At 43.1% G+C, this 72,089-nt stretch overlaps 2 protein-coding genes across 2 annotated transcripts in view; one reads left to right on the forward strand and one right to left on the reverse strand.

The window, feature by feature from the left end:
* T265_05558 (hypothetical protein) overlaps nt 1–15,059 on the forward strand; it is a gene marked incomplete at both ends in the record, with an annotated part of 28,095 nt that extends 13,036 nt beyond the window's left edge. Inside the window, 4 exons of the mRNA XM_009170599.1 lie at nt 4,553–4,709; nt 6,673–6,754; nt 10,544–10,617; nt 14,564–15,059. Of these exons, the coding sequence (XP_009168863.1) occupies nt 4,553–4,709; nt 6,673–6,754; nt 10,544–10,617; nt 14,564–14,747 (497 nt within the window). The remainder of the gene's footprint in view (nt 1–4,552; nt 4,710–6,672; nt 6,755–10,543; nt 10,618–14,563) is intronic.
* Nucleotides 15,060–22,867: 7,808 nt separating this feature from the next.
* T265_05559 (hypothetical protein) lies at nt 22,868–43,327 on the reverse strand (the record flags this gene model as incomplete). The annotated part of the gene is made up of 11 exons (XM_009170600.1): nt 22,868–23,319; nt 24,323–24,712; nt 28,789–29,094; nt 30,136–30,359; nt 32,098–32,308; nt 35,686–35,829; nt 36,235–36,405; nt 37,124–37,381; nt 39,608–39,745; nt 40,502–40,726; nt 43,235–43,327. The coding sequence occupies 11 exons, from the start codon at nt 43,325–43,327 to the stop codon at nt 22,999–23,001; spliced, it is 2,481 nt and encodes an 826-aa protein (XP_009168864.1).
* Nucleotides 43,328–72,089: the final 28,762 nt, after the last annotated feature.

The raw sequence follows: 72,089 nt of genomic DNA on the forward strand, positions 1-72,089 counted from the left end.
CGTCAGATTCCCGCAATGGTGTGCTCACTGTGAAGGGCGCTAGGTCTTCCGCTGACTAAACCGACTGAACTATCGCTCCAGTGGTTCATCAAGCCAGATAAGCCTCACTGAGCAACTGTGTGCGGTCGCCTGCGTAGTTCTTCAGCAACTTTTATGAGATTTAAACACTCCGTTGATCCTGGGAGGTATGCACTTAGCTATATCCAAAAGGACTTTTCTTCGAGGAGAGTAGTGCCCAGAAAATTTCTAAAGCATCTCATTGAGGTTCGGTCCCATGTGACTTCTCCATTGTTCCCGGAAGTTGTCCAGTTGTTTCGGCGGGCTGAACTGTTTTTATATCAAGTTTACTATGTGTACTCTTGTTCGTATCCTTGTTTTATGGCGTATGCGGGCTACTGAGGAAATCTTCCTATCGCATACCCGTTATACCGGCTTTCCCTGGCTATTCGGTTTCCGAAACCCAAGCCAGATACCGAGACTCGTCATACTAATCAGGGAAAGATCGGCTGCATTAAAATCTTTCCTATTACTCGTGCCTTTGCTCCTCTGAAAGAACCTACGAATGTGGTTTCCTTGACCGCCCTGAGTAGTGTCAAATTACCTGGCATAGCGTAAAATTGATTCATTCGTCCGGTTGTTTCTTCGTAACCCTCATGTTTTCAACACCCAGACGTAAGCCCGGGTCGTTTTCCAATGACTGGAAAATGAAGAATCTCTCTCTTGTCAGGTATCGTTCCATAGTGAACAAATGGATCTTGCCAGGTAGTTCAGGTCTACTAGGCTAGCCGTCTATGATATTCTGTGATGGGTGATAGATACCCTCTACCTTATCATCTACGGATAGCGGGCCTCGCAATTCATCGAGACATAGGAAGCACAGTTTCACGGGTTGATCCAGATGTGGTCTACTGACCTTTTTGGAGAAATAGCTATGCCAGTAGAGAAACTCATGTGTTTTTATCCTCTGGTATCGATTTTGCGGGTCAGAGATCGACAGAAAACGTGCACACTAATGGTTTGTCATTAAAATTCAAGGGTAGCATCAAATTTCGTGTCAGAAGTCACGTGGAGAGGATGATTTAATCGATAAAAAAAGTTGTGACAGACGCCGTAACCAAGTACAGTGCCACAGTTGAAGGTCACACATTCACTGACAAAATGAAAAGACCGGAAAAAGATCGTGTTCTGCATCCAGTCTGGTACTTTGGATTAAACAATGTTTCAGCCACGCTTCTTGTCAACCTTGTACTTCATTGGCTGGTGCCTACAGTTTGCATCCTATACATGAAAAAATTATGTTGCATATCAGAACTGCGGAGGAACACTTACAAAACTTGTCCGTAGTGGTAAGGAGAATCCAGGGTGCTGTTCTTAAACTTACACCAGGAAAATGTCACGTGTTACTGTCTGAATTAACTTTCTTTGGTCATATGAGACAGGACAACTGTTTACTCGGATAAAGCACTCCAGCCGAGCCCGTTTCTTGTTGTCTTCGGTTCCGATTTGAATGAGTCGATTGAAACAAAAACAGCAATTCTCTTCACGGTTCAGGTACCTCATCGTCTGAATTTCCCTCCATGGAAGATACATTCCGCGCCCGTACACCCATGGCTATACAGTTGTAAAAACCAATGGTTAACGACGGCTGATCCCAGTTTACAAACGCAGCAGGCAGTGGACAACATTGCAGTCATCATCCTCATCGACATTATGACACTGGTGTTCAACATCGATGCTTCACTGCCGTACAACTATGGTGTATTTAAAAGCCTTATTGTGAAGAAAAGAATAAAGATGGACAGGGAAGGGGGTTAGTCCTAGCTTACTACATTCATTCTGAGATGCCTACACCTCCAAACACTCATTCAGGCAATCCGGATAGAAGCTGACAAGAAGAGCGCCACTGACATCGGTTGGGAGCCATATTTTGCAGCGTCTCCAACCAGACGCACTGTGGATCACGCGGTCACCATCCTGGAAGGCGAGTAGCACCGACAGCACCAAAAATTTGCAGAATGAGAACACAGCGTTTATGAAGCCAGTCGACTTAGGTTGGGCAAAATAAACGTGTTGTCTAATTATGGGAAAGGTGTTACAACAGGCTAACCAATCAACTCGCGCAGATGATTCGGACTTCACCTTGGTCATTTGTTCAGTGGATCGGTTTTGAAACAGACTTTTTAAGAGTCCTATGTTGTCCTGAGAGGGTAAAAGGAAAACACGGTCACGTTGGAAATGCAACGTTACTGTTCTATGTTCTCTTCTGCCGTATTTGTGTGTGGTGTTCAACAGCCTTTGAAAGGATGGTTAATGAACCCTTTGCTTGGTTCGAAATTCTCCAACTTTTCCTGTCATGTTCGCGCTGCGTAAGCTGTTGACGTAATGCGAATGCTCCAATAGTTGAGACAACAGTTTAGGTTACTGGTTTTGTGTTAAACAACATGAACGATTGGTTCTATTTCTCTGTTGTTGCCAGTCGCTCTAATTGAATGAACCCATGACAAATTACTGTCCTTGAATGGTGCAGCTGGAAGCCTATCTGACCCTGTAACGCACTAGTGTTTGAGGACAGAAAAGTATATTGATACTTCATGAACTTAGGGAAACTCGGAGCCTACCTTTCGAGGTGAGTGGTCAGATGAAATGTATGGATACAACGACAAATGACCAACAGAGACCAAAACACCAAATTTAATCATATGTTTGGTTTTCAATATTGAATTTTGTTAACTCACTAGCAGAAGGTCTCTTGGCTCAGTTACTGTCATTTTCCTGCGATAACACTCTCCGTAGGACATTACATAGCTGTGATACGTTTGTTCAACTTGTGGCTCACAAGGCCGTTCTACCGCCAAATGGGAACTCGTTTCGTGGGTCTAGCGTGGAAATTTAGTGGATTTCCATGCTTGATGGGAGGATGACCTGAATCACCAAAGCGCTCTAGAATGATCGGTGGCGGAATACTGATCCTCCCCTTGCGGTCCATTTCACCGCATGGTTACTGAACCGTACGAGAACGCCAAGTATCACATTGGCGCGCACAATCTGTAACAACTGGTGATTCTCACAAGCTTTAACTTCAATTGAGGTATCTGACTACTATGACTATGTCAGCGCTCTTTGTGTTGAGCGACAGGGTAGTTAGTTCCTAACAGAATGTCGTTTGCTGAATTAGGACTGTAGTTGATGCATAGTTTGTTGTTTTGTTGTGTCCGTTTCGATCAATTTGGGTTGTTATGGCGGTGGACAGTTCGATTACATGGGTTCGGCTATTAGCGCGCTCCCAACCGAGTAAGAAAGCCACAGTTCTCAGTCTGAGGTCTATGCGAACACTGGCACAGCCCATTGCAGAGCAATTAGAGAGTGAGTATGCGTGAATGAACTTCACTGGATACTGGATATTCTATTCCAGATTTAGAGCCAGCAATTATCTTTCAGTATGTTACCTGGCAGGAGTATGTCATTAACATACGTGCCCATGCTTTCCCATGATAGTAACTGTGAAAGGATGGTAAAACGACATTTGAATAAATGACATGAAGCGGCATATGTAGTAGTTATGCCCAGCCCGTTTGCTTGATACACGAGATACTTAGAAAATTGAGCAGGAGAGGTAATGGTTGGCGAGGATGAGTTGCCTCAACCGTAAAACTCGCCTTTCTGCTCTGCCGTGTTCAGCCTGTTTGACATAAAGAGACTTTTGATGGTGCAATTCAAGCTTGTATGTGAACGCCAAGCATCGCTAAAGGCCTTCAGAAAAATGCGATAGGCAATGGTTTATGGTGTAAGACTACCAGACTGTCTTAGCCTCTAAGGAGCAGATCATCGTACGAGGAGACCCTTGATCAGATGTTTGTTAATTGATCAACTTGGTGGCTGAAGATCTTTATGTTGCGTAGTCATTCTCTGGTGTATTTCATTCGGCTTGTTGAGGTAGGCACACTGTCACAATTGAACAAGTCTAGTCTCCTTGTGACTCTCCCAGCTGCCACTGTAAGAAGTCCGTCTTAAAAAGGTTGCTTAGTTTGGCTTATCCAAGCCTTTGGGATGCTATGAAGTCTTGTAAAACTGCATGGTAACTGTAGCTAATTGTTAGTGTCCCGCATGCTTCCACTGTCCCTATTGGTTAGAAATTAGAGGGACTGTCGAACTAGTTCAAGATGTGGGTAGTTTCGAACTAATAACACCAAAAAATCCCGTCAATCTACTGTCCCATTGGTTAGAAATTAGAGGGACTGTCGAACTAGTTCAAGATGTGGGTAGTTTCGAACTAATAACACCAAAAAATCCGTCAATATGCTGTGACCGGAACTAAACCCGCCGCTCATTGAAGAGTGTCGCGAGCAAAGTGGATGATGACGAGGTCATTCACCTATCGAACATTCTTCATTTCCACTATATAACAAGCAAAAAGGACGCCTAAAGCCTCAGAACAGTTTATAGTTTATTTATCTCATTTCTCCAACTTTTCTTCTGTCACATTCAACTCGCCTCACTTTCACTGTTTGTGACTCTGGTGACTTATGAATTCATTTTCATTTGCTCACAATAGGGGACAGTAGCACAACCTCGTCGGACCAGCTACCTCCGGATGGTTCAATTCTGGGTCGAGTTTTGGCCACCCAACTACTGAGTCGCGTGGACATATGCTTTGTCGTTCCACATTATGAGCGTGTATGCGAATGCTTGATCGCAAATAGACTTACGTGGTACGTCGAATCAACCCCCATTTTGTTCAGTATGCAGTTGTTTTCCAGTCAGTGTTTTATTTTCAGTATTTATCAGTGATAGATTCTGTAGCCATGCCGCATATACACCGTTCGCCAGAACGGTGCCCGTCGGAAATTCAACACTGTCGTGAACATGCTGATTAAGTGCTTCTGCACGGAATGGCTGTTGTAGCATTAACGGCTCTTCGGGCACTAAATTGTTTCCACTGTGCGTCTACTGTCAAAGTCGCTACACTCTTCATGCTAAATGCAACTGGTCATGCATTGTGCTCTCTTGAGCTGATCGTACTTCGTTTGCATGCCAACTACACGTCCCTACGACACACGGGCCTTGAAAAAATGTTCGGCTCCCTTACCTGTCGACTTTGGAAAGCAGTTCAACCTTACTCGACCAATGATCCCTCCGTGGGCGCTCATTATTCGCACAATGGAATTGAATTTTTGAAAGCGACGACGTGTCTCATGGACTGAACGAGACAGGCAATTGAGATCGGAGTACGAGTCCAGACTTTTGAGCCCCATTTAAGCATCCCGGGGTCGCTGGGAAAGTATTCCACCAGACGTTTTCCGCCAGGGGGGTATAATTACTTCAGTGGACAATAAAAGTTGGTGAGCTGCAAAAATATGAACTAAGATTAGGATGATTTTTGGTGTGAGCACTTATGCAACGAAATGCAACAGTTTGGCGCAAAAAGTTTTATTCCACTCGTAAAGGTTTTGCAGCCAAGAGCATTGTGTGGCCAATAGGTCCCGGTTGTTTCAAACTCCGTTCGGACCTGCAACCTACGAACTGAGCGGAGGTGCGGTGAAAGCTCTGTGCAGCTGTACCTGGAGATTCGATACCAACGCTGTGCATTTTAAGTGATTTCTAAGACATCCTTTCCTTTTAGCATCCTGTTTCTTGCTTTTTTACTTCTTTTAGTGCATGTTCTTTCGCCTAAACCTTATATATTTGAATTTGGAGATTTGATGGTGAACACTGTTCTGCAGCATTCTATCGACCTTGCGCCACTCAGCGGTATTCACTTCCTTTTTGTTTGATTGGACTCAGTCCGCAAAAGTCTTTCTGGTGGTTTGAAACAAGCACCTTTTTCGTTTGGGTGGTATGGTATCGTAAAATTTTAGTTTAATCACCGATCTAATGCTGTAAGGCTGAGAAGCTGAGAAGCCGATTTAAGCTGTTCCCTTCTTTTTGGAAATCGTCAACGCGCACTCCACAAACTTCTATAAAGGTTTTACCTCAGGGCTTTGCGATTAAGGGTTTCGACTGCCTTACACTCGGCGACCGGTCGATGATCAGCAGTTGGCACCACTCATCTTTCAGTCACGTAGTTCTTGTTGTGCGCTGTGGCTTCTGTAACTAGACGCCCTTGAGTAAAGTATGATGTGATGCTTTGTAAATACATTATTTCGCCTTTCAGGTTGAAATCCAAAATCGGGATCTCAAAATCATTTTACCCTTTGTATGCCAGTTTTGGTTTCTCGGGTTCAGCTAGTTTCTAGTGTTGTGATGATGGTAGCAATCTTTTGTGATTAGTTTTTCGATTCCATGTGGTCTATCTTGCACACCCTTGCAAGGTGGATCGAATTTCTTGGGTTGTCATAGGTTTAACATGGTGAACGTGTTAATTGTTATGAAAAGATCTTGTCGAAAAATCTGCACAATCTAGGTTGGGGCACTTTTATAGTGCTTGTGGTACGCCATCATCAAGTCCCCTTCCTCCCTCTTTCTTCTTTTCATTCCAAGGCTTCAAATGTAATTAGACTTTGTACGGCAGTGAAGCCTTAATACCAACACGGATGTTGCTGTCTCTGATGTTGACAATCTTAACTGACGTTGCTAATTTATTATATACTCTACAGTTTTGAAGGTGTTTCTAACTGTACAGTTTTTTGTTCTACAGAGCGCTTGAACTCTTTCAACCTTTTTCTTTTATTGCAGGGATGATTACGTCGGTCTGGCGGACTCAGATCGCACTCACCTCTTGGGTGATTCACCTGAGCTAGTGAAAAGTTTTGATATCGTAAGTTTACACTAGTTTTCGGAACCCGATTTTGCCTGTGAATATATTTTTTGTCAACTTTTCATACATTCTGCAACAGAATTAACTGAACTTCCGTTCAGCTCAGTAGGTCATAAAATGCGAAAAGATATTACCGAATGCAGAGCCCAGAGGATAACTCATCTTCACTACCCTGATGTAACAATGATCGTGTGTGAACTACTTTCCTCTACCCACTTCACCGTTTGCCATGTTTGTGGCAAAACTCTGCAGTCTTCTTTCCTGGAAAGAAAACTAGCATGCTTTCCAGACAGTCCCCAGAGGTACCTACAGAATAACTGACGGATACCCTATCATCAGCAGAAGGGTGTTTCCAGAATATCGGATGAGGAGAGGAGTTGGTTTTTGTGGAGACAACGAACGAGGAAAAAATTGATAGGGTACCGGTCTGAAGAACCATCGATTAAGGTGGAGTTAAAGAGCTTGGACAGGGCGCAATCGACAATCCAGGTTGGACATTTGTTTTCAGTTTCGAACTACATAGTCGGTTAGAATGTATCCAGTCACATTATTGTAGCTTCATAACCTTTTGTCGTTTTCAGCCCATTTGTTCAAAGATGGTGTGTACAGTAAGGAGGCTACTGAATGGGTTGACATCTGAACACTCTCACTGCATGCGGCTGACCGTCCAACATGACTCATCTGTGGAAGAACTCGGGTAATGTTTCCTAGCGTGCTGATGCACGCCATTCTCCTGGCACTCCATTCTTCAGCAGCTGCACACTAATGCTCACAAACTTGTCGATATCCTCCTAAGAGCTTCAACAGCAACAGAATTCGCTTGCTCCAAGGCACAGCTGCCCGCCATATACACACCTCAATGCACGACTTTCAGGGATTTTTCGATCGATAGCGGACATATTAGAATTGCATGGTGAATTTGACGAAATTTGCTGTACGCAGTACCAATGCTTTTATAGACCATGAGTCATTGAGTTCAGCCTTTAACGGGTCCACCGTTGTTGCATTGTTTTACCGCACATCTTTACAATAATGGGAAGTGGTAAGTTCCCCAAAGTCATCATCGTCAGTCATCATTGACATGTTCACTAACTACTAAACAATGGTGGTTCTTGGCTATTTCTCTCTCGAGGAAGTTCGTTTCTATGTTATTGTCAAAGTTATTTTTGCAGACTGGATCTCAGATTATGTCTGGGAGTTCTCCCTCGCATTTCGGCTGTAAGTTCACCTGTGTCAGCATAAATGATCGGCGTCTTTGTCTCTCGGAACATGTTCCAAACCAGTTGCCATAGATTTTGCGACACTACGAGTCAATACCATTGGAGATCATTGAATGGCAAACATTTGACATGACTCTGCTGTCCACCCTGCTGACGCTTTCACTAAACTGTTATGTGATCAAAAACTTGGCTTCGGTTTTGTTAATAAGAGTGAAGAGGTCCACATAGTGTGCACAGAAGCTGTACGACTACCTGAACCGTTTGCTTCTTCAGAACAATGTGTCGTTCGGTGTAATTAACTCGTTTCTATGTCTGTCGTCTGTACACGCCGAACGGTCTATGTCCACGACTGGAAGGGAGTCATGTCTTGTTTCGCCAATGCGCTGATGACCGATTTCATAGCTGTTTTTCGACACGTCCTAATCCCTTCCCATCGAATATTGGCAGATTCGACAGATTATTGAAATTTGAAAACTGATGGAGCTGAATTCATTGTTTTCTGTTTATTCGTTCGAATAACACAAAAAAGATAAGTCGTGAGGTGTGATCATTTCATACGCTTATATCAATCGGAACACTTTACACATCACATCAGAACAAAAGGCTCAAGTTTGATATCATTGATCTCACTGGTTTCGAGGATGTATGATAATCGACGATCAGCAGTTGAGTTAATCCAGCAACCATGACACCAAGATTTTTTTCTGTTCGTGCCAAATTATGTTCGAAGCAGCTGTGGATGAAGTGAAAGATACCGTGTAAAGTTGAGAGAACGGGTAGAATCGTTTCATCTGCTCTGAATACTATGCCTTTTGTGCTTAAGGGCACTCTGTGCTGAGCTGTATGACACATTCCCTCTCTAGAGTTTTACGGTTTTACTCTTCGGAATACTACCCTGGAAGGATAACGTTCATAGTTCGTGCTTTTCGGAACATTGGGCTTCAGATCCCGTTGGGATTGTTTTCCCATAACACAACAGTTTTATGGGTTTCTGAAATAAATCCGCCGCAACCCGGTTGCGTGGCGTCACTATCTGTATGGATAGATGGCGATGCAGATGGCGCTAACGTCGCAGTGCATTGTAATTGACCAACAACCGTTCGAATGCGGTTCTCTCTTCCTACCAATCACCGGAGTACTTCAGTGTACACTTGAACGGAAACACTGGCCGAATTCCTCCAGTCAACACTGTTCGTCTGTTTTAACCAGCGATTCAAACAAAGTTGGAGCATACACACGCTCCAATCGGAAGCTGTACCAAACCCATTCAAGTGAATTCCAACAAATAAAGCAAAGTCCCGAACGGCGTCCAGCAAGACTGTGCAGTGATGAAAACCCCGTACTTCTGCTTAGTAAAACAAGATTTATCAAGAGTTACCCGAGACCTTTTGTCCTTATTACTTTCCTTGTCATAAGACTCCAACTGCCGTCCCTGAGCGGCACTTATCGGTGTTTTTCAGTCGTATTGGCGGAGTTTCATGTCATTCACCATGCAGAAACTTTACTGCTTGCCCCCCTGTCAAGTGTGCTGAGTGGTTAGATACCGCAGTAGCGCATGTACATCATTGTAACTAGAGCAGGTATCAGTCTGAGTGTTTAGTATAACCATCGAACGCGATCGCTTTACTTCATTGATTTGGCGATGCCGTGTGCACGTTTTTCAGATACTAGTACTGTAGGTCACGTCTTTCAAAACTGCCTGAATTGTTCCAATTTAATTAGACGGTAGAAGTAGCTTTGGGAGGTTCCTTCGATTCCCGGAAATCGATTATGGCCGTAGTAATCTAAGATGTCTGTCGACAATGCCGAAATCCGCCCGGCAGACGTATTCGGTTGGCTTCATCATCGGCCTAAACCGGTGTTTCCTACCTATTGATATTGATGTGGTAACTGGAAGAGTAGGATTTATCGCCTTAGGATGATAAACACCCTTCCATCTGTTCTATTCTTCCGTTACTTCGCTGCCATGCTACCCAAAGGAATTAGTAGTAGAGGAGTGAGATAATCTCAGGTTACTCAAGCCTAGACGGTATCATTGGAGATGGCAAGGCTGGGTTCGAACCACAAACTACCTGGTCAGTTATTTTGCCTCTTAACTGTTCAGCCATCTCTTTTGGATATTACCACTAGTATGAGGAGAACAAGAACTTAGAAATTCCGCAGCCTAATCGCACAGTAAAAATCGAACGAAATAGCTGAAGCCGTGCTGCGCTTCTGCGTTGTCGAAAGTCGCATTCGCGGAACAAACCGGGGGCAGATACTAACAGTTCTGTAAGGGCAGTACGTTTCTTAGGCAGTCCTGGCGACTGATTTCCTTTTCATGTTTTTCACTGACTATGCATAGCCCGTTTCAAACAGTGAAAGATTGTCTATAGATACCTGCGTAGGTCATGCTTCCAAATAGGCTTTTTATCGAAAAATCAACTGCCTTTATAACAATAAACTACACTCGTTTTTTTTGGAATCCAAGATTTGATAAAACGTTTTCCCAAGCATTCTAGTGTTGGGTGATAGTCCTGTCTCCCCAAACCTTAAGTATGCTTTTCTGTCCTTGGTTTCCTTGTTGTAGGTGGAAAAGTACCTGATCTCATTGGTCGCTCGTGACTGCTCCATTATGATCTGTTTACGACGTGCACTTCCTGGGTAAGCTAAACCTTTTCCTATAAACTACCATCGATTCTAGTGGTTGGCATTGTACCTGCTTGTTTTCCTGTCCCGTGATATGCTGCACTAGCGTCAGCGTAAAGCATAACTGGGTGTCCTAAATAAAGGTCATGCGACGCTTGCACTGCGCTAAAAAGTTTCTAGTCAAATCTGCCTTTTTAAATAGCTAGTGTTATAGCCTGTGACTTCACATTGCCGATCTTTGTACGGCTACTAGGCTTGTTGGGGACGAAAGAACCTCAGCGGCAGCTCTCTAGTGTCTGGCTGCTAGCTCTCTCGAACCCTTGTGTATTATGAGGCCTGTGGAACTATACCCATCCTGTTTGTTCTCCGATCCTGATACCCCTGGTGAACACTTGTTGTAGAGTTTCCAGACTGACTCATATTCATTAAGCCCAGACGTCTTGTGGTTTCACCCAGTTCGCGGCTGGTCATGGTTTGATGCGACAGGCAAGTCTGGCAACAGTTACCATCCCAATGTGTTGCTGTCATCTGCAAGTCAGATCTCTATTGCCGTTGTTGCTTGAAAGTGAATTGCGTCTTCACGCATCCTCGTTTTCCCGAGAATAGACGGAAGAGCTCCCAATGGAAATGCAAATAGTTGTTATGATGGAGATCGTTTAATTCTCACAGGTATTCCAGTTGTTGACGAGCCCACGAAGGCGCATCAAAAGATGCATTACCAAAAAGTATGAACCATTGTTGAAAAGGCAAGCTCAGTCGCAAACTAGTGAAAAAATTAACAACAATGGTAATAGTTCAGCTTGGGCACCCTTTCGTCCCCTAACTGCAGTGAAACTCGAAGCAGACATGTGGATTAGGATATTCCCAGGTTGTCCGAGCCTAAACACGAGGAATGGGAAAAGGTTAGATTTGAACCACGGCCTTTCAGCCAGTTTTGCACCTTAACCATTGAGATGCCTTGAGCTCATCATGAACTGCAATCGTTTTTTCATCTGGAAGAGAATTTTACCGTCATATTCTTTGAAGGCCTCATGCTAGAAGCACGGGGCAGTGTGTTCAAACGTAACGTTATCTATGCTTCAAACGAATGAGTTAAAATTTCCGCATGGACTCAACTGTTTTTCTGAAGAACTGGAAAACCGTGTAAAGTATCGAGAGTTAAGTCGTTACTTCGATAGGAGGAACAAAATCTGTATTTTCCAGCTTCTTTTCTAAGCTGTGTCCAAAATTGTTAGGGATTCCCATGTCCTTCAGTCTCGGATTTTTCCCAGCATCTGTAGGCGCTGCGCAGAAGTATGACTCAGATAAACCCACGCGAATTTTCACTGAAAACTGACTGAATTGTGGGCCGACTTTGTTTTCAGACCAGAGATTGCGTCCCTTAAATCGTGTCGAGTGATCCGTTCTTATTTGGTTTCCGTTATGACCAGGCAATCGCCCCATGTCATCGATTGCAACATTACCACTCTTGTCAATATTCGTCCCCTACTGAAGTTTCAGTCCACAGGATCCGCATCAAGTCTGTCTGCGCCATGTAGCGGTCTGTTCAACTGTGCTGCGCTCGATAGTGCCGTCCTTAGACTGAGCTTACTCTTGCGCGTAGCGTTTTGCAAGAGTTTGACTGAGTTGTATGAATTCGTGAGCTATCCAGCATCATCATCATCATCAACTACAGCATGACATCAGTGCTCAACACCAATGCTTCACTGCCGTACAGCCATGACTTATTTGAAAGCCTTATTGTAAAGAAAAGAATAAAGGTGGATGGGGGAGGGACTTAGTGCTAGCTTAACACAATCATTCCGAGGTGCCTACACCTCCAGACATTCATTCAGGCAATCTGGACAGAAACTGACAACAAGAACGCCACTGACATCGGGTGCCAGCCATATCTTGTAGTGTCTCCAACCAGGCACAGTGAGGATCACGCGGTCCACATCCTGGAAGGCGAGTAGCACCGACAGCACCCAAGCGTTTCGTCATCTCCTTCATACTCCTCTGCCAGGTCAAGGGTTGGCCACCTCTCTGTTTACGCCACTCCGAATTGGGCGTGGAAAACAGTACTCTCTTCGGTAAACGATGGTTCGGCATGCGTAAAACATGTCCCAACCAACGCAGCTTCTGGTGCTGGACACATTCTTCAATGGAAGTACCCGTTACACAACCGAAAACACGCTTTCTAACTGCCTCGTTACGGATTCGCTGACACCAACCCACACGAGCTATGGTTCTGAGACAACGATTGTCGAACACCTGAAGACGTCTCAGGTCCGCTGCTCGAATAGGCCAAGTCTCACAGCCATACAACAAAACAGCCCGTACTGTAGCTTGATACACACGTCCTTTCAGATTCAGGGATAAACCATTCTGAGGCCATAGGTGTCTCAAGTTAGCAAACGCGGCCCGATCCTTGCAGATTCGTGCATTCACCTCATCTGTCACACTGCAATCAGAACTAATACAACTTCCAAGGTACTTAAAACGCTCCACAACTTCCAGTACCTCTCCCTGGGTTGTAAGGGGCGTGTTCAGTGACTGCACGTCCGCAAGCATGACCTTACACTTTGTGGGTGCAAATTCATACCAAAGGACGGGATGACTTTGGTCAGTTCATCCAAGAATACTTGCGCCTTCTCCTCCTCTTCGAACATGAGAACGATGTCGTCTGCATATTCCAGATCGACAAGGTTTTCTTCACTGGCTATTTGAACACCAGGGTTTTGGAGACCCTCCAGCGTTCGTCCCATTATTTCATCGATCACAAAGTTAAAAAGGAATGGAGAGAGTGGGCATCCCTGACGGACTATCCAGCTATCCAGCATGTTTTGATTGTAACAGGCCTGTTGTACTGAAGCGAATTTGGAAAACATTTGGAAAGCAAGGGTAACGTTTGCATATAAGCTTATATTTGAAGGGACGACCGTGTGTCTCGGTTTAAGCATTACTTGTAAATGGATGTGAAGTCTCAGCGTTATGTGCACGTGTTCGATAGGTATCCGTGCTAGACCAGTTCCGAGTGTCTGTCGTGTATTCCGACAGCAGCGCTGTTGGAAATATCATGACGAATCCCAGAACAGTTCATTGGAATGCATCACTCTATCGAATTTGTCAATTGGCTCATGTAGAGGTGGAACTATCGTCAAGCCGGGCTTTGTTCGCTTTTTAGGGTCGAGCAATTCGAATTGAGTATCTCCACTGATAGCCGAGTCCCATCCAGCCCAACTGACAGCATGATCGAGCTACAGTGGCATGTTTTGATCGCTTAGACACAACTTGTACTGACCAGGAGCAAGCGATGGTCAGCACATACTGATGGAGTCGTCCACCGTCATTGGTTCGATCATTCAAATGCGCTTTTTCAGAACCTCGTCAGTGATGTTGAACATCCAAATCACTCGCCAGAATAAAACCACCCGTGATTTTTTGCTCAGTAAATCAATTCCGGTAGATAGTCTTCGTCGTATTTTGGGCATCCGTCTGTCAGAGCATGTGCTGGTACGACAAGTGTACGTCATTTGCCGTCTCGATTTGAACTGGTCACAGTTCATCTAGTCAACTAAGTGACTGCAATCTAGTCTTGTGGAACAACCGGCCCTCAGTCTTTTGTGTTTCGCAGAGGACACAGATCGACAGAAAGTGAAAGTCTCGACTAAAGATGCTCGTTGTCCTATTCGAAAGTTGAAAGCGTCATTATGGAATAGATCCTTTAAATTTGTTTCGTTTCATTTTTTTTGCTGGGTGGTAGCGAATAGACTAAGAAACTTTAGTAACTGACAAATGGATGGGGAAATACCTAGTTGATGACTGTAATATGGGTTGCTGGAGAGAGAGAGAGAGGACCGTTTATTGTTAATACATGATGCCATATAGGCTGTTTGTTACCTATTACCTATCCTCTGTGTCTCATTCTACAGACGAGGTGTTTTCAATCCATACTTGTTTCCTCATTTTCATTCCCTAGTTGCCCGGATTGGGTCCCTACAGTTGGCAACACGTGTGCATGCGTACCGCGCATGATTATGAACGCGGTCATTATCGACCTAGACCCGAAACCACTAAAGAAAATCCGTGACCGTCTCTCGGTCGAGGAATCGATCGTTCATCAAACTTTAGCACAACATCCGTGGCTGTTGGATTCAGCTTGAGCCTGAATTCAACTCCAGCTGTAGAACGTCTTCCTCAACTATTTGTCACTTTCTGCCAACCGACTCATCTTCAGGCAGACCCGTACTGACCCTTAGTCTTTCCTTTGAGAGAATTTTTGTATCCACATACAGAAATTTTTTTACTCCCACCTCATTGTTCTTAGCTTGTTTTTCTCCCTTCCTCCGTGCCTCTGTCCTACTTCTATTTTCCCCACCTGGAAGACTCGAATCGTTCCTCCCATGGATGAACTGTCTCTTTCGCCACATAGAAAGTGGCTCAGATCTTTCATTGTAGATCTATTTTTGTTTTGGCCACTATTGATATAATTTATTTTTAAAACAACTTATTTGGTTTTGTCACATAAGCGAGGACCTAGTTGGGACATGTTCTACCGACAATGTACCGGCAATGCACAATAATGATGATGCGTTTGTTCCGCTTTAGAAAGATCACTTCTGGCAAGCCCCTTGAAAGCCCGAAGTAATCATCATTAACCACGGGCCCTTATTTGAGGTATCTTTTAGCGGATACCACATGGACGCGCTTCACTTGTCAGATGCGCCATCAGGTCTCCAGAAAATGTCCGTTTCGAACAGCACACACCAAACAACTGGTTCGTACGCATGCATTGTGTACGTTCTGCGTACTAAAATGCGGTAAATTCAGGCGCTTGTCGAGCATCTTAACCCATTTCTCCAAATCTCACCCATTTACGCTCCTCTACGCTGTGAAACTTTACCACACTCTTACGTTCAGGGGATTGCCGGACACAGCGTGCGAAAATCGCCCATGATAACCCACTTGTTCTCTGGCTCTCAGTCGTCATGTGGTTACCGCAGTCCACAATCCGTGTCTAAGCCCTATCGATTAGAACACTGGTTTGGTTCCCTTGGACGACCTGCAACCCTTCGTACTTAAGAATAGCTTGAAGCTTGTAAGTACTTCATATGCAGTACGGTGCAGTATGTGGGAAATTATAAACTCCGTTTCCGTAAGACATTCTCCAGTTTCTACGAGCCCCTCAGAAGAAGATCACCTGTCAGAATAGGCTTGTCTACTTGGAGACAGGACTAAGTGTACCACTCCGTTGATGAGATGAGAATCAGGAGCGCATTGTTTCAAGGTATCCTGTCCATTCAAGTTAACTGACTTACTCGTTCAGGAGAATATCACTAACAAACGGCGGTTGATACCAGAGACCAGCATTAGGAACGTGAATGGGTTTGCTTGACGGGCGTTGCTTCATGAAGAAAAGTTCCTTGGAATGAAAGTTTGTGAGCTGAACTCGGACGAAGTTATGACCATCTAGGCGCAACTTCTTCGTGAAGCGTAACAGATATTTTCTATTCCCAATATCCCTCCTAGCTCTCACATTCCATAAATAAGTCTTGGCTAATGTTTTGCTTAGTGGCAATCTTTCATCTGATTCCGAAGTTAAGAAATGTTTAAAAGAGAACCGAAGTGTTCCAGAGCTTGATAAATACCGGGTTATTATACGTCACTGGATTCCATCATCCGGATTTAGTTCGCTCTATCCGTGCTTTTTGTTGTGCAGTTCAATGCTTGTTGCCGTCAACATATCCAACGATAAACCACCAGTCAACGTCTGTTCACTCCAGATTGATAGTCGGTGCGCAAACAACGCTGACTATCGTTTTTATGACTCAGCATTTACATCTTCATAGCAGAGCGATCGGGATATCGAACGGTAGGTGAAATAGAGCTTGAATCGTGTCCTCCAACGTGCGGTCAATCTCCAAGCGACTGTTTGGTCAATTTGTGACAGTGACCTCTGCTTGGGTGGACGCTAGGGTCAGTTAGTCCCCCTAAGGACTACTGGTTATAGTCCTTGACCTTACAAGGGATATTGACCAGCAGTCGTTTCGATTAACGTGGGCAGGTCGTGTGTGAATTACCAAGACTTCCGCGTTGCCAAGCCTATGTGAAGTGGCTGAGCTTGACAAGAACTTCATGTGGCTGATTAGTGTGCCAGCGGTTGCTTCAACATCGACCGTCTGATGTGATAGTCAACTAGTAAATATAGGTCAACCAAATGGAGTACTCATAGTGCTTACTCTCATACGGACTGAGCCAGCTATTTGGGGAACCAGAAAGTCCCACCTGCTATCTGGAGCCTTGTTTTATAGACAGCCGGTTGTAGTGAAAAAATATTTACTGCTGCCAAAATCGTCCGCTACACGAGGGTGTTACCTTGGTGGTTGTAGTAAAATTAAGCCAGAAATGTTGAAACGGATGTCATTCACCTCAATCTTCGATAATGATCCGGATCACGTGAGCTGAGATTTCCCACAATGAACTCGAGTAGAAAGGAAAACTGGCAACCACTCTCAAGGTTTTAGAAAAATTCGACAGCCCACGATCGGTTGCGCCCTTCTTGGGACCCAGTTGGTAGGCGCAGCCCCGAGTTTCCGTCAACCTTTTGTTGTACTCGAACCCAGACTCCAGGAAATTCACCCAATATATTCGCAGGCCGATTCGGTTTTCATGGGAGACCCAGCTAAGTCTCTCGTTTATGATATTCTTTTCTACATTCAGTTGCAGAATACCATAAACGGGAGATCCAGGCGAGTCTCCCGCGAAAACCTGACTGGTATGCAGATGAGTATAGTTGGCGGGCCTGACCTAGACTGTGATAAGCAAAGGATCTGATTCCTTATATTTACAATGGTGTATCAGGGAATTCAAGACGTATTCCCATTATCCTTGTATGCTATTTCTCACGCAATGCACTATTTGTCTCTTATCTAGGCGTTGAAAAGTACGCATTGTAAAAGTTGCTCGATTTATGTATGACCGATAGTTTAATGGCGCTTATTTATCACGGGCAATCAACAAGTATGTGGCGGTATGAAAAACTGGGTGGTTTCAGAGGAGTTGGGTGTACAATGCGCCATATTCAGTGCACAACATGAGCAGAACGGTTTCGGTGAAAGAGAAAGCGGTGGTACTTTTTTAAGGGAGGCGTAAAACATCCGCTTGTATGAAAAAAAGCACGCTAGTCGCTCTCCATGAGCCCGCTGTTTCTGCCTTTTTGCTCAGTACTGCAGTGAGCAAGAACCGGTAGTTATGCTTCACTTCCGTAAAAGTAAACTAAAACCAAGTATTCCGGGAAACCCTCCCGATTTTGTATGTGAATGACTACAGTGCTATCAGAATTCCCTCCAGCACTACCCCCAGCTTTGCTAATCATGACTGAACCCACTGTAGTAGATAGCACTAATTTAGTCGAAAACTCAGCTGATAGGTGAAACAAGCTTATAGTGAGAAGCCGTGACACCTCTTGCTTTTTTTCTGCTGAGATTCATCATTAGTGCACTTTTTATGGATCTGTGGTGAAATTCGAACCCGCAAACTTCCGGTCAGACTACCACTAGGCCACAAGTAGCTGGCGAGCAATGTAATGAATCTGCAATTAGAAGACATTTGAACGGATGCGGGCGCGCTATAAACTAACAGTATAATATTATGGATAAAGGACAATCGGATCACTCAAAAAATGGTGCGCTTAAACAAACCTATTGGAGGATGTTGTCGGACTCCAGACAATCCAGTTCTGTGTGTTGGTGGTTTGGCTGGGTCATTCGACATGACACTGTACTCGACTGACGTCATTGGGGAAAAACTAGCCACGAGCTGCAATCAGTGTTCCGCCCGGTGGTGGACAACAACTGCAGCATTTCGCACAGCGTTCCACGGGACGATTGAATTGGGAGCAGATGCATATTCATTCAGACTCCTGTTTGATATTCCACTGAGAAATTCACATATACGATAGAAGTAAATATGACCAGAAGTGAGTAAGCTTGATTTTTCGACGATGCAATGCAAAACACTTCATCGTGTTATGGAAATTTCTCGTAAGCGTCATGTGCAAATGTTAACTCTCCTACTCTGTTAATGATGAATGGCTTAGATATGATGGTCACGTATATTCTTTTGGTGTGTGTACAAAACTAGATTATTCGCCCGTGCAGGCATGTGCTCACCATTAACAAACCCTTGATCATGTGCCCAGTCATACCGCAAGATTGTCCGGAAATAAGCAGGTGGTTTCAAATCCTCTGCTGACATTATACAGGTTGCAATGTGAAACGCAAAAAAACTGACACTTGTGACTTTGTCACCTGACCGATCTTATGAAACTGCGAATTTTGTATGACTTCCGGAATAGCCTTAGCTGCGGTGGATTCATCAGTTATTGAATTTTCTCCCCGAGCATGGCAAATAATCGGTCACTAGATTCGGTGAATAAGCCAAGAAATAAAATGAGCTTCCTTTCAGTCACGCCGCGCGCGTTTGCTCCTACCACATCCAGCTGTAGTCAGGATTTGATTCCACGATTGGAACTAAACCCCTCTTCACTGCGGAAATTTGAATTAAGTGACCATGTGACACTGCCAAAACAATCTGCTGTTTTTGGTGTTGCACAAGTACACGTTTTGCATGTACAGATACGTGGATGGTCATCTGTCAAGATGGATCCTACCCGTAGTTGATGCTATAACAGGAAATCTATAACTCAGTGGTAAACTTCAACACGCACGTGGCTGTATGGCGAAAATGTGAATGGGTAACTAATTTTCTACTCTATGGTTGATCCAGTTATTTCATACCGAGTAGGGGTCGTCCGGATGAACGAAGTGGTGAACGAATTTCATAATTTTGTCAGTATCTATCTGGTACCGTGTTCCTTTGTTTACTGACCCGTCACAGCAATTATCACGGAAATTCTCTCTTGGAGAACCATCAGTCTAAAGCGTCTGTACAGCATACATACTGTAGAAGTTTCCCCACCACCCGCGAGCCCAGCTAAAATGGTTCCTCTTTTTGGTAGAGATCGATTTTTCCAGATTGGGCAGCCGATTGATGAGAATCATATTACCTCCAAAATGTTGTTGAATAGACTGGTTTACTTTCTGTATTCTTCTCACCTTGTGTTTAAACCTACAGTGATCACCTAAAATGTCCCCACCGGATAAGGACCCTTGCATGCTGAAACAACAGACTTGTTCGGGTTGCGTTGGCCTATTCATTGAATTCATAAACACCAGGCCAAACCGGAGGGAAGGGTCGGAATGCTTTAACAATTGCAGTCCTACCACTCCTTAATAGATGTAAATTCTTGAGAAATTAAGCATTGACGCGGTAGTTTATGAGCCATTCGATCACCACCGAACAACGCGAGCTACCGACAGTTTCCTCCATACATGAATTCTGTTTGGCTGTGACGAGCCAGGATATTTTTAGGTCATGTTTAGCTCCTGGGTTACATTCTTAATTTCTGCTTAACTAGGTTGACAACTGAATTTCTGTAAAAAAAAAAGATGGTCCGATAGCTAACGTGTGATGATAGAAATCATGAGGCTACCGTGAAACATGAGTTCACAAATTGTTTGTCTAATTTCCCCAGTTCACCCTCCGGACACATCAGTGCCTCCATCTGTCTGCAAAAGCCCATGTTTTGAGGCTTGTACCAAAGCCCAGTTCGTCGACTGATTACTGATTGCAATAAAATGCCCCGGCCCTCAAAGGTGAAGCGGAAATCGTTAAGCGTAGTTGAAGAACCTTATCAAAATATATTCAATTGATGTAAGGCTGTTAACGAGCACCCATGTTAGACCTACAATACTGTCAAGTAGCGTTGAAGTCAAAGAATTTTTTCACATGCTGCTCCCGAATGTACTTGCTTGGTACAAACGCGTCTCACTTCATTTCCACTCGATTCTTCTCCAGAACACACCTCCAACTCCCATGATGCCACGCAAGTTTACCCTGCTCGATCGTGTTCAAGCATACCAAGTAAGCGCTGTCCTTATGATTGGTGTGCGTCTACCCTTCTCATGATTCCAGCGTGAGGAAAATACCAGAAATCGACAAGTTGCGTTGGCTACATCTCATTTAGAACCACATGTGTGTCTTTCATTGACACTTGTGAATGAGAGTTGAAAGCTAATCAGCTTATTGATGGATTACTCGCGATCACAAACTGTGTGAATCAGATGGTAACAATGGATCGGGTGTGCAGCGTCCGATTTCCAAGAAATCATGGCTTACTACTTCACTGCCCATGATGTGATGGTTTATACAGCTCAGAGGTAGCTGAGGTAGCGAACGAAGGGCAGACCGAATCTTAGACTACTGGTCGCACTGCTTATGCTTCAGTCTTCGAGATTTCGCAACAAAGTTGCGAATGCTTGGTTAAGATTATGCATTGCTTGTGTTCACATATTTGAGGATGCGTAACTGTGTCTAGGGTGTTCTCAAAACGCCTTCCTGCAAAAATTAGTACCCAGCAGTAGTTGTAGGGGGTTGCGATACTTGTGGGATTCACATCTCTCATCTCTAGCTCTTCTGGTGCAATTATTATGGTGAGTAAATATCAAAAGAGAGAATGTATTGAACTCGAGTTCTACTCTTGTTATAGCTACTCTGCAAGATATATGGTTGACTCTTTCGGAATCCGAACTATGGGCGTGTGGCCGGCATGGAAATTGTGTTACTGCTACTAGAACAATCCACACTAATTGAATGCAGATTGTCATCTGTGAACAGAACATCGTGTTCATGCCAGAGGACTATGTCGCGAGAGTGATGTGAATGTGAACTTGTGAACTTGAACCCTTTCGCCACATACATGACTGTACAGGTCACCGACGCTCGCTAGATCACGAGATCTGTCTTTATTCTTGCAGTCACAAATCACGCCACCAAATCGTGACTAACATGACTACACAGCCCACAGTCAAGCCCCTGATCCCAAGACTCGTCTTCCTCTCCCTACATGTACAAATCATGACAGGTAAGGGTGACTCATCTGACATAGACTGTCTACCGTCCGATAAGGTAGCAACAAGTCATGTGCTGACACCCACACACGCGTAAACGTCCCTACACATAGGACTACAGCACAGCAACACAACACAACTCAACAGAGCTTCGCACGTCGCCCAACTCGGAGCGGAGCCGCTCAGGATTTGCGGCGCTTCAATCACGGATACTCAGGAATACGTGTGGCTGCTACAACAGCGAAGAAGACACGAAACCTGCATCCGGACTTAAAACAGGATTTATCAACCTGTACCTGAAAAACGATAAGTCCCTTGTTCGCATATATTCCTGTTGTAATAATTTTACTCAATAAGCTGATATTGTTAGTGCTCCCCGTTTTCTCGTTCATATAGCTAATTTTCGGGTTCTAGTAGATCATTAACAAACTCTCCTTGTTTTGTCTAATTTCGTCACTGATGAGACACTGAGGAGAAATCCAGAGAGCTTCCAAAACTCAGGAGTTTAGATCTCTCTGAGTGGACCCTGGTCGATTTGAAACCTTCACACAACATTTTTTTCGTTTCTGAAGAAAGATAGGAAGGATATGCATTACCAGAATAGCTTACTAATGTCATCCTGTCCTTCGGCATGTGTTTTGCGCCCACAAATTAAAGCGTTATGCTACAAACGTACAGTCTTTGGAAGCGCCTCTAAGAAATCAAAAAGTGATACCGAAAATTGTGGAACGCTACTCTCGTCTAAGGAGTTGCATTAGACTGGATGGCAATGTAGCAGACGAAGTCAACGCCAAAATCGCTAGTAGTGGCATCAAAAAAGCATGTCGCTATGCGTTCAAAGAACCTGTGTGTCAGACTACAATGCGGGCTGTATTGTTATACGGTTGCAAGGCACGGTTACTTCGGGTGGAAGGTCTGAGAATTCAGGTCTGTTTAGGCAAGCTGTACCAACAGGAAATCTAGACAAACGGACGAGCTATGTTGAAACCACTGAATAAATCTTCAGAATTGAATAGAGAAGAGCAGTCCGTCGCAGAACTTATACCTAGCCCAAAACCTACATACGCTGACAGTAGTCAATACTTTCGATTCGTTTTTCCTGTAGAAGCACTGTATTGTACAACAGGAGTCTACTGCCGATATGGTAGAATGCATTCAAGTAGACGCTTGCTGTTATTGATGTGAAATTAATATTTCCTTATATTGCCTACTTCCGAGTAGTACATTTTGGGTAAACGTGACTGTCACACTCCGCCAATTATGAGAAGATGGACTTTCTTGGGTGAAGAAAAAAGATAAGCGGACAATATGAAATTGCATATAGCATTAGGTGTCGACAAAGACGGTTGTGCATGCGTTTTTTAAGTGTTCGTAATTGAAGTCTGTCACCGGCTCTGGTGTATTGGGGTCTCCGCAACAATTTTATTTTCTCCCGTTTGTTAGTTTATCCAACCAATAGACCACCAACCAGGTAATCTTGTGATCCACGTGAACGGATTCGTTCAATATCAAAGTCATCAAGTTCGTCATTCATGTCAGCCTGCTGCCATCCACCGAAATCGGACACCGTCCGATTTGGTCGTTCATTCCGTTCTACGGTTTTCCGTGCAAGAGGTACTGGTTTCGTCTCCACGTCATCACCTTTTGCAAACCTTTGCAGTTCCTTTCCAGTGTTCTGAGGAGTAAAACTGGTCACGCTTGGATCCGTACTTTTTCCGTCAATAGTTTTAGAGGTCATTTGCAAATTTTCAGGTAGCGGTGAGACCTAAAAAGAAAGATGCGGTTCAAAGGACAGCTTTCTCGGGATAAGGATGAACGGCGTATTTTTAAAACATGGATTAGGTTAAGAGATCGTGTGCAGACCGTGCTCTACATCTACATGGGCCACGCCTGATGCCACTGGACGACTTCTTATTGATGACACCACCAGAGAAACTCCTTCACGAACCAATAAAACAAACCATTGTTCGTAGAGGAAAAAATCGATTTGTGAGATCTTGAAAATGCATGATCCAGAATTAAAAGGCATGCTTGCGGGTGGACCTGAGTGATTGACCCCGCCTTACTAGCTGTGGTTTGTTTGTTTTCAAATGCCCTAGTGGGATAACTGTGCCTGCCAGAAAAGCTATTGATTGTTTTTGTGGTGAATCTGTTTTGGTATGTAAGTCCCTGTGAGAATCTTCTGCTGAAATCATGAAAGTTTCAGGGCTCTGACTGTTTAAACAATTGGAAAATTTAAATACTGAAAAACTGGAGGTCGTTGCTGCGGAGAGATTCTACTAAACTGATGTGCATGGTTGAAATCCTTCTATCGCTAGAATAGTATACCTTTGAAACCCAGTAAGTTTAACAGACTTATATCACTTATATCACTTAATTAGTGATCCATTTTCGGTCTGGCGTATGACCAACTTCCGACGGATTGTATTCTGTACTAGATGGACAAAAACACCAAAAATACCAACTACGTTTGAGCTGTATTCGACAAACGAGCTGTTCAAACCTGATGAAGAATTCAGATGTCAACTGAAACTATGCAACGGTACTGACAAATCCAGTACTGAGTGCGCAACTGTGCAGGCTCCCTAGAGCGTACGTCACCAGATGAACATTTCTAACACCTTCGTCACTAGCAACAGTGTTGAAGCCGCCGTGATCCAAGCAATCCAATAAACACGCTCATCCTTGTGTGTGAGATAACCGAAAAAGTAGACAGCTTACCCATCGCACATTAGTGACAAATAACCAATTTGACCGATAGCACCTACCGTCACAATAGCACTGTCGGCCACATCGAACTCCGAATTCGTGAGTACAGGCTGTAGGGGGTTAAGGGGATCAGCCGTAAAACTGAGGGCGGCCGTAGTCTGATCTCCGTCCGACTCCTCATAATCCTCGCTGTAGGACTCCTGGGTGCCGGTCGGATGTTCACACGGGGACTTATTTGGCCACAAATGCATATCGGCTTTGTTAGACGTCTCTGAACGATGTCTTCGTGCTTCAGATCGACCGGACTGAGACTTTACCTTATCGCTGTTGGAGATGAATATTGGGGAGGTTAGCGATGACCTGGTTTGTGATCCATCCCGTCTTTCAAGTTTCTCATCGATTGACCCAACTGTAGGTTGCGGACGACAGGTCTTCTTCGTCATCGTTGCCTGCAAGTTTATTGAACTCATGTCATTAAAAGAATTCTAAGAAGTGCGTTGTTGCTTATAAGCTTTTCCGCAAGGCCAAACCAGGAACCAAAAGCGGAATATAGGCTAATTACCCATTAGCATCCACGTTAAGCTGGGTTGTGTTCTAAGGGATTCGAACCAATTTTTGACTGTATACTTCCCCTAATTTCTCCGCTGAATGTCTACTTTGACCCTGTCATGCTAGTTTCAAATTACGACCTATATCTGTCTCGATCGTCCGTTCAAATCCAGATTACTATCTGCGTGAAAATGGACCTCCTTGTCAGATAGGCACACAAATAGTCAGTGTTGAATTTTAAACTTCCATGGATTGATTATCCGCGAAGCTGTGCTCAGCCACCCTTCACGATATCGTGCGATTCTGCAATGCCTCTGGATGTGAAATGCTCTATCCAATGATCATGTGACACCAGGGAGAATTCATCAGATGTCTGCTAAATCCAGTTGCTTCCACTCTGACTTAACTCACGTGCTGCTAAAAATGCAGCTTGGCGGGACAACTAGAAGGACCACAGTAACCCGGTAGATGCTGGTTGGTTGAAGAATTCAAGAGATGGAGGCTGATGTCCGTTAAAATAAAAAACACCGTGTCCGGTCTGATAGCATGTTATCATCATTTCAGTGAAAGGATCAGGCAAATTATTTGTCTGGACATCGCTCAAAAAACTGTTCGGGGGTGCCGATAACTTACAAGTACACATCAGTATTAAGTAGTCTATGTGTATCCTTGGCGAATTGTGTAATCGGACGAATTATGTGACTACTGGACAGTAGTCAAATTACCTGACTGATGTCGTTCTTCAAAAGTGCGCACTCGCGGTTTACCATTGATTGCAAACGAAACATGGCTCTGAAGTCTGATAAATTTAGTGACTGAACCCTGATTTACCACAGCTTTGATTTGGTATCGAGTTGCGATTTTATCTTAGGTGTTGAACGGTAGTTAGTTAGAACCGGAGAGTAAGTAAGCTTGCTTAGAGTGACTCGTAAAAAGCCATGACGTCTGCCTTGCGAAATGCTCCAGTGTAAGCGAAGTTTGCCTTGATAAGGAACTGCTAAGAGAAGGCTCAAGTGATCAGTCCCATCTACGTTTATTTGGCTAGGTCTAATAAAAGTGAAAGGACTCATACAGCTGCAGTTTTCTGCTGCAGACCACATCTTTACGAAGGCGCAACGGAAAGTTCACTGAAACTCGTGAAGACGAAATTCGCTCATCTGATTTATCTGGGATGGGCTAGCAATCCAGCACATCAAAGCCCAATCGCTGTATAGCGGTGTGACTTACCAGTCCTATGTATACTTCAATGCACAACATTACAGGTTCTTCGTGCACAGAGAAGGACCCACGACCGTGTATGTTGAGTTAACTTAGGTTACTCGTTATTCACAAAAAAATACAAAAAAACAAATCTATGAGCCACGCTCCTAAGCTCACCTCATCCACAGACCCAAAAGTTTCGCCTGTTGTTCGTTTTTACTATGTGGAATGATATATATATATATATATATATGTTGGAAGATGTCTGAGGCTCGTAACCACTGAACACTCTTTGGAGGGGTTTCATGTCCCCATTTCTGAACCCTGATTTACCACAGCTTTGATTTGGTATCGAGTTGCGATTTTATCTTAGGTGTTGAACGGTAGTTAGTTAGAACCGGAGAGTAAGTAAGCTTGCTTAGAGTGACTCGTAAAAAGCCATGACGTCTGCCTTGCGAAATGCTCCAGTGTAAGCGAAGTTTGCCTTGATAAGGAACTGCTAAGAGAAGGCTCAAGTGATCAGTCCCATCTACGTTTATTTGGCTAGGTCTAATAAAAGTGAAAGGACTCATACAGCTGCAGTTTTCTGCTGCAGACCACATCTTTACGAAGGCGCAACGGAAAGTTCACTGAAACTCGTGAAGACGAAATTCGCTCATCTGATTTATCTGGGATGGGCTAGCAATCCAGCACATCAAAGCCCAATCGCTGTATAGCGGTGTGACTTACCAGTCCTATGTATACTTCAATGCACAACATTACAGGTTCTTCGTGCACAGAGAAGGACCCACGACCGTGTATGTTGAGTTAACTTAGGTTCCTCGTTATTCCCAAAAAAATACAAAAAAACAAATCTATGAGCCACGCTCCTAAGCTCACCTCATCCACAGACCCAAAAGTTTCGCCTGCTGTTCGTTTTTACTATGTGGAATGATATATATATATATATATATATTCTCGCAAGTCCAGAAAAATTCAATCCATAAGTAGACTGTTTCGATTCAATTCTCTATAGTGAATTATGTAAGTCTAAAAGGATGGTGTTATTTCTAGTTTCGAGTGGACACAACATTGGAAAAGACCGCGTGTGGTAAAGATTGTTATCCCAAAAATTCGAGGCGAATACGTCACGAGATCGAGTCTGCATTTTGCTGAGAAATGGATGCCAAGCAGACTGCGTTGAAATTATGAAGAGTTCATTACAACAAGTCAAGTTGCGAATTTATGCCATGCACACAAAGCCGTCTAAATCGATACAGTTTAAAAATTGCAATCGCTGTTGCAATTGGTTAGCTGCACCGATTGCTTATTTTGAGTGATGAGGTGGCTCAGCGTATCGCGTCGATTCATTCAGACGCCAAGTGGTAAACGAAGTAATATTCAGGTTGTACATAACAGCAAGAATTCCTGGAAAGTCATGCTAGCATAGAATATTGTACTAGAATATCAGATCCTTAAGGGACACCTGACTATTCCTCTGGCTTCTTGACAGAATTCCCATACGTTTCGGGGACAGTCTGCAGAGGCTTCAATCGTGGCCCAAAAAACACAAATGAAATACAACATATGCACTGAGGTCAGACAGACTGCCAAGGAACCTCACATAATGAGTGGACAGCAGAAAATAAATAAGAAACGCAGATGAATATCGAGAGTTACTGAACGTGCACTGGACACGGGATACGGGATAAATTTAGAAAATGGTGAAGTTTTGAGGCGGGGATTACAGTCCTCGCCACAGAGACTTATAGCCGAGACGGTGGAAATTACCAAGCATCGCGGTGCCAATAGAGTAGGAGGTGTAGGCCTGGCAGGCGTGTGGAGCAGGCTTTTAGATCAGTCGAGCTGACACATGGTGTGTGGTTGTCAGAAAGAGTCATCAACAGGAGTAGCTTAAATCCGAAGTGCACTTGACCTCACCCACCCTTCTTCCCCAACTAAGCTGTCGTAGCACTTACAGGACAACCGACGGAACCTATCAGTGGCGCCAAAGGTGAATCATCAACTGAAGGATCTTGAACCTGAATATTAAGGAACCAACTCCGACCTAGAAGATTCCCCCAATCCATCAACCGTAAGATTGAGGCTAACTGATAAGATTCTTTAACTGACAATCAACACTCATCTAGTATGTTAATCTGAAGAGGTCTAACTGATTGGTTCTCTGTCTTAAAATCTGATCAACGTGGTGACAGACTTGACCTAATGAAGCTGTTGCGTCAAAAGAGAAACAATGCCTAGTTGAAAACTACTGATCATTTACCAAACTTTTCTGAATCGATGACTTCTCAGTCGACTCCAGGCTGTTTTTCGGTTGATTGATAACTATAACTTCTCATGAAGAGCACTGCAGTTGCATACGTCACCCAGTAGTATGCAGAAAAATGCATTCATTAAGTTACAGAATGAACTTTTTTACTACGTAAGTAACACATCTTATCACTCGAGGGGTAATTTTGATTAATAGTGGTGAATACCATTCTCCAGAAGATTGTAGGGAGGACAACTTGATTGAAATTATATTCTGGCTCCCATCTCTTTTCGGGGATCTCCCCAAAAACGTTTAGCCATAAACAATAATGTACTGTGAACCACGATGAGTGGATTCCAGATATCTACGTTGTAATTTATCACGGTACTAGAAATGTTGCGTTTTTTGAACGGGTTTCCTGTCACATTCAGAAACACTGCCTGTTCATAAGCCTAGTGATGAAACTAGTCCGCATATCAGTACACTACTAACATAAGGGCGAACTTAAACTTGCGTCATCCTTACCTGAGGAGATCGTGTCGAATGAATTGGATAATATGCAGCGAAATCTCCGTCCTGTGTATCCGAAGACAGCGATCCACTAGCTGGTGTCTCTGTGGTGTTCCTTTCTTGTTCTCGTTTCCAGCTTCCGTTGATCAAGCGCACATCATTCACATCAGTCTTGGTAGGATCTGCACTGGTTTCAAATCTTCCGGCTGTTCGACCGACTGAGGAACCGGGATCCTGTGAAAGTGTTCTGTGCATATTTGGAGTTCTATCTTCTTCTCCACTGTAATCAACCATATGCCCGCTGTTGTCAACGTGTTTCCCCTAGTCGGTGGAAAAAAACACGATAAAATTCATCATCTTTTAGAGTTCCAGTTGGGGCGAACGTGTTTTGTATTACAAATAGAAGAACGGCAGCATACGTTGAGTTAATCAGCCTTGGTTTGGAGGAAGAAAACGGTTCTATGAGAGGGAACATTGTGTTTTAGTTCTGTGGTCATGCAGGAATCAGTCGCCTATTTAAAGTGATGCTATATACCATCCAGATATCCATCATTCATAATTTCCGCAGCCATAAAGCTCAGCAGATATCCTTAAGTCCAAATCAATCGTTAGAGTGGAACACGCGGCTTTCGACTGCATCTGATGAAACGTGTAATTCTTTGGCGCGCAGCTTGTTCACTCCCCCTGAAGACTTCTGTTCGGCCCATTCCGTTGGCCCATTTGTCCATTGTAAACAGAAATCACACTAAATAACTTCCACACCCTTTTCGAAAATCTGAATATTTTTTGCTTGACCTGGACGAAGTGTAAAGATAGATGTGCTTAGGCTTAGACAAAGAGCGTTTGGATACTACTCAACCATATCATCTGGTAATTTAAATAGTACGTGAACTGCCTGTGGAAAAAAGTAACGGTGCTAGCTTATACATTCAATTTCTTTCTGCGGCAGAAGAAAAGAATGAAGGACGGAGATATTCAGGTCGGAATGAATTGTAAAAGTCCCGACAAAAACTATTTCTAATATGATTGTATCTATCAATCCTGTTATTACCATATTTCCACATGTTGCTGCTTGTCTGGTTTCGGCTTTGCTCGGTCTCATTCGCATCTGTTTAATCAAAACGAAGTCACCGCGAGGGACGATTATCAGCCCATTAGGACCAGATTAATCTTCCACCGGCCACACCGGCTTATACACTCGTTTACGCGGTGGATTCAGCTCTGAATATCGTCTATCCTAACAACAAAGTGGGAAACCATACTAGCCACTGTCATATTCTGTCACCGAAACACTATGATCAGGCTTATCTGACTACAAATCTATTGTCCAGAATGACTACGCGACAGTTCGAGATTCCTCACCTGTTTTGACTCTATAACACGTTTGCAATTGCCACGGTTCAAGCCTTCCTTTTCAAGCAGGTGACTTTTCCCGCCAATGCCAGACTTCTTTGTGAATGGGGTCTGGACCTCTCGTTTTGCGCGAGCGTGTTTCAAACGAAGTAGATGTGCATGGTTTGCTCGGGGTTCCAAGTAACATCTAGTTGGACCACGATACTCTGGAGTAGATCGAAGCCACCCACAACCTGTTCGAAAACATGAAATACTGGGTATATGTATGGCGAATGTAAATATTAAGCATTGGAATGCGTGGTGGTACCAAAAGTTAATTTTTTATACTCAAAAAGCTTTGATTTCTGAATAAATGTGGGTTTTCCCTGAACTGTAAGATTGTCAACAAACTACCCTGACAACGTTCCCAAAGAACGGTTTCAGTGCACACACCGTGGGTTTAGACATACCAATATCCCCTGTGGTGCGACTCATGAGTAGCATATGGTAACTTTCTCATGGGTGGAAGCAATGCGGGCTGGAAACAGCGAAACGTGGCCTACCAGTTGCTGACACCTTATGCAACATCTTATGAAACGTTTTCAACTGGCTTTGATGTTACTTCTCGTTGTATGAGAAAAACGCAGTGCAAGAGCAAATCTCAGTGCAGATGCAGTCGGAACATTAGCCAAGAAATATCACGATTAAACCGTTATTTGGTGCTTCTTTGAAAGCCATCCGTTTTTTCGTCTTTTGGCCATGCCATTCCGGCTAAATGTGTGTGGTTAAATCTTCGTTGTAGAATCAAATTAGAGCGCTTTGAGTCCAACTAGGGGTACAATCAGTACCTCTAAGCAGTTTCATGTCAACGAAATACTGTCAGATCCACACACCAAAACGTTTAGTGGAAACTACCAAAAGTCACTCAGAACGGATGGTAAATGCGTCACGCGAGGATGCATGAAGAATAAACAAGTATACGTTTACAAATTTCGTGACCGAAACAACCTTGACACTTTGTACTTTTCACAGAATCCCGAATCTCCCACACAGTTATGACGGTTCTTCATCGGGGACAAATACCTGGATAAAGTGCAAAACGATCAATTTCGAGGGGTAGGAACCATCTTAAAATATATCTCTAGTCCCACAAAACACAGATTCAACAGCGATTTGCGCAGTACATCCTTTTGCTAAAAATGCCAATATACTTTGTCCACCTCTTCCAGAAGCAGACTTTCTCATCACTACCACATTTTTACGGTCTCGCCAAGTGTCATAGTCTGGCCGAAACCTCTGTCTGCATTATTTAGCGACCTCATAGTAAGTTTGTGTTGCTCCGGAAAAGAAGCATCAACCTGAGACTGTGGTGGCCACAAATGACGTGACAAACAAGCCACCCATGAATACCATACAAACCACCATGTCCTCACTTGTGTCAGTATGTCCACCACTGATGCATATGGATAAGACAGGCGGCCACTTGGATTGACCTTAGCCGGGGGAAATCTGCGCGTTTCCTTTGATTTCGCTACGGAGTGGATGGTGAACTTATGGTTGATTCGAAACTCCATGCATTCCAGTTGAATTTGCTCCTATAGGCGAACAAATTAAGAACCAAGGACCCACCCTAAAGACAAACTATACTGCTATAACTTCACAAACGAAAATGCAGAATGCTGAAAATTCCTCCAAGTGTTGCCAGCAACCTTGTGAGTAATTTCCTTCATGAAAATACTACTTTGTCGAAGGGTGCTGTTTATCAGTAGTCAGCATTCAACTGATGAGTCCAAAAAGAAAGGGATAGCACCAAACCGGTCTAAGAACACCCACCCATAATCCAATACAAATAGGGTGCTGTTTATTAGTAGTCAGCATTCAACTGACGAGTCCAAAAAGAGAGGGATAGCACCAAACCGGTTTAAGAACACCCACCCATAATCCAATACAAAAACAAACGTGACTGGATCATAGGGTTTCATTTCCACTAACGTTTTGGGACCATTTGTCCAGTTGCAGGTGTGACCTTTCGCGGTAGGGCCAACTGGAAAATCCTAGCGCGCCTTGAATTTGGAGCAGGCAACAGGGATTTGATTCCGTTCTGTGAGGCATCTCTTGTAAAAGTTCTACCTGACACCTTGGAGGAAGTGTCTTGAATCTCTCCCAAACGGTAAATGCCTGCGTTGGTTTTTGATTTGAGGATCTGGAAACGAAACATCCTGGTAGTAAAGTCTGCACGACGCATGTGGCTATGATAATTTTGAGGCCCTCAAACCTTCTCATGCACTATCTTCAACAAAAGTGACCTTTACCGAATTTGCACAGATAATTCATGACAGAACGAAGTGTTTACTGGCTTAGTTCCGGGAAAACGAAGCTGGTTGTAAGCTACCGCTATGCACATGAAAGTGGGTTGAAAGAACATGCAGAGAGTTAGGCCTGCATCAGAATTCAAACGGTTTTCTGAAAAGTTATCCTAGTACACGGTGCATGATGCGTACCAAGTTGCGACTCTATTAACCCTACTGTACCACATGCTACATGCCCTTTTCTCTTCTCGACAGGCTTCACATTTAAATAATGTGTCTGTGCACCATATCCGTAGGGGGAAGAGCAAAATGAAGCCAACAGCATGAGTGTGTATGACAGTTATCTCCATAGCAACACTAACTGAGCTCATATACGGAAACGTCTTTAGGTTATCCACTGTTGGGCAAAACAGTCTGATCAGGTGATTGTTGCCTCAATCGTTATCTTCCCTAGGTCTCCAGCTCCAGGCCGTCCATCGAGAACAAATGTTGTGGTAAAAGTATTTAGAACTTCAGTATTTTGATTTCTTCGCTTCCCACATGTCTACCGTTTGTCACATCATTTTCTTTTCGTCATCTCTATCAACTCAACTAGTTCTCAAATCTGCAGTTGCTGAAACGGATTTTTCGAACAGGCAAAGTTGGACTCCATCAAAAGATGAACTTTAGACCAGCCGACTCAATCTAGCGTCCGAGCCTCATTGCATCTCCACCCATTTCGTATCAATGCCGAATGGATGAATGAACCCAACTATCAGTCTCGATAACGTTGGTTGCGCGATTTCGCCTCAATTTGTATTTATTTATTGTCTTGTCTTAAATGGAAAAAGTACAGTTAGACCACACTATGAAAAGTCCAGGCAAACTGAATTCAAACGTTCATCTGAAGTGAATGTTCGAACTGGTTTGATAAGTACCATAGACTACAATTTAAAGTGCAGAGGACGATAGCATCCCATATATCCGCACGGACATTCAAAGCACAATGATGTGCCTGCCAGCCCACCTGATTGTTTCGCCCATACTGTGTGCGGTCAATAAATATAGCTGAAAACATGGAAATACTTGCAGCGCTAGTTGACAAGTTATGTTGACATTTTTCAGAGTAATAAGATACTGCGCAGTGTGATAAGGTGTGATGAGAAGTCGCTGCCAGCTGACGCGGAGTAACTGATTGGAAACGCTCAATCCCTCATCTGTTAAACAGCGGTTGAGCTTGGCTTCTCCTCTATCGCTGCTGAGATTACTCACCTCGTATAAGATGCGCCTATCACGTGACTGAATTCGCACGATCTCTTCCAGTATAAACCTAGTAAATCGATTGTTTATGTTCGAATAACACGGTTTATAACAAACATTTGTCGCTTGATTTTCAGTACGGTTGGTCACACTTCATTTTTACACGTGTGTCTTCTTCCAAAAACTCGGTTGCCTCTTGAAGATAACGATTTTCCGCTACATTCTTGATTGATTAAAAGGAACCAATTGTTGGACAATCAAGGTAGGGGCGTACTTAACACGGAAACCTCTGATTAATTAATGTCTATAAGCTGCTAGAATATGGTCTTTCCGTTGTAACTGAACGCAAAGATACACTAACAAAGCAAGGTAAAAGCGACTTCAGGAGAACAGAAATCATTAAACGAACTCAAAAAGGCAAATCGAACAGTATTACAGTATTCCACATGGGATAATACACAAAAAACAAGGTAAAAGCGACTTCAGGAGAACAGAAATCATTAAACGAACTCAAAAAGGCAAATCGAACAGTATTACAGTATTCCACATGGGATATGCGCCACTGGATTGTCGAAAAGGACATATGGCGATGATTAGAAAAAACCCCTATAAAACGCTGTCACTTCTTGGTAGCCAAACCCCTATCTTATGAATGTTGCGCGATTTGCTTCTGTGACCTATAGAAACGAATGAAATTTTAACCGCTTCTATTGAAAAGGACGAAATACTCAGTGGTTTTATCCATACGGCTGTCTTGCGCACACTCAATTTTAGCAGTTCTGAATGTTTCAGTGGTGGTTTTCCGGAGAGAATGCTTGAGGACGGTCGCCTCACAGAAACGCAGTGGACGGCCTTCGTGAGGGTTTCGCCTTGAAATGGGGTGACCCCTCCCCCTCCGAAATGATTCTCTAAGGAATTACAGGGTGGCACCCATGGCTGAAAACAATTCCCGAACCTTGATAAAACAGTGTAAAAATGTAATAACCAGAACATGAGAAGATTATCTTCACTGGTAAGCACCGACGACAGCATGAGTCCCGTGTATGTAGCGTCCAATCTAAACAGTAAGAAGAAGTTTCATCTTGGCCGCACATGAAGCAATGTAATGTAAAATGCATTCCATTTATCTATCTGGTCGGTGATTTTTCTACACTTTCAGGTGTAGGGCACCAAGGCACTATTTCCTCTCACCATAATCTCTTCCGGGTTTGTGTTGGCTGGCTCAAAACTTGTGAAGAAACCTATGGTTCTAAAGGCGACAAATATATGACGAAAGAGCCTGTACTCTGTTGGTAACGCCTACTGGGATGAGCACGCTTAGTAGTCATGATCGAATTATCCAGCTTGCCATTCGGAATGTACCTGACAGTATTTAGTACGCAACACGCATCAATCACTGCATCTGGCCCATTCTTTGAGATACATTGTTCTGGTCAACTATCCCTTAAACTGGCAGTGTAAAATGGCTGCGTAGTGCATGCATTCTACACTTGCTACTGAGAAGTCTCTGGTTGATGTGCTCCTAAGTGTGCAGCGTCAGCATATTGTGATTGAAAACTGATGACTTTCTTTCCTGCTAGCAGTAAACTTCTAAAAACCACTACACTTATTTCATCGATAGGTCGCGCAACATGTCCTGAAATGTATGCCATATACTTTGTACAGTCGCATACAATGCTGCACCGAATTAAATGGAAAAAACTACAGTGAATTTTAGCTTTGCCAGACAGCCGGTAATCACATCTTTCTGGTAACTAAAATTGGATAATGTTTTCGGAAAAAGAGAGACCAGTGAAAAAGAAGTCCATAATTAGAAGGAGAGGAGCTAGGTAAATTTAGATCCAGGAAAACTGTCGATACCTCGAAAACTTCTGCAGGTCTGTCGGGCTTCAAGAGCTGCACCCTCGAACCGGGTTTCTGCCCCGGTGAACACTATACAAAACATTTTAATCTGTCATCTACGTGCTTAACTTGGCCGACCGTTAGAACTGAAAGCACTATAAGTATGTGCATCGTTTTCTTTCAGACATACCTTGATTTCACTGAGAAGCGCACAAAGAACGGGAAGCTTATCATCTGCTGACGATGGTGAAATGTTCATTCCTTCATTGCGGGCACAGAAAGCTTCATTTTTTCCGTTTTCCAAATAAATTTCCGGTGATGAGTTTTGAGCGGTCTGCGCAAACAAAGTCACACAAATCAGTGTTCGGTCCAGTGAAGGGAATGCATAAAATCTACAAATCCTCCTCAGATAACAAGACTATTCGGATCGCACGTATACATCTAAAGGCTCTGATGGAGCGAACAAACATTCAGATTTAGCCTAATGTTTAACGATCATTTCTATTATGAGGTACTGCTAGCCTTAAAGTGTGATGGCCAAGATAGAGAATGCTGCACTGAGATAAGCTGTGTTGCAATTTTGTTGCAATTTTTTGTCACCTTAGAAATCTGAATGCAACAGTTTTACGACAGCCGAACGCGGGATCCTACACCAGCAAATTAACGCGCCAGACGAGCTACTGGCGACATATAAGTAGTCGACGTTTTGTTATGCGCGACCAAACCTCAAGAAGCTCACCTCGGCCAATTGCTGAGAAAGCTTAGGGAGGTCCGGAAGCGCGTTTGAAAAACGATCGTCCATTGCACTGGAGGCTTTGCAAAATTCGATAGGAGACGGTTGAATATTAGCCACCTCAAGACCTTCTTCCAGAAATTCTACTGCCGGAAACGTATTCATCAGTCTCTTCGCCTAGAAAAACAACAGGGATTACGATCGTGCATTCATGAGAAATTCAAGTAACTTGAGTGCAAGTAACTTCAAAATATGGTTAATATTTCTGTATAGACTTGTTCACCTTTATGAAACAACAGGAATGACTAATCAAGAGATACAAACACATACACATGTGTACGCGATCGGTAATGTTGAGATTTTTAGAAGTCAGCAACCGAAGGATACATCATAAAGGTACCAGCCAGTGCCTCTGGCGCTTGTGCCGACTGGACGAAACCACACAAAAATTTGAATTAGATTATTGTTGGTCTTCATTAGGAACAGCATACATGTTCAGGGGCACAATGCGAACCGACGTTACCTTTTATTTTTACGGAGTCGGAAAAAATTTGAATTAGATTCATGTTGGTCTTCATTAGGAACAACATACATGTTCAGGGGCACAATGTTAAGCTAGCACTAAGTCTTTCCCCCATCCACCTTTATTCTTTTCTCCACAATAAGCCTTTCAAATAAGTCATGGTTGTACGGCAGTGAAGCATCGGCGTTGAACACTGATGTCATGCTGCTGTTGATGATGATGATGATGCACAATGCGAACCGACCATACCTTTTATTTGCACGGAGTCGGTAACCCTAAAATATATCATACGAAAAGGATGCGCTTACTGGGAAACGAAATAATCGCTGATGTAAAATATTATATGATAAGGATTTCGTAGAAGGCGCTCACCTGTTTTCTAAATTCAGTTTCCACCCCCTTGTGACCAAATGTATCACAGCCATTGATCCGAATTGCAGTGCTTTTGGCAGCATCAGAGATCGCTTCATTTTTCTGGGCTGAATTAGTCAATTTCTCGCCGGGGTTTGAACGTTGTACTGTTTGGGAGATTGTCTGTACAGCCTGGTCAGCCAGAGTCCAACTGCAATAGCTTATGCGCATTGGATCTTTTGGACATCCATCTGGTGTACCTTTGTAAACTCCGTTCGTCTTGTGCAAATGGGAAAAGGCAATTTTACTAATTAGTGAAATACACTAATTTGCATACCAATTTGGTTTTGACGGGATACTCACCCGGAATCCGGCTGAATCTGTTGTTTATGAGCAACTGAAAGTGCTCCACCGTGCCGTCTTATGCTTCGGGATATGGTGAATAATGTATAAACGCTACTCATAAGGTTGCTGAAAACCTTTCAAAAACCAACGACCGTTTTTGCTCTTCTTGGGGCTCATCAAGTAGGCGCAGTCCCTAAGTCCACATCAACATTACGTTTTAATCGTTAATCCTTAGGTGTACCTTTGCATCCAATTTTGAATGTATTACACTTGTTGAAGGGTATATCTTATTTAAGCAAGGAATTCTTCATAAAACCGAACCCATAGTTTAGATTCACAGAAGTGGAACCCTTCAGCAATACCCAAGAAGTTGACGACAGAATTCGAAAAATGAAACATTACTGCTTGGAACAATCCAGTTTTCAAAGTACAAGTCCTGGTTAAACAAGTTCAATTCTCGTTGTTATCCCAGACTTCTTAATCGTCGCTTTTCTGATAGTTACAGTGTCTGTTTTATCGTGAACACAGGACAGTGTGCAGCGTAAATTAAGTTCGACCATTGATAGGGTGAGAGAATCGCCATCACGAATGCATCGGATGGAGTGGGAACAGTTGGTACTTGGGTTTACTTGGAGAGGTAACCAAGTTGCCAGCAAATGAACTGTTGTTCTAGGCCATGTAGAACTAGTGTGTATTTGCAAGAAATATCGTGGGAAACGTCGAGCAGGAAAAGAAATGACGAACAGGGCTTTCCACAGGGTCCATAGCACGCAACCAAATGAGGAATGAAGTATTTCCGTTAGGTAGCGGCAAATACAGATTGAGAGTACGGTAGACCTGAAACAGGTCTTTTCCCAATAGACCTAACCCGACCAACATCACTCCGATACCGTCCATTAAGATGTGAGTAAGTAGTCGGCAGTTTTCACGAGAAAACTTCAACTTGTTCGTGCCATCGACAGACAAACATTTCACTAAAAAATGGAAATAAATTTGCTAAGAGTTCTCTCTATCCTGACACTAAGTATGTGCCTGGCTGCCTGTACATCAAAAACACTGCTCTTGGACTGACATCTAGCCAAAAAGCACGTCATTAACATTGAGAGAATTTAAAAAAAATAAGTCTGGTGTGTACAAAGGCTTTTCTAGATTTGCATTGAATCATGCTGTCTTCCGAAAGAGACCGTTGTCTCGAGACTCCGTATGACATTTACGGCAAACGTCTGACGAAATTCCGGGAAATAGCTAACTCATATTCGTCACCGGACTGTATAAACTCAAAGCTACTTAAATCTGTTTAGGAGGCAATATCGAGCGCGATTATCAGGATAGTCAGAGGATATCCACTGTTACCCATATCAATGGATTAGCATGCCTCAGAACATGGCGTTTGTGTCGCAAACACGCTGATTTATATAGTATCATGTCAGACCCGGTATGTGAATGCATACGGCTTGCGCTTATAAAACTTGAAACGGTAAAATCGGTAAAACGAAACTTCCAGAAGGTATCGCTTAAGTATGCCTCGATTAAGATCTGATCACGGTTGATGACGAGTTAAAGAAAACTGGGAGATATACGGGTACTGGCACTGATTCACACGCAAAACTAATATAATCTTGGTTCTGGTTTTAGAATGGTAGCCTATCTAGAGGAGCAGATAATCCTACGACGGTTGTCCTCATTTTGAACGACATGGCTGTCAGCTGAAAGCATGGATTGACACTCCCAAGTGCGTTTCTGCATGCCGGGTCCCGCAGGCTGTCTTCAGCCATCGCCAAGTTAAAGTAGGTAAGTAGGCGGCCGTTGAATAGGCTTTCACCATCATCGTCATCATCATCATCATCACAAGGTTGCTGAAAATTCTGACATCAAAATGTACTGCGATATCTCGAATGTCCTGCCAACTGATACAAGAGGTGTCCTGTGTGTAGCACATTCAATTCTAGAGTAGCATAAGCGGGAGATTCAGTTGAGTCCCTAGTGAAATCCAAATAGTTGTCTTGATGTTATGTTTAATACCAAGTCACCTCGTCATTGTACTATGATGTGATCGCGTAATTAGTCCGTCCAAGTTGTATGCAAAATTATGCCAAGATAACCTTCTCTTGATGAAAAAAACAGTGTATAAATGAATGAAATAAAGTTCTCAGAACCTACTTGGTGATTCGAGCAGAGTTTCGCCACATTGTGAGTTTCATAGTAAGCTTCCGTATTAATATGCGTCAGCGAGACTCGTAGCTGGATCTCACCGACATCTTGACTCAGGAGATTCGTAATAGGGAAGGAACCGGAGATCTGAGTGGCAGATGGGTAAAAAAATTGTCAAGCCAAAAGCGTTTCCTGACTGCTGTTTGAAAAATCAGCCTGTTTCTTGAAAAGAGCTGCTACTTGAACTTTGTCGGAGAATTCCATGCGGTCTTAGGTACTGATCTATTGATCTGGTGATCTATTAACTGCATCGTTATTAATATGATTGGTGGACACTTTACCTTTGCACCCCGCCTTCCCCCTGTTTACGCTTGGGTAACGTGGCGGTATCCTAACCGTCGTGTGCTTTCTTCGGGTAACATGGTAGGTAGGCACCAAAAGGATGCTACCTACAATTTCCTGACTGCTGTTTGAAAAATCAGCCTGTTTCTTGAAAAGAGCTGCTACTTGAACGTTCATTTCGTCGGAAAATTCCCTGTGGTCCTATGTGCTGATCTATTGATTTAATAATTCAATCGTTGGATAAGAAATGCGAGCTTATTATTAATATGACTGGTTGACACTTGACCTTTGCATCTCGTCTTCCCCATGTTTACGCTTGAGTAACGTGGCAATATCCTTAACCCAGCGTACTTTCTTTGGGTAATATGGTAGGTAGGCACCAAAAGGATGCTACAGCTGAGCAACTAATATTATCATTAATAATAAATGAAATTATCCTTGTCCAACCTAAACTCAATTCTCGACAAAACTGATCAAATCTGTCAGTTTTACTTAGGGTTGTGGCTTCCCCGCGATGGTCCATGGACTGCAGTCGCACTCGCGTGCAGATTTTTAACTTACCTCTTTAGTTTCTGCATGGGAGGAACTGGATCCAGCAAGGATAAGCCCAGACAATGGTATTGTGGAAACCCCAATAAGCCGTTGTTTCCCTTCATCGGTATCCGCCAGATCAGTGATCCAATGGGCGACGACGACATAGAGCGGAAGTAGCGCGAGCAGCTGCCTGAGCTGTTGCAAGTCAGACTGAAAGACCGCAGTCTTGCTGCGCTTCGCATGGAAAACATTCTGCAAAAAAATTAACAAAACGGTCACCCATTCTTGATCGGTATGATAGGGAGGTAGAACAAAAATGAACTTCGCCTATTATTTCACCTCGTAAAGTTAGTGGAGTTGGACCTATAGACTGAAATTTCTCGGAGAGAGTTGATACGACGAGTTGAGAGACTAAATAATCATAGCTTAATAGCCAGGCCTCAGGACACCTCGAAGTAGACAAGTTCACTTTCTAATTTACCCTGGTACTTGTTATTTTTACATGGTCATTGGACAAATAATCCATTGCACAAGCATCTGTTTGATGCAGCCTTTTCAACCAACGTACTGTTGAAATCAATTTAGTAGCATGATGAAAGAGAAGAAATCTAGTTCTTCTATGCGTATTTACTATACCACAAGTAAAACAGCGTACAAATCGTAATTACACATGAGTCAAAGTGTGGTTTGGTTTTACGAGCCTGAAAGTGAATGGTCATCGGCACTTTCGAATTATTGTAACATTTGCTTACATATATGTCTTCTGTTTCGGACCAAGACAGTTCATGGAAAAGATCAAAGGGCTGAAAGTTTAGAAACTTTGTAATGGCTCCGATATCTGTCGCTGCGAGATCCGCTCTAAGTTTGACCGACCAGGCCGAGATCTTCAGTGCAAATAAGTTTGTCCTCATAAACAGGTCTGAAAAGATAGATGAATACGCCTGATGTGAATTTTATCTGTGCTTGTAAAACTTCACAAAGGTCAGAGGATGTGCACCTGAAAATGACATACATGGAAGAATAATATAAAAATCAGTGCGATTTAGTTTATAAATTCTGAAAATTTGCGCATGCTTTAAAGGCGACGCAACTGGTTGACAATACTAACGTTCAGCCTTTTGTGTAAGCCAAAAAAGCGACTCACTGATATCGCTGGTAATCTACAGCGCACATGAATCTGGCCTATTGCACCTTTCTCAGTGGGTGGAATGACAAACTACTCACGTATCAGACCGCTTTTAGTTGTACGGTAACTTCTCCACCTTATGTGTACATGGAGCTCTCAGTTAAAGATCGGTACATTAGCTTCAAGAAGCTGTCCAACCTATTTCCATGGAGTGGGACTCCAAACGTTTTGGTAGACGTGCTGCTATATTGTAGATCAGTATGTTTACACTGCAATCCGGGGAAACTACTAAGCAAGAGGTTATGTCTACTGGTGGGCAATTTTCAGTCAGGCATCCTACTTCCCAGTAAAATTGGATACGAAAGTAAAAATAATTCGATTTTAGAGACGATCTAAATTCGGTTACCTAGTCATTTTATGATGCATAATTAGTTATTGACGGTCAATTAGAAAGTGAAACCGACAAAGCTGTCCGGAAACAAAATGTAGATGACTGGAGAATCGACCCAAAAGAACCTTAATTACACATGAATTAGATTCACGAACTGAGTCCTTGCAAACAAAAGTCTGTGGTCCAGTGTACTGACCAGGGTTTATCAAATGAGGTCCTTTAAGACCGATAGGATCTTTTGAAAAAAATGTGGGAATCCAGATATCTTGCATCAATCCTTAGGTTATATCAAAGATTGTCATTTCGAACCGATGGAAAAAATCGATATTTCCTCGTCATGCAATTATCCAATAAAAGGTTCTATGCCTTATTTGTTGCTAGTGTTGGCGCTTGGTCCACTGTTTATATTTGAGGGCAACCCTCTCAGATTCACCCACCGTACCCTCTAATAGCCTCAGAATGAAACACAGTCTGATCTAGATGAAAAGGCGGAATTTAAGTTGAATTTATTCAAGCTGATTATTGATGATAAAATTTTTGGATTTTTACCCAATCAAAATAAATCAACTTAATGAGTATAGGAACAAAGAATAACCAGGTGTCTGTTTTTAAAGATTTCCAGTTTACACTATCCATGTGTTCACTACGCACTGGAGTGGAATCTTAATCCCTAGTTTGTAATTCTGTATATAAAAACTGAATCCAAGTTTTAGAGAACAGCGGGGTCTTAGAGTGGAAACCTATACACAAAAGAAGCACCAAGACTTGCCGAAGTGAGCTTTCATGTTCTACTTTCATGTTTTACTCCGTACGTGCTACAGTTGTCGCATACCTATTTAAATATAGGATGGTGATATTTAAAAGCAACCATGTAATCGAATTTCCGTGACTTCAGACACCAGACCTTACAAGTGGTCTTGTTTATGAAGAGTTGATCGAGTAAGATGCCAAAACGAGCAGCTCTTGATAACTTCCGAAAGTTTTGAAGTGAAAATTAGGTTACATATTTCTGTCTCCGGTACGTTCTCAGATGATTCAAAAGGCCATTTTCGCAATGGCTAATGGCTAGTGGGATATTCCTGATATTTGGGAGTGTAAATTTTGACTCCTATTGCGTCACTAAATTCCTTACATTTCTCATCGTACTTTTTCAGTAAACACAGTAATTATGGCCAATCAGCAGCGTCGTTGTAAAAAAAGACTTATTTTACCCCATTGAGTTTGAACAGTAGATCTAATCTACCAAAATATGTGAAGGTTGACTTCCAAAACTAATAACTGGCGGACTGCCATCTGTTGAAGTAGGAAGCACGAATCTACATACGAAGGGACACATTCCGTCCACTTCATCTTATGGAGTCCGTTTTTTGCGCTCTAGATTCAAGTGCGAATTGACGCATCCTGTTTCACCCTTAGTTTCAAAACTGCAGCGCAGGTAGGCGGTGGCCTGCACGTTGGAGACACCGAGTCTGATTTGATTCACTGCGCAAGACACGTTTAGGGCCAGATGAACTTTGCTGAGGCGGAATGTCACGCAGGTTGACCACACTGACATGCGGTTTGACATAAACCTAGTAATAGTTCTTAGTCACGCAATTTTGTGCTGCCCCAGGATCACTAGAATGGCAACATCCTTCGCATTATGCGCTATCCCGGTGAAATTAAAAACCTATACTACGCATCATACTAATAGCAATGTGTTTGTCGCTAATACATTTAACCTTATGGAACACAGGTAAACGGGCAGCCTGGGTAGCCGTGTAGCCTTTTGAGAGACCTGCGCGAAAACCCAAGGCAATTTGTTAGAGTGCGGGAGCGGCGGTGAAGTCCAAATTAGAATTCTCGTCAACTTTTCAATTGAAGTGGCCCTTACATACCTGCAGCCACCTTCATATAATACAAAATTTTCGATGGTGTACCATGATATTTGGTAACTTTAATGATGCCTCGTCGTCGCCAATCATGTTAGCACATGTGTACCATCAGCCAGTTGCATTTCGCACTTCAATCATGAATGCAGGATGAACACTTTACTTGGCTTTGAAGAGGTATTCAACTTTAGCAAGTTGCGTATCCACATCAGGGACGTATTTCAAGACGCATACTGCGAAATCAGTGTTCAACATTTACTACTTAGTTCCAGCATCCGATTGACTAAACTTTTACATGGCTCCTTAACCATCTTTCCGATCCATCTTCTCGAGACTCAGTTCACGTCCGCAGAGCAGTCGATCTACGAGCCTGCAATCAACTGCACCTATCAAATACCCTGGCATTTTGACCACAGAGCAGCGTCAATAACTGTCCTCTACTACACAGTTCGTAACAAGATGTAAAATGTGCCAGTTGCCTACAGCCCAGGTTGACTGTTTTCTAGTTTATTCCCTGCCACAGTCAAGTAGCTGTGGCAGTAGCAATGCTAAACAAGCTATTAGTTGTAATTAAATAAAAGAGCAGACTTGAGTGCCATATTGGGTACAAAAGTAAATTAGACCGTCGTTAACATCATCTTCATCGACAGCATGACGTCAGTATTCAACAACGATACTTCGCTGCCGTACAAACACAATTTAGTTGAAAGTCTTATTGTAAACAAAAGAATAACGGTGGACGGAGAGGAAAATTAACGCTGCTCCAAACACTCATTCACGCAATCTGGACAGAAACCGACAACAAGAACGTCACTGACATCGGTTGGCAGCCATATCTTGTAGTGTCTCCAACCAGGCGCAGTGAGGTCATGCGGTCCCCATCTTGGAAGGTGAGTTGCACCGACAGCACCCAAAAGTTTTGTGATTTCTTTCATACTCCTCTGCTAGGTCAAAGATTGACCACCTCTCTGCTTCCGCCACTCTGAGTTGGGCATGGAAAACAGGACAAACAAACAATGGCTAGGAATATGCAACACATGATCCAACCAACACATCTTCTGATACTGGACACATTCTTCAATGGAAGTACCCATCGCACAACCGAAAACTCGCTTTCTAACTGCCTGGTTACGGATACGTCAACACCAACCCGCAGGAGCTATGGCTCTGAGACGACGATTGTCGAACACCTGAGGACGTCTCAGTTCCGCCGCCCGAACAGGCCAAGTCTCACAGCCATACAACAAAAAAGTCCACAGTGTGGCTTGATACACATGTCCACTGAGATTCAGGGATACATCGCTTTGACGCTGTGTGTGTTTCAAATTATCAAACGCGACCCGAGACTTGCAGATTCGTTCATTGATCTCATACATCACACTACAGTCAGAAGTAATACAACTTTAAAGATAAGTAAAACGCCCTACAACTATAAGAACAGCGGGGGTTTGGAGTTTTTCCAGCGTTCTTCCCATTATTTCATCGAGCACAAAGTTAAACAGGAATGGGGAGACTGGGCATCCCTGACGGACAACACTTTGATTACGGAAGCTTTTGAAGAGTTCGCCGTACAATCACACATCCAGGTGTCTTGGAATACAAGCAGCTTATTGTGTTCACGAACCTCCGGGGTATTCCATGGTGAGCAAGCCTGTCAAGAAGAACAGACCGGTCAACAGAGTCATAAGCGCCATGAAAATCTACGAGCACCAGAATTGTGGGTCGTTTATACGTAAGGCGTTATTCTAACACCTGGCGCAGTGTAAAGATTTGGTCAACGCAACCCCGAACAGGCCGGAGTCCCACCTGATACTCCCGAGTCAGTGTCTCATGAGCCACCGTAAGGCGAAGAAGCACAAGTGATGCCAACAGTCTCGTTACGATCGGGGTCAAGCTGAGCCCCTTGTGGTCGCCACACTCACTAACAGCCCCTTTTTTAAAGTGGGCACTGCTACCGACTCTCACTAGTTGCCTGTGACAGACTCCCATTCTCAGATGCAAACAAACAGATCAGACAAGCGCTGACTGAGGACTTCACCCCATGTTTGAACAATGCGAGTGGGAAGCAATCCGGACAAAAGGCTCGGTGGCGCTTAAGATAACATATGCAGTCATAAACTTCCGAGGCCGTAGGCGGTTCTACGTTTACTTCACTCAAGGCTCCAGATGTGGTTCGCCGCAGCATGGCATTCAGAGCGTCGAAAAAAATATGTCTTTGATGGCTTCGGGGCTACGTAGCTCCGACTGTACAGTAGTGGCGTAGGCAAACACGGTAAACAAACATATATCAAATTCCCCCCTGTGATACTCTTTCACAGACGTTGTCAAACGAAATGCGTAGGGGCGACTGTCAACAGGTATCCAGTCAGGCAAGGATACTTCCGACCGGTGACCTAGAATAGAAGCAACGCCTGCAAATTCCGCCACAGCATTCTCTGTATCACCAGAGATATATAGCCGGAAGCGAGTGGAGATTGATGGGGCGGTTAGCTCAATCACTGTGCTTTTTGTCCTGTCTGCTTCAGAGTGCGGACATTGAACGTGGCCAGATAGACTGGGTGTCGAGGTTTAAAGATATCTGAGGATGTCGGCGCCATGTTGCGCTCAAAACCAATGCATGAAGAACGGAGTTATCAGTGCGGGACCTACAAGAAGATAGTTATTAATGGAATGTGGGGAGTAGGAAGAAAAAGTACGTGAAATCGAAAGAAAGGAGGTGTCAGCAGTAGTCTGTTTTCGCTTATCCGCCCCTCGGTATGCAGCAAGTAAGGTGACTTGGCCGGTAGCACCACATGACGACCGATGTAGCATGGGAGTAATGTTACTTGTGTATGCCATGGTTGTACGAGGGCTTGGATACTGTCAGGGCACCCACACCTAGACAGGAGGACGATTAGGGTCCTCAACTAAAGCCTTTGGCTCAAAAGCTTAACCGCAAGGCAGTGGGGTTTAGCGGAAAATGCAAATGCATCACCATTTCTACGGAACAATTCGCCATATGTTCCAACCCCCAAACTGGAGGGCCAGGAGACTGTGTTCGTCAGACCTATAACCATTGACCAACTTGGTATGAGAGACTCTGTAAGTATCACGAGGACATGCTCAAGCATAGCTCAATGGGTCGATGAGGTGCGCAAACCGTCACAACATGGTAAGGTCCAGTCTCTTCGTAGAGGATCGTGAATAGGTGGATAATAATAATACACTGTACTGCACTAGGACATGAAAAGTTGAAAAACTAACCAACTAGAGGAAAAATAGGCCAGATGTCGATATATCCGAGCGCTGTGTTGCAATTAATAGGGACAAATTTGGCGATGATGACCCGTGCATTCAGCTCAGCAGATTCTCCACCCAAATAAGACACTGAGGTGCAGAGAAAATTAAGCAGTGCAAGAAATGCAACCCTGGATACTAACGCTCATTGTGCAATCTGTGGCAGCGCAAAATGCAGCGTGCAGTTTCCTGTTGTTTCAAAGCTCTCATAGTAAAACCGCGTATATAGTGAGGCGGAAACAATAAAAGAAACAACATTGCGTGCTTGCTTGCTGAACCTGAGCCCTTAAATCTAGACTGTCATTAGTGGCTGGTATATGGCGCCGGTTATGGCTTAGCGCAGATGGCTTGGAAACCAACTCCTATGCAGGAGTCTCTTTGATCAAGCACTGTTGACCAGCTGACCCGACTTGGATGCAGGTTGATTAATAATTTATATGATCGATCGGAATTTCAAACGAATTAGCAGACTAACAATGGTTGATTCAGTAGATGCTCGCACATGGCAGCTTATCCACAAATGATTTGCGCAGCACTACATGCAATGTTTCATGCAAGACGCTGGTCAACTATATGTACATATATTTATTACTTCATAAAGCCAAGTTTGTTTACTACTGCGTGTGCAGATAAAATCTCACAATTTACTATATGATATGACTTCTCCGTATTGTCCACGGTTGGTCCGTTTACTGCAACACGTTTCATTGTCGTACAAAAAGAACGTAACTAGGGGATCCGTATGATATATTTTCCCAGTGATGGTGTTCTGTTGGCACAGTCTGCAGGTAAGTAGCGGCAATCAACGACGGCGTTTGTTTCCACAGTGTCTGTTGCTAACCCAAGTACAAGTAACTCTAACCCTTTTGCCATCTATTAAGCCGCTCGTAAACGACAAATAAGTTTGCTGAAGGAAGAGTAAGATATCGTGATTCTAGATTTTTACTGTCACGCTAAAACTTCGATCACCAACCAAGCAATGAAATCAAAACTCGCATTAGCACTTGAGACGCTTTGAAGACGTATCCGGAGCAACTGGCATCTGGAATCAGACACAAAACTCGCGGTATACCGTGTCTTTTTTGTGTCTATACCTTTATGAGGCATAAACGGTATATCTGTATCATGTCTATATGGGTTGGACCGAATGTCGGTACTTAGTTACTTTATAGTGCAAAAGTGCACGGAAAAATAAAGCACTTTGATTCACAAAATCTGCGGTGGCTGGGCCGTACTAGGTGCGTGCTCATGGGTAGTATTTTGGAACCACATTTATGCTGAATATATTTGGTCATCACAGTAGCGCACCCGGCTCTAGATAAACGGTTTGCAGGTTCCCAATGGTATAAAAATCACTTACAAGCAAATCACCACAGGATAGCAACCAAACATAAATCGGTGTATTCTAAAGCTATTTCCGGAAGTTTTCTCCATCTATTTTTCTCGGTGACCGAAGTGAGCATTACTCAACCCCCGGGATGCAAGAGGGAAATTTATGATATTGTCTGCTTACTAACTTCAATATGGTGCAGGCTTTTGCAGTATGCTAGTATATGAAAGTTTCTTAAAGACCGGTTACTCTAGCAACCGGTCTAGTAACATAAGGGTATTCGAAAATGAAGCTCGATTGGTGATTTTTGATATATACACACGTGTTGTACATAGGTAAAATGCTAACTATACTAATAATGTTGAGTGTATATAGTAAAAACACGAGCGATTACGTTTTTCAAAATGTGCTAATTATGCATGCAAGACCCCCTCCAAATCTGTGAAGACTTAAGGCATTAGGGTTTCCCTTGTCGCTTTGCTGTTTAAAATGACGGGTCGGTAGTAAATAAAAAATCATCAGCGTAATTTTTTTACAAATCCATTTTTACAAACTACAGAAGTGTTTGCGACCATTTTTTACCTCATCTTCTCCGTGTGACTGAAATCCACACACATACAAACTTTAAATAAACTAGTGACAACATTGGTCTAGTTTTGGGGAGATGTATAATTTTCTGCTATCCTAATTTCCGCTTGGATTCACTATCCTACGTAGATTAGCAGTACCCCATCGAAAGACTTTCTCCCGAACAATCGTTTTGTTTAGATTTCTGAACCCTTCAGTAATCGAGAAATTTCTGAAAAAACTCACGCCTTGGCTGTTGCTGGGCTGTAGATGTTTCAGCAAGGCCAAACAAAACTGCCTGCAATTTAATTACTACCTTGTGTGGTTAGTACTATATACGGGGAAATGGAGTGCTGTAAAATACACTCGGCTAGCATTCTGTGATGATTGTCTGTGAACCAGCCAGTTTCTGTACTAACCATCTGCCAGATAGTATTCATAGTGATACAGAATTTACCATGCAACTATACTACTGTATTACGGCTATCCACTACGAACAAGTTCCTTGGTAAACAAGCACAAAGCTGTCGTGTTATAGCATCATTGATATGGCTCTTGCTTGACTTGGAGTTTGTGTTTTGTACCATATATCTAGCCCTTGGTATGTAGCAAACGAAGCAGCTCTGACATAAGAATTAAGCGTGGAACAACTAGAGTCCATGGTCCATTTGTTTGAAGTCCACAAGACCTCCGTCAGCCTTTGCCTGCTTGACTACCAGGTTAGCAAAATCATTAACTATGGCAAGGTTTCCCTCCCTCATTACACCAACTCAGCGAAGTCACATTCATCCGTTATTGTGGGACAGACCCTTACTACTTTGTTAACAACAGCTGTGTAAAACTTTCTGAATCTAATGTCTTTTGTTTTCTAATCTTGGTAGTTTTGTGCCAGAGCACTCTTTGGAACTCCCTATATATGGTCATGACCCATCCGGAATACGGGAGATGCAATTTAATTTTGGTTGAATATTGGAGCTGTAGGATGATGAATTCGTCTGAGTTTCACTAAGTAACCCAAGGAACAGTCTGCCGAAATTCGTGGCAATTGCCACGAAGAACGTACACTGTTGATTGTGTTCTGGGTAGGTGATCATGTTGTGCAGTCTTGAGTCCTATTTATTACATCCCTTCTTATTCTCAATGGTCAGAAGTTCGTTTCATGCAAATTGAACCTGCACGATAACTACCTCATTTTCGACTGTATATTTATACATAGTCTTTGAATGGTATCACTGATTGACGTCAAAATCACTCTCATCACATGCACGTGTAAACGGTGTAAGTCGCCGGGGATTGAAAATAAAAAAGCAAAGATTGAGTGCGATTGGAACAAATACTAAAAACGCTGTTGCAGTGTATATAAGCTAAATTAGGGTTCTATTTGTTATTGAAATCCTATGGAGCCTTTCATGAACCCCTCACAGGTCACGAAAATGAACAATCGAAAAGTTGTAGTAATAGTGATATTTGTCAGAAGTATTCCTGAATCCTTACATCCAGAGAATAACTTTCAGGGCTGTCGCCCCATTCATGTGGCACTTTGTGCATCCTACGTGCAGTGTGCACGCTACGGAAACACCAAGAGAATGGTGGTCCTCTGTGGATTGAAAACAGAAAGAAAACTCATGAGCCACAGCCCAGTAAAAATCTCTGCACATCAGCAATACATACGTACAATTCAACTAAAATGACAGACACTAAAGCACATGCCGTTTCAAAATCCCGCCCCCGGTTGGGTATTGCATGTAAATAATGGTTGACGTAGAAAAAATCTTAAACTCCACTAACGCAGTCCTCTGTCAGTGCGTCAGACTTGGTTGATCAGGTGACATGTATATACATATCGGGCTTATCCATCTATGTCTCAGTCGCTGCTTTCGAAGCATCAGTTGTCATTGTGGTCTTCGATGCAGCTTACTAAAAGCACACCCAAATTATTTTTTTGTTGAAACTGTAGGGTTTTCGAAACTGTGATATTAAAGAGGAATTAGTCAAATCATTTTGCATCTTCCAGTAAAATGTCGGTCGTATGATTTAGTTTAAGTGAGCGGAGTGTTAAGATCACGTACCATCGCCCATTCGCATTCTGTTACCGGTTTACGTGAGACAAAACATCAAATCGCACTTTGGAATATTTTGGAGTTCTTCGGTGTTCACTGAGAATGAAATAACATTCACAGAATATCTAATGCAAATTACTCCCAAATTACACATTGATCTTTGTTAGCCTTATAAGGCTTCGATTTATCAAATGAGATGATTTCGTTCTGCGACATTCGTCCCAACACAGCCCCACAGAGCTCAGCTTCTAATAAATGCAACCTAATTCAACGACCACGGTGGTCTTTTATGCCCAAACTATGCGCGGTGCCACTTGTATCTGTTGCCTATGGTAAACACCGGACCAGTATCCATGCGGCCCTGTAAAAATAAGGCACTAACTATGCGTGGTAGCCCAATCTGACGGCCCGCCATGCACATTGATTTACTCGATGCCGCCTAACTTTGCTACCTATCGTACCTATATCGTCGCCCATATGCGGCACATCATTTAAGTCACATGATTCAGCAAAATTGTAGTGAGTAACTCGCCAAGTGCTTAACATATTCGTTTGTCCACAATTCCTGGTCGGTGTCCGCGCTGAACCTGGAGACTCAGTGTTGTAAAGTTTAACTCACAAATTGCCCAGTAGGTCCAATTGGTGATAACGAGGGAGCCGTGTGTGTATCGATGTTTTGATAGCGGGACCCTAACTAAATGCGAGTTGCTCTCTAGCAGACTTTACTGACTTTTCTATTTCGTGTCCCCAATGTAGACACGCCTGTCTTATCAGTTCATTCGAATGACAGCGATGAACCTTCGTTTACCCTCGATGGACCCAAGAATGTCATAACTACAATGACGACCCCAAATGACTGATCCAAGATGTTCGTGTACGGGGCTGTCAGCGAACCCGAATATGGCCACGCGATGACGGTACCGCTACTACCCTGCCCAGTCTGAGGCTTGCCTGTATTTCACCATATGTCTAATGTTTCCCAGACGAACGTGTTACATACATCCACAAGACCGTCTCGGGCAGTTTAATTTGGGCAAGGAATTGGGAGCAATGCCATCTTACTGTGCCGTCTGCATGTTCTGACCATAAACCTAATAGTTCATCCAACGGCACTATTGGTGGGTCGGCATATCGGTGAAAATCTAATCTTCTCTCGTGCCAGATATAACGTGTGCTGACCGCTATAAATAACAAAAATGTTACTATCTGTGACGAATTCCCTGGCTTTGGCGAGACGATTTAAGTATTTTTTTATACACAGGTCGCGAATGGCAGTTCCATCTAGGGCTTCCGCGGGCGTAAAGGGCCTGATTATTGTCTAAGTCGTTTTGAGATTATTTCCGAAAACCAATACGGAGAGAAACACATGAAGAAACCAGCTTTTCCGCAAAATTTTCCATCGTTTTTATAGAGACAATGCGCAAAGCCACCAGCAGCCATTACAATACGAATTGTGCACCCACAGCGGACCCCGACTTTGTTTAAACAACTTCTAATGAAACTGTGGTCGCATGTGCAGATTTTAAGGGCCCGAATATATAGCGTCAAATACTAAAGTGTTTTGCTAAGGTTTCCTTTTTTCAAACTACGGTTCCGGAGAAAATGTGGATGTGCACCTCGTCGTCTTTGACAGTGTTGTGGAGTTATTCATTCGTTTATTATATTTGTTTACACAATTGCTCATTGACCAATAAGGTAGGTTACGCTTCCTGGCAACTTGAGTTAGTGCTTGGCTCTTCGTTTATCTGTACGGACTCTGATCTTGCGTTCTGGTTATCTTTAAAATGTCCGTGGCTATCAAAATATCGTCACAGAACGATATTGTTTCACACCTGGATAATATTGCTCATAAACTTTCCGTGCGGCACCACTGGCTGACAGGATGCATCCCATGGAATGTCAAAATGTCATCGCCACTCGCTATACCTACTAAATCCAGTCCATTTGACTGTTTTCTGAAGAATGTACACCGATTATTTGGCAAAAGGATGTCATTACAGGAGGGTGGTTTAGCAATACCTGGCCCTTTATCACAAGATTTTGCTCTAAATGGTAGATATCACTGATCCTGCGCAGGCAGGTGGCCTTCATGGGGACATCCAGTCCCAACTGCAGCTGCGCACATTGTACAGTGTCAAGTATGCAAGTGGTCTGCACTGTTCATTTACCCATATTTCCAGGAAGCCCCCACAACAATGATGTGTGAGGTGTGTTTGTGCGCACCCCAGCAAAATAAACTAGTCTTTCAAAATTTTGGCGCAAACCGATAATCATTCTACAACCAGAGAGCAGGCTTATTCTAAATTTAACCCCAAACCGCAGACAATATAAAAATCGCCCACACATTCCCCGCATCTGAAAAATTTCTCGCTTTTCTCCAGTTATAACGAGACTTGCCGTCTCTGCTTCGCTCGTTGGATGCCCCTGGACTAAGCTTCTCTGTTGCCAGGTTTCAAACAACATTCTGCCGCTGCCTCCTCTCAGCTGACACGTTAAATACGAAAGGCAAACTTGTTACTTTTTCCACAGAAATCGAGCATCTCGGTCTTAGACACTCCCGTGCTTTTAGCTTTTCCTTTTAAGTTCAGTTTTATGTTGTCCGAGCACGCGAGCTTTCCAAATATTGCGCTTCTTTGCTCTTCGAGGCGAAAAACTGGATATTTCCAGGCCACGGATGTGACCAGTTATGGTACTCTACCCTGGATTTTTCTTTCTTTATACATAAGATAGCAGAATCCCACACGTATACGCCCAAAGCTCATCGATCAAAACTATATTACCTCTGTTCAGCCCTCTCTCACACCAATCCAGCTGCGTAATATTGTGCCTCGAACCACAATGGCACAGGAAATTTAGGGGAAGCCTGATTCTCCCAAGCTGTCTACCGCATCAAAACGCTTTTGTAGCAGATTCTAGGTCAAACTTTGAGCGACAAAACCGCTATAAGCCTCGTAACTCTAGAAAACTCTTGTGTACACGCTTTCCGCCCCATAAACTATGATATCTATCAACTGATGTAGCAAATTTCAAACAAACCAGCTCGTAATCTCGGAAGTCTAAATGTATTTACCATTTCCTTTCCACCTGCTTCCTTCAAACTTATACTGCTTTGTTCTGTGCTTTTTGTAATGATAATAACGGTGGCTGGTTTGTCTCATAACTTGTGTGGAACATGCCAATAGGGATATAATTGCTTGGTTACATTCTGAATGCGGTAGGCAATAACATAACGCAGAGGAAATCACGACCGACGGGGAACGCTTAGTACGTGAAAAGGCGCAGCAGCTGTGAGAATTAAAAACCGGAACAATAAAGCATGAGGCACAACTATTTCAATGATGGGGCCGGCTGACTCGAACAAAAACCGAAAAATCGTTACTGGCCATGAGTTACCTTGGGTAAATGACCAGGGTCACAAAAAGCAAAAGATGCTGAGGCAGGAACTCAAAATGAAAATAAATGACAAGTTTCCTGTCAAACGTATGGTTTGAATTTGAACTAAGTAGACTCACTGTTGTCACCGTTGCACAGAATTTAGGCACAAAGGATATTTTTGATGCTAATGCATAGGACGGAACGAACACCACAAATGAAATTGTTGAACTCGTGGAAGGCACAAGCTGAAATAGCAGCGTAATGCCAATTCGGTGCAATCCAAAGAAGAGGTTCAGCGGGTAAAAAGGAGCTCTCTTCAGAAGGGGCCAGAGCTGAGTGAAAATTCGCTTGTAGCTACAGTGGCAACTACGGGCATAAGTAAGAGGGAGCTGAAGGTTGAAAGAATGAAGACGATAGTTGCGGGAGCGCCGTCAGACTGGGTTAGGCAGTGCTATACAATTAATATACTGGTATACTTCGGTTTTTGAACGTCCCCGTGACGGACGTCAAGTGTACTGCAATCAGACAGAGGATGCGCTTTCCTGTGGCGGCTGCAGCTGGGCTGGAAAAGGGATTGCCGCAGGTATACCCCGGCCGATATGGAGGTACGGTTTGTTGCAATTCAACTGGAAGACCATATGGGTGTGCACCGCAGACCAGACAGATTAGATGGAAGGAGGTTGTGCGGGGTATTTACAGCCTCTACCGCCGAAGTTTGGGGCTTGATAAGAGGGGAAATGAGGAAAATATAGGAGTAGCGCCGTGGCCTCTGGTGATTGCCGGGAGGCACAATATAAAACGATGTCCAACAGAAAAATAATTTAAATGGGATTACAGAAATGAGTCTATGAAAGGGTGAATTTTGTTGGCTGTCCTAGCAATCAAAAATTGGCTGAGGTTTTTGATGCAGCATTAGAACACAACAAATAATTATTGGTGGACTTGTACTCAGTGAGTATGCAGTGTAATCCCGATCTCGTTTTAACAGGCTATCACTGGTGGAAGAGTTGTGCCTCGAGTTTGCAGTGAGCGTCAGTTGATAAGCAGGTGCAAAGGCAGATCAAGAGTATGTGCGCAATTTCGAGAAGGTAAGAACCTAGCAAGCAAGGTGGCTAGTTGTTGGACCAGTTGGTCCGGACGATGACAGGGTGAGTTAGGAAGGAACCTGAAGTAGTTCTCAGCTCAGCTATGGAATCCAGTCAGGGAGTACATGTTGTGTAGAGTATTGAATAATTATTGCGAAAAATGACACCAGAAAGATTTTGATCGTTCAAGCGAGATCTTTTCAGATAATGGATGAGAACTGTGGTGTAACTAATAGCGGCCATATGGAGTGAACAGAAATGCAAGAGTATAGTTCTCCAGTCTCTGAGCCACTGCTATCAGCTCTAGGCAAGGAATGGTGCATGGCAAATCAGACAACTAGCCTGGCCGTGACGGCTCTTATTCAGGGAATAATATCTGTATACTTTATATTTATACGGTCACTGCGTGCAACAAGGGAGTGCGTCATCTGGTTGATGAAAGGGAATTAGGGTTGTGCAACCCCAACTTAGATGGGGGTGGCCACGCCTTGCGCTTCAGTGTTAGCCGTGAGCCTCTCAGAGTATATTCAGACTATCCCGGGCGTTTTTTAAAAATCGGACAAAAAACAGTTGTAATTCGCTCTCGTATTATGTCGTTTTACTAGACGAATGATAATCAGAACAAGCCCATACTAGATACGGGTGCTTTTAAAGTGTTTGCTGAATTGAAGGCAGGGCTCAGAGCTACCGATGACGGGCAATGTACCCGCGCTACTGAACGGGTGGTGAGTACATGAACGCACACCGACCAAAGTAACAGGGCGGCCCACCCTGCAGGGCATGCCCATTCACCACCTTGTGCATGTTACCAGATCCACAGGGTAACACGCCATTAAGCAGTCGTAATTGCCGCTTATGAGTAATTAGGACCTCTTACTACCAGTTATTTGGCCTGGAGGGAGCCAGGCCAGTAAAACAGTTCGAACAAACAAACATCAAACAGCCACTGGTGGAGGCAAGTCGTGGGGTAAACGAAAGGGAAGCTTTTCCGACAACTATAGTGGAGTGGAGATTTTCAGCGCCTGTATACTATGCTAACATTATACTAGCAAGTTTATTCGGCCCCGATTTCCAGGATACAAAGCAAAAGTATACCCGTACCCTATTCCACTTTTCCACCCTTCGTCATCTTAATGTCGAAAACTTAGATTTCTATTCCCAAGCAGTGGAGTCCGCACTATCTGATACCTCCTCACACACAAGGCTTTACTGGTTTCATCCTTTTCTGTCCCTTTTCCGAGCTGTGATCAACAGCAGCATCTTCAAACTCCCTCTATGGTCGTCGTCCACTCTTCCTGGTGTGTGCCTCACATTTGGAGGGATCTCTAAATAAACCAAAAACGTTTAGCTTCGCATACCGGTTTCGCTCCATTCGTGTGGATATCTTTGGTCAACCCGAAATCCCGTTGCCAGCGGAATTGCACATCCATAGTCTATTCACCCTAACCATGATCTGCGTTACGAGGCTATGCATTAACAGAAACACATCAGCGCAATGATGGCGTGACACTGCCACATCCAGCCTGATGACAGACCCGAGACTATTTTCTTCATATTCTTGACCAAGCTCTCTCGCCTGGTCGTTTCCTTACCTGCAGCTGTAACCAAATGCTCTGCCTGGTCTGCTTTACCTTCTGTTTGGATCTAAGCACCTCCAAATATTTTCCGATTTTCGCCCCCACAAAGTGCATCATTTTCTTTACAGTTCATGTTCTGCACTCCGTATCGACGATGAGTTATTCTCCCAGGAAACTTTTATGCCCGAATTCAGTTCAAAAGAGGCACATGTATGAGCGCTTTCACTGTACACCGTGATTCTAAGGTTCCAGGTACCATTGACCCTTATTAGGATTTCCTCCAATTCATCATCCCCATTTACGCTGTTTGTGACCCAGCCGTAAACCCAAGTACCCAAGGTCACCGAGCATCGGAAATGGTTTTTAATCTTGTTTCGAATTCAGCTTCCAACTCAGTGTCACACTGCTAACCACATTTGTTTTTATGCTTCTTCTTTCGCAATTTTCATTTCTTTTATCATGTGCCAAGCGGGATGTCTTAGACTTGCATTTCGCCCGTTGGGTTTTGCCTGCTATTTTCAAATGGTGACAGTCTTCTCTAGCTTCGTCTTGATGTGTCCCACAAAATGTGGAGGAAAACCCGGTATCTATGTTCTCTGTTGCTGACAGCCATTACACTTTGCTCATATTGCCTCAAACGACCACATCTGCGTCAAAACCCCCCTACTAACTATGTGCCTGTCCTATTTCCGCGCAATCCTGAGTGCCCTAAAATCTCATAGGTCATGGTTTCGATTCAATGATCGTGCCTGACGTTGTGCCGCCCACCTACTTGAAACAAACATTATTGGCATTATTCTGTAGCTGTCGTAAACCATCCGCCTGGTCTTTCGAAATCGCTTGTTCACTACGACATTAACTCTATCAACCCATTAATCGACAACGCTATTTCTTGAAAATCATTTGAGGGCTGTAATGACCAAGCTTTTAGGAGTTAATTTCGTCTTGGGCCAGGCGATCTAATTTGATGATCTGGATGACAAAACCCGGATGTTTCCTGTATTCTGGTCGCGCTGCGTAAGACGAAACCTAAGCTTTCCCAGCAGTTTCAGAGTGTGCGCCCTCCATTTTTAGTTGCACACGAAAAGTCATCTCGTTTGCCTATCGCCTATTCTTATCTCTTTTGCATTTCTACCAGCTTAATACCATGTTCCTGACGTAATCGCACACTGGGTTCACTATCATTCCAGATTATCCAGAGCCCACCTGTAACCATTTCCTAAAAATGCTCGATCTGTACCCCACAAACGTCTCTCTGGTTTTGTTCACTGTGATTAAATCTTTCTGGTCCATACGCTAAAATCCCACTAATTTGCCGCAGGTCACTCCTTCGTGGGTGTTGTTTGTATCTAAATTATACAGTTTGAATGCTGTTATCAAGCGCGTTCTTGCTTTTAACCATCAAAATTATAGTCTCCTACCTGCCTAAAGGAGCCACGCGCACCCGACAAGCTCGGTTATTAATAGTTGCTAGAGGTCATCAGTACCATCATTAATGTCTAGCCAACGCCTGGTACTTTTCTCGGCCACATGTGCAAGAATTTGCTTTCATATTAACACATAGCCGTACGAAATGTTGCCCCTCTTACTTGAGACTGTATTGTGGTGCGCATGCAAACGTTCTGACGCGCGAGCGGTTCGGCTAGCGAGCAGTCCTGGCGGCAGTCAGGAAGCGCATGTGGCTTGTCAGCAAAGTAGGTAGGTGGAATAATCACAAATAGGCTTAGGTAAGTTCTACTACATCGTAGATGCGTGATTCCGCCGCCTGACGGATGAACACAATACTACCTGTGTGAGGTGAAGTTCAGCTTTCCAATACCCCCCGACGGCTCGAAATTAACTCACTCAGTTAGCCATTAAGTAAGTATTGGGGAGCGGACGAAGGGTACGTCGTTAGGCGCCTTAACTTCTGCCTCACCGTGAAGTAATAAAATGCCATCCAGCGCGGCCCAGGAGTCCAAAAGGGCGGACCTGGCAATACTCCTCTAGGGATCTGGGACCACTGACTTTCAAAACCTAGTTTGAAGTGTTGCTCAGGGGTCACAATGAGCAAAAGTGGAGATGGAGATGCAATATTTCGAATTGAGAGCACACGTTTCTGAAGCTTTTAACTTCAACAATGCCCGGTTTGTACGACCTGGTTGACTGTTATCCTCACCTATGATCTGCCACCACAGGATCCCCAAACGGACCGAAAATCTCTGCGATCCCATACCGGCTCCGTTCCACCTTGTTTCCTCGGCCAGCATGAAATGAATCAAGCTGCCCAAAGGATTGCACACACGAGTCCAATCAACTTTAATGTGGCATCCGTTATAAGGCTGTCCAAAAACTGAAGCATGTCAGGCCAACGATGGCACGGCACCGTCATACTCAGTTTGATAGAACACCCGTAACTGTTACATTCCCTCTCTCGACCGTGCCTTCTCGCCCAAACTTTTTAACGTTCAAATACGACAAGCTCCTCAACTGACCCCCGCTGCCTCCATGATAGATCCACTCCAATATATTGAACTATTCGTTCTAATTTAACCGCCTTTGTGCTTCTGTGCTTCCCGGAAAATTCGACAACCTTCTGTAAAGTTCGTGTCCGGCTTGCAGGTTGCCATCATCTCACTTTTCCAAAGACCTACTATGCCCGACTCCAAATGAGTTACACCGTTGAGTCTCTACAGTTTCGCTGTACAAAGTGTTTCTGTCATTCCTGTTAACGCCTGTCCGCTTTGTGGATACATCCACCTCATCAACCCCGCTTTTTGTGACCCTGGACACGAGCCCAACAATCCAAGGCCACGGGGCCTTAACGGTGGTTTAAGGTTTTAGTTCAATATGACCAGCTGGATGACGCCAGCTCTGCTGCTTCACCTGATATGATGTTCTAGTTCCTAATTTTTCACTGTTACACTTATCTTGCAATGTTTCAGACAGGTCTCTTGTTTAGCCCGCCCCCGCTTTGTCTTTTGCCCGCCACCTTCAAATCTTAGAGGTCGGATCCTGCTCAATAACGCATGGTGAGTGCGCTTCCCTGCACCTGCCGGTTTAGTGATGATCATGCCTACTTCGCTTGATGTCCATCACCGCTCATGTTGTCCCCTTTCTTACCCTCCTGTGCCCACAATCCCCATCCCTCTTGCTTTCAGTCTGACTTTAACATTATTATCATTCCTCACGGTATGCCACCCACAAGTTGGGAAATAAACACTATTATTATTATTATTACTATTGACATTGACCTGCAAGAGTCATTCCAGTTTGTTTTTGCGTATTGTCTCCTAGCTAGAGCAACGGTTGGGAAGTAAACTCATTAGTAATAATTTCAAGCTGTCTCCTGATTCGGTTTGTAATTTGAAGGCAGGAAGCCCTGCCGTTTCTTTTATAATTTGCCAAAATACACGGTTATGAAGAGCGAATCACCTCCGCGCCACCTGTATTCGAAGAAGTGCGTAATAATGCGCCTAAAATGGCAGCTTCTGAATAGTTACGGATTTGAAGTCAAGGCATTTTATATTTGGACCTCTTCTATGAATTGTTCTTTGTGTTTGGTAAAATACTTGTCGGTCGGACGTAATCAGATTATCCGGGGCGCACAGAGAATATAGTAGCTGGAATATAGGTAACCGAAAGAGCGCTCTAAATAAGAGTTTGACCAGAACTCCGTAGGTACGTCATACGGACACCAGAAGGGCACCATGGTCTAAACGTCCCTGCCCCTGTTGTTGGGGACAGGTACACTCATGCCGCTGGATCCATTTAGAATTACTTTAGTGCTTAAGAAAAGCTTGAAACAACTTCGGACTACCAGTGTCGGAGTTCTCGGGAGCGTCGCAGGAAAAGCAGTTGAATCAATGGTCTCTTAGTCTGTCTGTTGACCCACCTTTTCCTGCTTTTGTTCATAGGCCACAGAATGCTCTTGTTTCCTCGGTCGAAAAACTGCCGGGCTCAAGTAAAGTACGGAAGACTACGGAAACCAATGAAATCAGTGTACCACAATGGTGGGTTGAAGGAAAAGGGAACACGCACACAAGTTGGTAGAAAAGTGAACGTCGAGCTTCGGGATCACTTTAGTATCATCCGCGCCATTCGCTTTCAGACTGTTTGAAGGAGATAAAAGTTCAGGGAATTAAGTGTCTCTTTAGGCCTAAAATCTTTTGATTATTCCAACTATCTCCTGCCTTCAAATTATGACAAGCGCCAATTTCGTCAACACCGCCAAATATGGGGTCGACGATGCCGTCCTACCTTTTTGTCTCCTTTGAAGGTGGGAATCCTTCGAAATCTATGGATCACACGCTTCAATATTTTCCGTGTATACGCACGTGTGCGCCATAGCTCTTAGGGAAAGTTACTCTTTGAAGTTGGACTCAGGGCCCCGACCCATCGCAACAGGGATATTTATATCAACCAGGGGGTTCTAAAGACGGAAGGTTGTTCCGTGACTTCCGCCGCCAGCTCGTTAGTCTTGCTGATGAACACAACCCAGGATACTGTTGTAGGATACTACCAAGCCTATTCGACACGAGGCTTCCTGATGGGTGAATAGTTCACTTCTCAATACGTGGAGCCGCATGCCAGACTTCCTGATCAGAGGAGAGAAGCCTAATAAGTTTATCAGGAAGTAGCGTAGCTACTGCAATGATAATGCTGGAGAGTGGTGGAGGCTTTTTGGTTTGAACGCTCTTTGAGAACTCGACACCCAGAATCACTGTACACTGCCGACGTGTTACATATTACCTTCCGGTATCCGTCGGCATGTCCAAGGTGTGAAGCGGAGATAGCGACTAAGCGCAACGGAATCATGAACTGCTGGGCGTTCTCTATTTCTACCACGAACTTTTACGTATCTAAGCACCTCAGACGCTTGCTCAAACCGAGAATTGTGGGTAATCACGCTGGGATAACGTAAGGTGTTCCATAACATACAAGGCACTGAAGGAATAAAAACGTTTTTCTCTGGGTCTCTTAAGGATTCAGTTGGATGTTTGTGTAGTCAGTTTTGAAACGGCCTTAGCACTCCCCTCTTTGGACCAGTGGATAAGCTGGCCATGGTTAATCTTTTCCGACAGTTCTTTTGGCAACAGGCCTGCTTCGTGTGTAGGAATGTCATCAAATTTGTTTGTGATACCCACGTATAAGTGGTGCGACCGTTGTCATTGAATCAACCCATGGGAGCGTTGTAGAACGACCGGCTTTCAGAACTCTCAAAGTATACTGAAGTCCATAGCAAGTTTTCCCAGATTTTCCCAGTTCTTCTAAGTTTGTCATTGACAACGAATATGTTCAATTGCCAAATTCATCCTTACATTGTAGTTAAGGATCGATTCGTACAGATTCCTGGACTGACTTATTGCAAACTGTAAGTTCTGCTGAAAAAACATTCGTGTTGCACCACTGACCGCAGGACAACCTTTAGCGGTCGGAGCGTATTGTCCTCTGTGTCTTCGTCCCACCAGTCAGTAGGTGTGGCCAATTTAGTGCCCCTGGCCACACGGCCTTGAAAAAAGCCAAATTTATATAGGCAAATAAAGTCTAATCATGCATTCTCCAATGCGTGTTAGTAATCTTATTGACTACTGGTCATCCAAAATCTAGACGCTGCAGGAACTGCGCGCGCAACTTATTTAAGACGGTGATTATTTCGGATAACCAGCGGCTGCGGGAGATGTATGTATCCATTAGTCTACCGAAGAATGTGGCGACAGAATTTCGGTAATGCGACAGGCGTCACTCGAAAGCGAGCGAGGGGAATCAGAGGAAACTGGAGCAGAGGTAAACGTCGCGACCAGATAAAACTGTTTTCCTTAGGCAGCAGCGGATGATTGTTGTCAACCCATCGCGAAGTTTGTACCGGACGACTTCCACGAGACTTCTGAGAATAACTGGCTTTTGTTTCATTATATTCAGTCTGAGAAACCACAGTATTTCGCTCTCGCTCTTATGATTATTCAAACGTGAACTGAACCTGTATAAAACTGTCGCTTAATCTCAAGGTTGCAGGAGTTTTGTACGGATTCGAATGTACAATTGGCAAATTTCAAAGCCACTGGGTGTGAAAGACCTTGTAGAGTGTAAATGGAGAAGGCTGTTCATGTTCATGTCCCACTCCCGGTTCAAAGTTTTCTGCTCACACAGACTTTGTAAGTCACATTAAGTTTTTCCTAATATCCGACTAGTTCCTTCTTACAGACGCCGTCGGCGAGAGAAGGAGTTTGTACAGTGAGTTAAGAATTCTGATTTGCGCGATATTTTCGCATTCTTTTTAAAAATCTACTGTCATTTGCAAATTATTTCAGAACCTTTATTGGCGCACTCTGTTGACCATCAATTCGCCATAATCAGTGGATGTGCAAAAATGCTCAGATGTGAACGTAGAGACCACGTTTTTTCATCAAACAAGTTAGCTGCTAGTTATTAGAGTCAAAATCCTTACAACCGCCGAGCACTCTGATCTGCTGGCACCCTAGTACATACCACCAACGTAGTTTATTTGTATCCGATCGAATATGAACTCTCAATTTTACAGCCTACTGTGTCGCCGAAGATTCATATTTCTGACTGGCACAAGAATTTTGTGCTTTCACCATTGAAATGGCGTTTAGAACAAGTGTTTACTTGGGCATAGCTTTCTTCTTGGGTCATGCAGCACTCCCCATACGACGCAAAATTCTACCTTTCTCATTTCAGCCAACTCAGTGAACGGTCACTTGATCCATTTTGTCAACAAGTCACCAGGTTTATTATGCTAGCACTACCTTCAGAATCACAGAGGAAACCATGCAGGATCTGCTCAGTATGCCTCAACTGGGTCCAGACAAATGGGAGATGAAGGTCTATAAGCGCTCCACTGAAACTTCATATGATTGCATTTGATATTTATATCGTAATTTTTTAGAGCACAATCTTTTTGCCAAAGGGCAGATCAGGTTATTAAAATGTGACTAAATTTTTGAGCTATAAAGTCACCGTTATTTCGAGTTTAAAAACTTGGAAATTTACACCAAATCAGAGACCCAGCTTACTTATAGCTGTCGGTCTGGCCCGCGACTCATGACACAACCTGTCTCCCGAAGATCAACTTCAACCCAAATCCCTGGAGTCCGTTCTATGCCCCATTTATGAATACACAAAAACAGCATGGTGAATTATAACGACAGGCCCCACCTAAGGAAGCTTCATAATTGAGTTTCAGTAGTAAGCATGACTTCCTAGACCAGTTAACTCATTTCTGATGTATCACTATGGAATGCATTCATGTCTTTAGTCTACCTCAACATAGCCTCCGTAGTCTGAGAGAGTTGCATCAATATAAAATGTCATGTTTTGTCTAGTATTTACAGCTGTTACAGAAGCAATGAAGCTGAGTCGCATGGAAATTCTCCAGCGGAATCCAGGCAGTTAAGCAAGATTCAAAGTCACGGCTTTTGCCTCATTGGATGTAGTTTCAAGATGTTGATTATGCAAAGACTGTATTTCAAGCCTCTTGCAATTTGTTCCAGAATATTTCATCTAAAAACCACTGAAAACTTCTCAAGAAACTTACCAGCACACAAAAGATCACTAAACCAAAAGTCCAATAATCAGACTCAGAACTTCGCCAGCAATAGAGGAAAACTGATTCGACTATAATCACAACTACAGTTAGTGCTCCAACTGTAATACATCAATCCGTAACTACATTTCGTTACAATAATAAACAATCCGTCTTTCTTCTCATTATCTCTATAAACCGGTACTCAAAAACTCGCTAGTCAACTCTGCATTGATAGATGACCCACATATTCTTTGGCCAGACGAGCAGAACGACTCTTTCAGTGGAAACGAATTTTACCCAAATAAACCTACCGACATTAGAACATCGAAAAATTCAAACGTCGGACTATGATTCTATTCAATGCCTTTAGCCCAAGCCAAACATCTAGTAACATCCAGTCTGTTCTTCCGTTTGTTGAATTTCCGCGAGTTTAGTGGATTTTTCGAGTGTTTCACCAAGGCAGCATACACATTTCCATATAATTCTTTAGGGTTTTTATGGACGGTTTTTATAACGCAACCAGTTTTTATACGTCTTTGAGCAATCCAAATCATATTGTTTCTCCACAAAAGTCATATGTTTACGACTGGTTCTGATTTAACCTTTCGAAATCTCAAACGAAAAAGTTGTCATTAAGCGATTGAACAACTTGTGCGTCGAAGTACTGGGTTTTAGGAGTGGACTTTTACGTGTGCCTAATACCTGGTAAAAGTTTGTTTTGCAAGTATTTCAAACAGCCAGAACACACCTATGCAACAGAACTCAAGTTGCTCAGCCTTGATGCCTTGTATCACAGTAAAAAGAACGAAAACCACGGCAAAAGTGTTGTTCCTTGAATCTTCGAAGAGATCGCCTTGACCAAGCTTACTTCCTTCCTTATTAAAGCCAACGGTGATGAGATTAAAGAAATTCCCCGGCTTTGGGACTGCACAAGGCCAGTGAGTTGTGTTTATGAACCCAAAGATAGCCTCACAATAAATAATAACTATTTACTTTGGGCTTTTCAAGAAGAATCGAGGTCCTCAAGTGAAGTTTATAAAATTTCATTGCTCGTTAACCACCGTAGAGTTACCCAACTACAGAGGACTTCCTTTTTATTTCTGGGAAATGTAATATACAGCTGTAATTTGAGAAATACGTTAGCCAAAGTTACGTAAACCACTCGTTTTTTGCCGAGCTACATTCATGTCAGTTATTTGTTGGCCAACAGAGGCCTAAAAGATGCATACTTTGGTACCAAGCGTTTTTCATACATAAGTTTTCCCTGTGTACAAGCCAAGACTTCTTGGATATCATTTTCTATCCAGGTACATTAAAAAGCAAAAGACACTCCATTGTTTCTACAGAGTATCTGCCTGAGACGAATTCATCAAGCAGCCAGAAAAAATTACATTTACGTTCTTCCTCTTGTGACAAATAAAAGTAAACTAAGGGATTGCTGCTACTTAGAACTGAAAACGACTTAGAAAAGAAGATGAAGCTTAGGAACCCTTTTACTTTTTGTGTCGTGTACCACATGCGCCAATATAATCTGCTAACCAAGAGCGGCAAGATAAAGTCTGATTTTAAACCAAGTCAACCATAATCTAACAAAATAAACTTTGAGCTGTTTAGTAACTTGTCTTAATATGATAGAGAATTGAGCATAAGATTACATTCTTGATAAAAATTGTGATAGCTTGGCAGTGTGGAGGATTTGCTTTAAGTAGTAAATAACACAACAGAATTATAACAGATTTACTTCCTTAGAGTCCGGCATAAGAACTGCACGTTTTTTGCGCCAATGAATTAAGAAATATTCAGTGATGTTTCTACTTGGAAGTGTCCTATGTTTTGCACTCATGTTGCGTTCCATTTATTAAGCTAGTACCGTAGGTAAGGCTTTACCCGAGGGCGTCGCTGTCAATTGTTTCAAGGTGTTTCTTTGTGAAACTGATGATAATAAAATTTGACTGTTAATACCGGACAACGGACCCCAACTGGATGCGATAACAATGCGGACAACGTTTTACAGGGATTCATTAATTCAGTTCCATTTCTAAGTATTTGCTTGGGAGGACTGTTAGCCATAACTGGCTCAGCTTGCGAGCCCTTTATCACTGGGTTTTCAGTGAAATCGTTAGTATCTCAAAATCAAAGAACCATAACTTAGTTTGCAAGTTGGCCCTGAATACAAGAAAACACGGTTTATCCTCAGTACTCTTTTTAACTTAGTTGAACTCACTAAAACGTCCGACATCTCACAATGGTGCAAATCGAATTCGAACTATATGTCAGCCTGCATTTATCGGTTTAAATTTGCTTATTTTATCATGGAGTGGTTGTTAAGATATAAAATTGAGTATGACCAGAGACGTTCCTTTGTGGATCGTTAAAGTTTGTCTAGAAAATCTTTGTTTATAAGTAGGTTTTGTCTACGTCACTGTTTGCACGTGAAATTGCTTAAATCTCGATTTTTTAGTAGCAGTATAAAGTATATGGTTACAATACGTTTGATTGTACGCGTTGTTTATTATTAGCCTTCGTATATCAACCATTTGAACGGAATGTCTTCATTTATAGCGGTATTTTTTGTTCAGATTCTGCCATACAAAAGTCCAGCAATCAGAAATAAGAGTAGCTTACACTATGTACTGTTTGCTAAATTTCTAGGAAGTTTTTTAAACAGATAATTACACTGTAATGCAAAATCTGAAGGAGCATCACCCACAGAGATTTTAATGTAGCCACGCGTTACACCAAGGTCCCCGAAATTACTGAATTCACTGGAACATATGTGTTGAGTGATCACCTAATTTACACGTTTGCGCTGATAACTTACGACTCTGTAGGTAGCTTTCGATCAACAAACCACTATACAAACACATGCGTGTGCACCTTACATGCGAACCTTACCTCAAATCCTTTGGATTGCTTTAAAATACCGTAAGTTACAACTACGATCCTCTACTTGCCGTCATACATGAAGACTTTATCCATTCTGAAGGCACTACAAGCCACTAGAAATTAATTAGAACTTTAAACTGATCGGGTCGTTATGGTTATTACCTTTTGCAGCTTTATTTTTTTGGTGTCAGAATTAAGCTTGCTTTGGGTTCACCACATTACCAACCGTGTAATTTGGAAAGCTTTATCGCATTCGTTCTGATGCTGTACACTTTTATCCAACGTCTGGTAACGGTTTTTCAAACTATTATTCAGATGTAGTAATTAAGATATTCTTAGCGTTTCTTTATGTTGTGGTGGCACACGCGCTGTCTAGAAAATCAGTGGGGTTCTGTATTACTGGTAGGCCTAAACTCCGGAGCAACTCAAGGTTTCCGAATTTTCTGGTCTAAAAATTGTACTTCCTTTAGACCAGAAGGTCGCATATTTAAACCAAGTTATAAATCAATTTTTACTACCAAATTAGCACGATAAAACTGAGGCCTACGATTTGCGTATATACGTAAACCAGTTTGTTAACCTAGTGAACTCGGGTCAACTGATAAGCGGATCTGTTGAAATCTCACTAGATTGAAATGTACTAATTTAAAGTAAATGCAGAAATTATATCGGCACCGTATCTGTTTGAAAACATTACTCATCACAGATCTTCCAAACTTATGAGAATATACTGTCGCCACCCTATCATTCGTTATCTTATTCAAACATGGTTAACTGTTGTTATGCGGCTTTTAGACTTTTGAAAAAGTAATTGTTCAAAATATTCTTCATGGACGGTCAATTTTGCTTTGTGAGGCAATTCAGTCCATAACAAGATGGCAGTTTGTCAAGGCCGCATTTCCGCATGTTGTGCACTGCGCCGCCGCAATGCTGCGGGAAAAATTGCGGCATCAACTCCCTACTTCAAAACAAATGCGATCCAATGTAATTTTAAATGAGGCTGGTGGTCGATGCCAGTTACAGTTCAGCCAGTATGAAACCAAACTGTTATACACATTGCACTGGATACTGCTGGATGCGGCAGCAGAATGTGAAGATGCCGAACTGGAAGGCACGTCGAACAGAGGTGAGTTTTATTTTAAAAAGTCATGTAGATTAGACCATTGTATTTGTCATGTTCACTGCTACCGGTGTTCAAAACCTACCGAATAACGGATAGGTTATATCTAGTTTTCAATGCAACTGTGTGAACAAATTCTAACAGCGGTGGGCGATTGTTGTTTCACAGCCCAGATTATCAGCTGGTAAAACTTGCTTTTACTTTATTCCCACTCTAGATTTTTCATTTGTGATTGACCAATACTAACTGAAGAACGCAAATCGATTCCCTTTAAACAAAAATTTCCGCGTGATTTTATTTTATTTCCCAAAGCGTAATTGGGTGGTGCATACAATAAAATATCGTCTCGGTATTTGTTCCAATAAAATGTGTGTGATATACACCACTAGGTTCAACTTCAATAATACTTTTCTCACTCAGGCGTATTCGCAAAATGCGCATTTTTGACAAGCCGTCAAACTCTTTGTGAGCGTTAGAAAGTATCCTGTTACTTTTGAGACCTAATGACCAGCCATTGGACCGCAGAAGTTACGTTTTAGCCAGTTTCATTGTTACTGGGGCGGAAACATGCAATTGAAATAGTAGGCAGTCCCACTTGTTTTGCAGGAAAAACAATCAAACCTCTCGGTTTGGTAAATAATAGGCATTACCGCTGAAAGCAACCCTAATGTCTTCTTTTGTATGCAAGCTACTTAAAGGAATTGAGTCGGTAAAAAAACAAGTGAATAAGATCAATCGAGTCCGCCTTTCAAAAACTATTCTCAGTTTTAACTGGACCAGTTATGACCTACAGCTGTGCGGATTAAATGTTTACTTAGTCTTCAGTTAAATACTATTTTTTCGTCAGTTTTTGTATTTTTCTTCGTTTAGAACATAAGCACTGTAAAGTTCAATGAGTTTCCAGCCCAAGAGACTGAACGCCTTACTAACAGCACACTGTGGTCATTTTCACATGACATATCAGACATTTGATGAATTGTAGACCCTTATCAGATGCAGCTTACGTCAGGAATTTATTGAACCATATAGTGAAACACTGTCGTGTCCATGTGGAATAAAACTGCAACCAAATTGTGTTTGTCGCATATGGAGTAAATTCCGACTGGTTTCACTGCGTGTGTATAAAATCTTCATATCGTTGCTCCACTCCATGAAAGAGCACCATTGTCAAAGGGGAAGTTTTAGAGGCGTAGGCTATTTCCATTGCTTTTCCTCAAGAACGGCATTCTTATTCCTAATATACAAGAAACAAACTTGTAGAAATTATCTGAGTTGTTGACCTTTAACTGCTATCTGGGCTTCATTCCAACTGCCGGGTACTGTCCTCGTTGGGGTTGCAGCTTTTAGCAATCTTGGGACGAGTTGGCTGCCCGAAATGGACAACCCTCTAAGAAAAGCGCGCAGCATAACTAATAAGAGCCGAACATTAACGACAGTTAAAAATTCGACGTTTACTGGTTGATCAGTAGTGTCAACTTGTTTGTTAAATTTTATCCTTCTCCATAATTTGAAATTTATAAACCAACAAGGACCAGCCACTTGATTGCTAATAAGCGCAGTGTACCGCTCCCACTAATACTTTTTTCGTTGTTAATACACTCATAAGCAAATGGACACTCCATGCTTGTGTTTTGATATTTGTGGGCACAGACGGTGATCAGTCTGGTCATTGGACGGTTGGACACAGCCTGAATACAAAACACATGTGTTAGTTTCTGCCGTCACGGGGTGAATCTGACTTCCTCGGTTAGCTAGGCAGATGAAAACAGTCTTGTGAATAAGATCTTGATGTGAAACTTTTTCTAGCTGGAAACCCAGGAGGAATTAACAAGTAAAGGAGGGTTATAAGAGGTCCTTTATGATTCGTTGATTTAGTAAGCCCGCGCTCAAAGCAATGAGCAATAAGCAATTCGATTTTTTTTCGATAAAAATTGCACCTTGGTCAATACTAGCCACAACAAGCGATCATTCGTTTGAACTAGTTCCTAAGGACATAGAATACCTAGTGCGTCGTCCGCGATAGCAACCTGGTCTCCTGCAGTATGGCACCAACGAAAAGTGCTAGACTTTCCCGTGTTTTCTTCATCAACAAACACTACAAAGATCGATGGTGTTTCACCGCCCGGACAGGTAGATTTATCCGAAAGAGGTTTTGCTAAACACCTTTGCTTAGACATCCTGCTGTTACAAAATCGATGTCAATTACCAATATCACATCGTGTTAAAAGATAATTTTCACGAGTTACTTATCTGTAGCCCAACACTTGGATCAACTGCCTGTTTCATTCAGTCTACATCGCAGACGTACGTCTTAACTCAGCTTCTTTCTTGGTGCTTGCCATATGCGTTTCAACAGTAGTCCAAAGTTCTCTCTCCATTGGTTCATGGAGCAATTATTTTTTGACCGGGATAAGTCCACGTGGCGTCGTCCGGAGGCCAGAGATTTTTTTTTTGAAAATCGTGTCTTCTAACTGGCGCATTCATACAGGAGAGTTTGCATAGGGCTGGAGACACTACGGGCTATTCCATTCATTTTTTAGTCATCAAACCCGTTCTTCGTGCAAGTTGATCCGAATCACGTTCCCATGGTGGCTAGAAATCGTGAGAGCTATCCATGAGCGGAAATCCCCACTGGGGGAAGAAAATAAAAAAACTTGTGATCCAACTTAAGGACAATACTCCTTCAGGGTGGGAATTTTACAAGAAACGATAGTCTAGCTGTTTCTGAGGAATGCATGTTTTGAGGCAAATGTAGATTTGCAAATCTACAGGAATGGTCACAACGTACCTCATAGAGACTTTAGACACACATATGTTCTGACTAGGTGTGTCGCAACTAGACCAATTCTGTATAGTTGTTGGTGCATCAGCTTCGGTTTTTGAAATAAGGGAAGTTGATGGTATGTGTGTCTTACTGTAGCTGGTCTTTTTTAATTAAGTGAGGCTCAGTAAAGCAGAAAGCAGTGAAAATTCTATACTTAAATCTAAAAGGCACTTCAATAAAACCTAATTAGGATACACAGAATCCTGATTAAATATACACCACTTTTTGTACTAGATTGAATGGGAACAGTTTGATATCGCTATTTTGTCAGCTCATAGGGAACAATTCACGTGCATAGTCTGTAAAACAGCAGCTTGAAGCGATTGTATTTCTCTGCTCCCTCCAGTAGAGGCTCACTTGGTTCCTCACCGAATGTGGCACTACAAGAATGGTTCTTCTTTTGTGATATTAACACAAAATGGAACTAAGCTTTCGCATTCTGTACAGGAATTTGACTTCAGTATTCCGGCACCTTTACACGCATTGTACCTGCTCTAAATATACATTCTGTGGTCCGTTTAAACAAGTGTGGAATCAAATTGCTTTCCAAATTTACGAGATAGATGAGTGCAGGTGCCGAGATTTTCTCGACCACGTCC

The sequence above is a fragment of the Opisthorchis viverrini genome (assembly GCF_000715545.1).
Source record: "Opisthorchis viverrini unplaced genomic scaffold opera_v5_104, whole genome shotgun sequence".
Lineage (NCBI taxonomy): Eukaryota > Metazoa > Platyhelminthes > Trematoda > Opisthorchiida > Opisthorchiidae > Opisthorchis > Opisthorchis viverrini.